Here is a 60,948-nt window from a genome sequence, read left to right as displayed (position 1 = left end):
CTTGCTTGCCAACTAGAACATTCTAAGTGATGGGAACTTTCTTGGCTTTTCTCTCCAGTTACTCCTTCTTACTTGTGGCAGGATCCCTCCCACAGGGTCTGTTTCCTGGCTCCCCAGTGAGTGGGCCGTAGATCGTGAGAACTGCGGGATGAGGTGACCTTCCCTGGCCCCAAGCAGAGGGGAGCCGTGGGCAGAACTGGTGGATCCTTTAGCTAAAATGTGAGAACCTGGAAAAAGGAATTGAAGTGGTTTTGGTCTTTAGCTCCACGGTAGGTGTTTCTGTCTACTATGTGGGAAGTCAAAAGTAGGTAGTCTGAGCTCCAGGCCAGTGAGCAACGGGGACCATTGTCTTAAATCCAAGATGGGTGCTCCTGAGCAAGATGACTGAGGTCGACCTCTTGTTGCCCCCCCCCCCCCACGCGGGTAGGCATGTGTGCAAGGGTAGGGAGGGACAGAATCAGCAGGAGGGAGTCTTTTCTGGTTTACACAGGTTCTTTCTTGTCCCCAGCAAACCCCAGGAGACCCAGGACTTTGCCTAGATTCTAACTTCCAATAACAGTTTCTGCTTAAGTCAGCACAAAGCGATTTTATCTCTTGCAGCTAAAGATCCTGTAAGACCAACTCAGGAGCCTGAGAGACTGAGGCCTAATACAAACCGTAGAATAGGACCTTGTGAGGCCATTTCTACATTCTGAGTCCCACTGCAAGGCATCATGGGAAAGGAAGCCTTAGCCTCGGTGTCTTTTGCGAGGCATCACGGTGAGACTATTTTCTATTTCAACTAGGAAGCATCTCATACAACGTCATCTTTGGCTCTCTGCTGCAGGGCATGATGGGAAATATAGCCTTGGCTCCCCGCCCCCCCACCCCCTTCCCCCACCCCCGTGGAAGGCATCAGCAATGATATAGACTGGGGGGCTGGGAAGACAGCTTTGTGGATACAGTACTTGGCTCCAGAAATAGGAGAACCTGAGTTCAGATCCCCTGTACCCATTTAAAAAAAACAAAACAAAACAAAACAAAACAAAACAAAAAAACCAGACAGTCTTAGTACCTCTGTGGTTATCGTGCTTGGGAGACAGGACGATCTGCAGCATCCTCTCAACCTGCATAGTCAAACCAGTGGGCTCTGGGGTTCAGTAAGAGACCTAGCCAGGCATGGTGGTACACACCTTTAATCAAAGCACTGAGGAGGTAGAGGCAGGTGGGTCTCTGTGAGTTTTAGGCTAGCCTGGTCTATAAAGTAAGTTCCAGGGCAGCTAGGGCTACATGGTGAGATCCTGTCTCAAAGCAAAAATCAATCAATCAATCAAACAAACAAACAAACAAAAAAACAATTCCCTGCTGCTCTCATCTTCCCAAGCTAAATGTGACAGTGGGGAGACCCAACCTTGTTCACTGGTACAAAAATCTTTTATATATATATTTATATAATAAATTAGAGCAATAACAATGATAATAATAATAATAACAGCAACAATATTATCTCAACTAAGAGGCCCCTGCTGCCCGCAGCCCTTGTTCCAATTCTCTTCTGGTTCATGGAAAAACTGAGGTCCAAAGAAGACAACACGAGGGCACACACATCCTCAAAGATGGAGCAGGGGGGAGGGAGTCAAAAGACCCTGGGTCCAGCCAGGGCTGCCGGCTCAGGAGTCAGGTCCAGAGGAGGACGCCCCATAGTCCGAGGGTCAGGAGCAGAGAGGCAATGAGGCTGAGTTGAGCAGGGCCTGGCCTGGGGGCGCCCCCTGTGGGGCTGTTACAGCCGCTGCCGTGGCAGCAGGAGACAGAGACGTTGAGGTGGGTCGGGAAGGAGTCTGCCACGTGGGAGCCTTGGCACCAGGAAGCCGTGGCGCAGCCTCTTACGGTATAACTCCGGTTTCCCAGCACTGAGGAAAAAGAAGAGTCGGTGAGTCCGAGTAAGAATTCTCAGGAAAGTGACAGGCTCCTGGTGGTGGACGCCATCGCCAACCACCAGTTCCCTGTTGGGAGCAGGGCTTCCCAAAGTGTGTTCCAGGAACCCCTGGCAGTGCCTCAGACTCACACCAGGATTGATTTCATAGTAACACTGAGATGTCATTTGGCCCTTCCAAGCTTTTTGTGTGTACAAGAGATACTTTTCCAGAGAAACCCCAGGACATGATATTGCAACAGGCGGAACACGAAAGCAGAGCCGGGGACCAGCTGTCTGCTATTAGAGCCAGACGGGAAGAGGGTTGCCACACAGTAAACAATGACAGCACTCTCTTTGCACTTTTTCATTATGAAAAACACAGGCACCCCCCCCCCATCAAAACTATTATTTATGAGACCAGCTATGGTAGTGCACACCTTTAATCCCAGCACTCAGAAGGCAGTGGCAGGCAGATCTCTCGGTTTGACGCCAGCCTGGTCTACAGAGTGAGTTCCAGGGCAGCCAGGGCGACAGAGTAAGACCCAGTCTCAAAGAGAAACATTAGGGTGTAATGAAGTGTATTATTCTTGTTGGCTCCACAGAGGCAAACTCTCTTGTTGCAATTTGTCCTTTTTGCAGGTAGACACCGCCTCCTCCCCACCCCCCAGACAGGGCCTCTCTGTATGGACCAGGCTGTCCTCAAACCCAGAGATCCACCTACCTCTGATTCCCAAGTGCTGGGAGTAAACTGTGTACCACCATCCCCAGCTAAAGTGTCGCCTTTACCATAGGAAGATCCAACCGGACCATCTGTCAATCAGTCTTATCAGCGCTCAGTGCCTCAGTGGGTCCCCTTCCAGCTCCCACAGGGCCTCACCATCTAAGCCTGTAGCCACCAGGCACTGATTCATTGGTCCCCGGCAGTTGATGAGAGACGCCTCTTCGGAGGAACACCCAAGGGTATTGTTCCCCTCACAGCTGTAACACTGGAAGCCATTCGGTGGAAAGCTCTGAAGATCCAGAACTTAAAGATGGAAAAAAAAAAAAAAAAAAAAAAAACGACAGGGAACGAAGATGAGCACTGGGTCTATGCAGCCATCCATCTGCCCACACTCAGCCTGAGGTGATAGGGCGCCACCTGATGGTCATGCCCAGGAACTGCATTCTTTTGGCATTTGGTTCTCCAGGGTTGAACTCCACTCACATCTAGCTAGGCAACTGATGGTGGACCCTAACAAACTATGTATTATCAAACAGGCCCCACTCTCTAAAAAGTTACTAAACAGAGTTGTTCACTGTAGTATCCACTGGCTACCTGTGTTTCTTAAGGTTTAAATGAATTATTGTTAAATATAGTCCTCGAGCTAATGAGATGGCTAAGCAGGCAGAGGAGCTTGCAGCCAAGTGTGATGATCTGAGTTCAGGCCCCAAGACCCACATGGTGGGAAGTGAGAAATGACTTCTTAAAGTTGTCTTCTGACTCCTACAATTAAACTACGGTATGCTCATGTGCGCTCGTGTGCACTCATACACACAATACAAATTTGAAAACTATAAGTATGTGTGTCATCAGATCCCTTGGAGCTGGAGTTACAGGTAATTGTGAGCTGTTCCACCATGGGTGCTGGGAACTGACTCCAGATCTGGTATCTACTCTTAGTAGATGGTGCTGGGCCATCTCTTCAGCCTTCAGTACAAACAATGTCTATTACTGTGGAAAGTGATAGGGTCTCATGTAGCTGGGCTAGCCCTGGAACTCACTGTATAGGAGACAGCTTTGAACCTTTGAAGCTCCACCTCTGGCGTACTGAGATTGTATTTAGGTTCAAATTAATTAATATGAAATAGTAAGTTTAGGACTGAGATGGCTCAGTGAGTGAAGATGCCTTCTGACAAGTCTGAGGACCTTGCTGAAATGTGTAAGACCCTGGCTTCAACCGCCTGCCCCAGGAATCAAAAGCAGGGTTTTGCAGAACATTAACAATTTTAAGCACATTTATTTATTTTATGTGTATGAGTTCTTGCCTGCACCGGTGTCTATGTTCCATATGCATGCAATGCCCATGGTGTCCAGAAGAGGGCACCAGATGCCCTGGAACTGTGGTTACAGATGTGAGCTGGGTGGGCACGGGGACTCAAACCTGGTCGGTCCTCTGCAAGAGCAGCCAGTGCCTTTAACCACTGAGCCACCTCTCCAGCTCGGTTTATAGAAGAGCTATATTTCTACGAGATTGCTATGAAATGGTTTCCTTGACCTTAACCTCATGCTGTGTTGGGATATCACGGTGGCTTGGACAGCCTGGCTCTGTAATCTCAGGACACACAGCTTTGTCAGCAGACAGTCCCCACCCAGAGTGGGCAGAGCTGGGGCATGGAGAATTGAGTGACTCAGTAGCAGATTTGCAAGTCAGGGCAGACCTCCAGGAGAGGCGATACTTATGCTGTTTGAACGGACTTAGGAGAGAGTGAGGAGAGAGAGTTGTAGAAAGAGACAGGAATGTCCACTTCATCTTTCCTGCTCCTCACCTGGGCCACCATTGCAGTGGGTGTAGTTGCAACACTTCAGGAAGTGAAAGGTCTGGTTGCTATGGAAACCTGCTGTGCCTGGGCATCCGGGAAGACTGCCACAGCCTCGGGTGTAGTCCTCATCCTTCAAGCTCCCTGCAGAAGGCAGAGGGCAGATCCTGGTAAGGGGCTGGGTGTTGATTTGCCCCCTTGCGCACACCCCTTTTATCAGAGGCCCTTGCTACTTAGGGTAACTTCATCCTTAGCCAAAGGGCTTCGTGTTCCTTTTCCCCTTTGTTATAGATAAAGGAGGCCCGAACGATAAATAGATCCTTATGCGTTTCTGGGATTTCTAGAAAGAAAACCCTTACAAAACAAAGGAATTTTGGGGCCCTTCTTTCCCCTTTTCTTCTCTCTGGAATGTGGACACCAAGTCTGGAATTATGGTGGCCATACTGTGCCATGAGGCAGTCATCAGAACGAAAGCAATATGGGAGACATGATAAGGTAGCTGGGTTCCTGGTCACTCCCAAGCTGATCCAGTGACCGGGAACTTCCAGTCACTGAGAATGTTGGTCCCGTGACTGTGTGTGGATTCAGTTGTCTCTTGCTTGCGCTCTGCTCCCAGGACTTGAAGATCTCTACTAGGAGTTGCCCAGCAGATGGGAGCTTACTTTCTGTGCTCTGGAGGGTCACCACTTCAATACAGTGCTCTGTAGGATAGCGGCATTGCAGGCTTTGCTCCCGGCCCCTCTCACAGCTCTGGTCCAAAGAGGTGCAGGACGCACACTCGAGGTAACGGCCCTGGGGGAAAGCACGGCCTCGGGCTCCTAGGAAGAGGAGAGAGTGGCGTGTTGGCGGCCAGGTCCTGCAGAGAACTCCACTCTGAACCTGGCAGCCAATCACCAAGCCTACTTATCCCAAGTCCTTCTAGAATGAATCCTGTCCTTTCCCGCCTTTGGTACTCCTCAATACGAGCGTCTACGTGGTTCTAGCCACGCCCATCTCCACTCCAGTTCCTCTCAAATGGCCCTAAAATGAAGTCTTTAAAGCACATCTAATCCAGTTCTCCTCTGCTCAAAACCCTTCCAGAGCTCCCTACTGTTAGATTAACAGCCAAGCACATGAGTGTGGCATTCCAGGCCCACTGAGGACTGGGTCCCTGCCACCTGTCCTGCCCCATCTCCAAGTGCCAGCCTCTCCCAAGCTCTCTTCCATACTGGCTCCACAGTCTTAGCACATAGACCCTGAGCAGCACCAGACTTCTTGATAGTCTGTTGTCTCTGTCTAGAACACCCTTCCTTTATTCCTGGTCTTTCCCAACTCCTCCTCATTCTGCATCATTCCTAAATAGCACCTCTTCTAGGCAGGGGCTCTACCACTAAGCCACGCCCCCAGCCCCTCACTGGGGGATTCTAGGCAGGGACTCTCCCACTAAGCCACACCCCCAGCCCCTCACTGGGGGATTCTAGGCAGGGACTCTACCACTGAGCCACGCCCCCAGCCCCTCACTGGGGGATTCTAGGCAGGGGCTCTACCACTAAGCCACGCCCCCAGCCCTTCACTGGGGGATTCTAGGCAGGGGCTCTACCACTAAGCCACGCCCCCAGCCCTTCACTGGGGGATTCTAGGCAGGGGCTTTACCACTGAGCCACGCCCCCATCCCCTCACTGGGGGATTCTAGGCAGGGGCTCTACCACTGAGCCACACCCCCAACCTATTACTGGGGGATTCTAGGCAGGGGCTCTACCACTAAGCCACGCCCCCAGCCCCTCACTGGGGGATTCTAGGCAGGGGCTCTACTACTGTGTTGTATTAGTAGCCCCTCCCCCTTTTTTGATACAAGGTCTCACAATGTAACCATAATACAGAATCCGTTATCTCCAGCTATCTCATGGAACAGAACTATCTCTTAGCTTTGCCTTTATTTCCAAGACAGTCTACCTGGAATCACAAATTATCACTCACTGATGGATGACCCGAAAGGCCAAAGCCTCACTTGATGGATCCATGGTAATCTTGTTTTGCTCAAAGCTTCTAACTGAGGCCAACTGGATGGTTTTCCCTGGAAACACCATGTCATCCCTTGCCCAGGCGTTGGCTCACACCATCCTGTAGCCTGGCACGGCCTCTCCTTCCTGACCCAGGAGATCAGAGCTGTGTCTGAGCTGAGTCAGTCCACTGGCAGGCGCAAGGCAATTAGGTGAATCACTCCATCCAGAGCCAACTCATCTATCTCATTCAAAGAAAAATGCCTAAAAGGCCCACAGCCCGCCTCTTCCCACAAACTTCCACGAAAACCAAAAGCAGAACTTCTTCAGGCATGGTGCTACATTCCCGTAATCCCTGGACTTTTGGTGGACTTTGGCTGGGGCTAGAAGATTGCAAATTTGAGGATAGCCTGGAGTACACAGGAAGACTGGGGCAAAAAAAAAAAAAAAAAAAAAAAAAAAAAAAAAAAGCCGGGTGGTGGTAGCGGCGCACGCCTTTAATCCCAGCACTTGGGAGGCAGAGGCAGGCGGATTTCTGAGTTTGAGGCCAGCCTGGTCTACAAAGTGAGTTCCAGGACAGCCAGGGGCTATACAGAGAAACCCTGTCTTGGGGGAAAAAAAATCAAAACAGGAATTTCCAGCACAGCCACGCTGTCTGTCCCACCCCTCTTGGCAGGGGGTGGGATGGGGGGGGTTTCATTTTGAATACTTCTTCCCAGGATGCTCTTCTAAGTACGGGTCATGTGACCTTCAGGAATCTGCTTAGTGCCCCCATTTTTTTAAAATTTAATTACTCATTGCTAAATCTCACCAGTGGTGTAACTTTTTTCTTGGTGGAGAAAAGCACTTGGGAGGCTGAGGCAGGAGGATTCCCTAGTGAGAAACTGGGCTAGGGGCATGGCTCAGTGGTGGAGCCTGGGCTGTGGGCATGGCTCAGCAGTACAGAACTAGGACTCCCAAGACTCTACCTTCCATTTGTGGTACTAAAAACAAATATCTGACTTCCAGACCTGTGTACTCAGGTGCCTCTTGGTTTTCTTGGCTTCACTCACCTGAGTCTCTATCTGCCTCTGCCATGGTTGGGTGTGGTTTGTCTCCCAGAGGGCCATATGTTTTAATTGGTCTTTAGTGTGGCAGAGTGTTAGGGGATGCACCTTTAAGGCAGGAAGCTAGTGAGAAGCTGCCACGTCATATGCACACACTGCTTTTGGAAGAGATTAATAAATTAACTTTGGAGGGGATTCCAACTTGGCTCTCAAGAGAAAAAATGGCTTTTAGTTTTCTTCCCCTTCGTTTTATTTTATGTGTGTGGTGTTTTGCTGGCATGTATTGTCTGTGCACCATGTGCATGCAGTACCAGAGATGACCAGAAGAGGGCAACACACACAGAACTGGAGTTACAGACTTCTGTGAGCAGCCTGATGTAGGTGCCGGGAACTGAACCTGGGTCTTCTAGAAGAACAAATTGAACCAGTGAGCCAACCCAGAGCTGTGGTGCTCCATTTTGAATTCTTCCTCAGCAATACAGTCATGAGGTGACAGGGTACTGGGGGTATCCGATGTGTGTGTGATGGGGAAGTCTCTGGCCAGAGCTAGCATGTCCTGTGTGGAATTCCCTTCCCATTTCCCAAACGATGAGGTACATATGCTTTTTTAATTTTTTAATTTTTTTGACTAGGGTTCAGTCTGCATTCTGGAATCTGCTAGGTGGACCAGGCTGGCCTCCAACTTATGGAAATCCTTCTATTATGTTCTCTCAAGTTCTGGGATAATAGGTGTGTGCCACCATGCCAGGCTGCAGCTCTTTTCTTTACAGCTCTTTGGTGCTTGCTAGACAAACATGAGTTTGACCCCAAAACTAATGTAAAAACCATGGAGCCAGTGTCCTGTAATCCCTGGTCTGGGTAGGCAGAGTTGGGAGGGACCCTTGGACTTGCTGGCTGCCAGTCTAGCTTCAGGCTCAGTGAGACCCTCTCTGAATAGAATTAGGTACGGAATGACAGAGTAGAACAGCTGCTGTCTTCCTCTGGCCTCTTTGTGCACACACACATATATACACACCACACACACACACACACACACAGATAATGCACTCACACACATACACATACATCCACAGACAATGCAGTCACACATATACACACATGCACACACACACACTCACAGACATGTACACATATGCACACACATAAACATTCACATGCACACACACCACATACATATACACATCCATGCACACACCATACACACACCACATGCTCTTGCACCGACACCATACACATACACACAACACTGACACATACATGATAACACACACACACACAGCTCTAAGTTATTTTCTTCTGTTCCTTTTTATCAATCAGGGTCTGTTCTTCACCTCCTGGCTGGCTCTCAGGGGATCTAAAATGGATACCCGCACCTCTCCAGCTCCGCTCCTGTTGTTCTTTTTTGCGCGTACACTTGCCAAAAAAACGGGAGGGAAAACTGCCACCCAGCCTGAGCCTGTTGCCTCAGTCTCAGGACTCTCTCTTCATGGCTCTGTCTGCTTTAACAGAGCTGAGCTGGTGAGTTGGAACACAAGCGTGACACCTGTGACACTCTCTGTGTCTGGCTTCTCTCTTCTAAAGATCACAGGGCCCCAAGTTCCTGCCTTTGCTTTGTGCTCTTCAGAGACCTCAAATCACTGGCTGTCATCTGCCCAGCTTTATAAGCCGCCGCCCTTGGAAGCATTGCCCTGACATAAGAGTCTCTATCACACCCAGAAAAGAAGCCTCAGTGTGCAGGTCCCATGCCACTAAATTCCCCTTATCACCTGCCAAAGGTAATCCATCCATCAAGACAATTCTATCCCAGCTCAGTGAACACCCCTGTCTGGGTGCAGGCTACATTATCCACCCATGTCCATTTCTCCACTCTAGCTCCCCTCTCATCAGTCCTCCCTGCTAAGGGCAGAATCATTTGTCAAAAACAGAAGTGGGAGGGGGATATAAAAATTAGGGAAGAGGGTCTAGGGATGTGGCTCAGTTGGTGGAGTATTTGCCTCGCATGCACAGAGCTCCGGGTTCTCTCTCCAACACCGAGGGAGCCCATGGCTGGGATCCCAGCACTCAGGAGGTGGTGACAGAGAACCGGGCATTCAAGGTATTCCATAGGGATATGGGAAGGTCAATGCCAGAGAGGGTTATCTAAGAAACAAATAAGCCAGGCGTGGTGACATACACCTTTAATCTCTGCACTCGAGGTGGAGGCACGGGACCTGTGAGTTTGAGGCTAGCTTGGTCTACAGAGTGAGTTTAGGACAGTCAGTAGGTACGGCAGAGGAAGAAGATAAAGCAGGCAGAAAGGCCGTCCCTTCCCTCATGAGGACCCCAGGACTGTCCCATAATCAATGTCCATCCAGGACCAGACAGTGAAGAAAAAAAACACAAGGAGTGGAGTTCCTTCCTCCCCTTCCGTCTCCCGACTACTGACCGCAGCCTAAAGCCACGATGCTCAGGCAAAAGGTTCATGGAAGCTTCTCCTTTCTCTCCACACGCTCACCATGCTTTCCGAGTCAGAAATCCTCATTTTCAAAAAGGGTGTTGGGGAAGAAAACTAAGATGTCACACATGCAGGGGCTCCAGCACTGAGTCACACCCCCAGTTTCAGTACTCAGGAAGCTGAGGCAGGAAGTTCTTCTTTTCTAGCCAGCCTGGGCTAGCTATATCATTTCAACCCAACAAAACCACTGGGTGTCCGGCTATTTCGACATGGGGGAGGGAGATGTCTTGGGACACTGATGGGGGCAGGTGTGAAATTTGGGTAGGGCTATAGATGGATTCGGGCCGGGGTGAGGAACAGACTGGGGTAATGCAGGTCTGGGGATAGAATTGGGGTGGTGATGGGCTTTGGCTAGGGGTGGCAAGGACGCCCGACTCACCGGGTCTGGGCCTGTTGCAGAGGTTTGTGGCGCACACGGTCTCTGTCAGGCTGATGATCATGGAGCCCATGCGGTAACTCATGGTCCTGTTGGTCTTTTCGCTGTGGGCACAGCCTCTTGTCACCACCTCCAGCTCTCTATCATCTGTGAGGAAAACAGCTTTAGTCCCTCAGAAGCTCCAAGGTCCAGCCAGCCCATGACACTCCTGGCCGCAGAGTCACTCATCTCCAGGGCCAACCCTTGTGAGCCTTTCTTCTTGCTTGAGCCCACTCTGTTATCTTCTAGAATGATCCTCCCTTCCCCTGTACACGTCACGTGGATTTTCAGGATCTATCCCAAGGTGAATGAAACCAGAGGGGAGGTGCATTTAATGGGAAAAAAAAAGTAAAACAAATACACTGATTAATTAATTAGACTTTTTTGGGATAGGATCTTGCTACATAGCCTGGTCCGGTCGGGATCCTGCCTCAATCTCCCTAGTAATAGAGTTCCAGGTGTGTACCAATGTGTCCAGCTTTTATTTTAACTTTATTTATTTTGTGTGTGTATGTTTATGTATGTGTATATGTGCATGTGTGTACATATTTGTGTCTGTGTGTGCACGTGTGTGCTTGTGTGCTCTTGTGGAGGTCAGAGGACATTTTCAAAGTCAGTGTTCTCCTTCCAGGAGGTCAAACTCAGGTTATGGGGCTTGGTGGCAAGTGCATTAGCCTGCTCAGCGGTTTCTCTAGCCCTGTTTGCTTTTCTTGTTTTTGTTTGTTTGTTTGTTTATCTGTTTGTTTGGTTTTGGTTTTTTCATGACTAGGTCTCTCTGTATAGCCCTGGCTGTCCTGGAACTCACTTTGTAGATCAGGCTGGCCTTGAACTCAGACATCCCAGTTCAGGCGTGGTGGTGACATCTATGATCTCTACCTTAGGAGTTTCAGGCAGGAGGACCACATGTTCAAGGTCATCACTGGCTACAGTACAGGTTTAAGGCTAGCTTGAGCTATGTGAGACCCTGTCTTACAACAAAACAAAATAAAAACTCAAGACCAAGCAACAACCACCAAACTAAACACCACCCCACCACCGCCAATCCCAAAAACAAAGCAAAAAATATTTATCTGAGTTGCACACAGCCAATTTATCCCCATCGCCAGGGTTGCACCAACACTGTAAACAATTCTCTTGGGTTTATTACTTTGTGTGCACGAGAGTTTTGCCTGCATGTACATCTATGTACCACACCCATGCTTGCTGCCCGAGGAGCAGGTGAGCCACCAGGTGGATGCTGTGAATGAATCTCGGTCCTTTACAAGATCAACAGGTGTTTAGTTATGCATCTGTGGGTGTGTGAGAGCCTTGGCTCTCCTTCCGGAGCTGGGGGTCATGGGTGGTTGTGAGTCACCCCATCTGGCTGGCTACCTGAACTGAACTCCAGGCCTCTGGAAGAGAAGAGCGGCTGGTCTTAAATGCCGGGCTGCCTCTCCACCCTTGTTAGACGTTTAAACTTTTGTATATCTTTACAATCTGGAGAGAGATGGTTTCCTGGCCTATTGTTTGCTATCGGTTGTTGGGGGGGTGGTCAGCCTCACCTTGCCATTCCCGAAGCACGGTAGTCCTGCAGAGGTCCTGGCCCAGAGCACACTCCTCTACCAGGCAGCTCTGGTTACTCTCACACTGCATGCACTGCAGGCCCTGGGAGGCTGGGCGAGAGGAGAGGAGAGGAGAGGAGAGGAGTCAGAGGTGATGGCCAGGGTCTGCCTCCCACCCCACCATGGTGTGAAACTGATCTAGGCCTGTTCCCCTTGGATGCATGCATTGTGCCCTGATTGCCCATGGTCCACTCCCTCTCTCTAAGATCTATATAGTCCAAGCTGACCTCAAACTCACAGCAATCCTCCTGCCTCATCCTCCTGTGTGTGAGGATTACAGACAGGCATCACCTGCCATTCATTCTAACTCTGCACTTTTGCCCCCTTCCTTCCTTTTTTTCCAAGACAAGGTTTCTCTGTGTTACCCTGACTTTCCTGAAACTTGCTCTGTAGACCAGGATGGAGGCCTTGAACTCACAGAAATCCACCCACTTCTGTCTCCCTAATGCTTGAATCAAAGGCATGCGACCCCCCCCCCCCCGCCCCATCTCCCAACCTCTAACTCTTCTTCTTTCTAGTTCTTTTTGTCTTTTTTTTTTTCCAGAGCTGAGGACCAAACCCAGGGCCTTGCGCTTGCTAGGCAAACCCTCTACCACTGAGCTAAATCCCCAACACCTTCTTTCTAGTTCTTGAAAGGACTTTCTACCCTGGGTCCCATTTAGGTCCTGTGTCCTCTCTACTTGGTCAGCTCTGGACATTGGATCTTTATCCCTTGTCCACCCATTCCATCCTCTTCCTTAGCTACTCCTCAGGATTCTCTCCAAGACATGAATCTTTCCTCCTGAAGCTCTAACCCTGCCCAGTAGCCCTCCAAGATAATCAACTGAGCTTACCTCCAAAAACATTCTCTCCCCCTTCCCCGACACTCTCCTAGGTTCTAGTCCCAGCCCGTAGCTCCTGCCTGTCTCAGAGTCTCCAGTTCTGCCCAATATTCTAGCCCTGCCCCTGGCTTCCTTAACCATGCTTAATGCTTCCTTCTAGACGCTAGTTCCCATACTCTGGCTCCTTCCCTAAATTCTCTTCCTACCTTTATATTATTTTATTAAATATTTCTGAAATGTTTTCACTATTTATGGCTGGTCACTATTTATGTAAACCAGGCTGGCCTTAAAGTCAGAAATCCACCTGCCTTGGAATTAAGGCTATTTTCCCATCACACTCTACTCTGTTCTTGGTAGACTAGCCCTGCCGGGGCTTAACAGCACACAGCCCAGCTGTTCTCACCCTCAGGAGGGGTCATATATCCGATATTCTGCCCATCAGATATTTACATGAAGATTTCTAACAGTTGCAAAATTACAGTTATGAAGTAGCAACAAAAATAATTTTATGGTCGGAGGTCACCAAACTGTGAGGAGTTGTATTAAAGGATCATAGCATTCGGAAGGTTGAGAACCACTTTCAAAGACCCACCTCAGCCCCCAAACGTTTGTCCCACCCCAGGACCGAAGTCCCTCCTGCAGGTCTTCACCTAGGCCACGTCTCGCCAATGTTATAGCCCCCCGCCTCAGACTGCCCAGTTTTTTTTTTCGTTTTTTTTTTAAAGATTTATTTATTATTATGTGTAAGTACACTGTAGCTGTCTTCAGATGCACCAGAAGAGGGCGTCAGATCTCATTATAGATGGTTGTGACCCACCATGTGGTTGCTGGGATTTGAACTAAGGACCTTCGGAAAAGCAGTCCGTGCTCTTAACCACTGAGCCATCTCTCCAGCCCCCGACTGCCCAGTTTCTAATCAGAACTTTTGCACCAGCCTAGCCTTAGTCTGGCCCCCATTTCCCAGACAAGTTCCAGGAACAGAAAGGCTAAGTAACTGTCCTGAACCACACAGCCAGTTTTGACCCCAGGTGGCAGCCCCACTCCAGGGTCCCCTCCTCCCGGGGTTGGATTTCACAGTAAGAACTGTCCTGTCTGAGCCCCGAGATCCGGTCTGCAATTTAGAGCCGGTCCCTTTGTGCCAGATATCCTTTCTTCAACAAGAGCCCCTCCCCTTTGCACCCCCACCCCTCCCCCCTCTAGCTCCCAGACCACCCAGGCCCCGCCAGAGATCTTTTCCCACCCCATTAATCATCTCCGGTCTCCCGCGGACTAGAGAGGGCTTTCCGAGTTATTCACCGTGCCAAACCCTGACTCAATTCCTTCCCCATTTCCCTCTACTTTCTCAACACCATTTCCCCCGCATTTCCTGGAGGAAGAAGGCTGAGGACATAACATAGTAAAAGACAAGTGTATTCGAGGGACAGGCCCTGGGCTCCCGCTGAACTCTGTGGACCTTTGAGATGTAGACCCCTGAGCCCCTGTCTTGTCCCAAAGTGGGATCCCCACACAGACCAAAACACTGTGGGGAGTGGCTGTGAGGTCACATGTCCAGTTATCATTCAACCCCTAGCTGTGAGGCTTTGGACCAGCTTCTTAACCTCTCTGTTCCTCCGCGTCCTCCAGTGTGCCAGGCACTGTGCACCAGGGATCAGCGTTTACTAAATGAATGCCTGCGGGAGTCTGACTGTGCCACGTGGAGCCTGAGAACACACCCGGAGAATAGCTGGATAGAAGGGTGGAGCGCTGGGCCATCCTCCTCTAGCTCACGCCCGGTGCCACCACGCAGCTCTTACCTGGGACACAGGTAGTCGCCAGCAACAGCAGCAGCAGCAGCCGCCTTGGGAGTCCCATGGGTTCTTCCTTCACCTCTGCTCTAGACTGACCGAGGGGAAGAAGACAGTTTTGTGACCCTAGGGCTCCTCCCACTGTTTGCTAAAGAGTGAGTCAGCTCCAGGGGTTGCCTCGCCTCCCCCCGCCCCGCCCCCGCCCCCCCCCCCCAGCCCTTCCTCTTCCATAGTTCAAGAAACTCTGCCCCTTCCATACATAGTAAGATGCAGTCTCAAAAAAGGAGGGAGGGAAAGAGGGAGGGAGGAACGGAGGGAGAGAGGGAGGGAGAAGGAGGGATGAGGGAGAGAGAGAGAGAGAGAGAGAGAGAGAGAGACTATGATGGAGAAAGGAAGACAACCAAATAGCAAGGGTTAGAATCCTCTCTAGCCTTGGCTATTTCTTACCAATCAGAGTTTATGTTTTCAAAGTTTGTTTTATTTGAGTTTCTCCAGAGAGAGTCTTGCTATGAAGACCAGCCTTGAACTCAGGAACCTCCTGCCTCAGTCTCCCCCGAGTCTGGATCATGGGCACGCTACCATCCTTGGCCGAGGCGGTACAATTCCATGTAGGGAAATCATGTGGAACACTAACTTGCCAAACTAGAGGGCAAAATTCCTTCAGCTCCTGACCAAGGACCTCCTGGGTACTGGGCACTGTTCCAGGAACTGGAACACAGCAGGAAACACAAGGACGCCACCCTCTGCCATTACGATGGGGAGGATACATTAGTTATCTAATCTCTCCCATCAGTCGGAAACCAGGGGAAAAACAAGTTGAAAGAGGAACAAACTGTAGGGAGAGAGGTAAATGGCTTAATTGCTTTGGGAGGGTGATGCGGAGGGCAGCCAGGAAAGGTGTGCAAGAAGTCTAGTGGATTCCTACAGAAAGCCTTTGAGGGAGAGGAAAGAGTCATCGCAAAAGCCCTGAGGGCAAAGAATCACTCAGAGCGGCTCAGTGTGGCTGATGAGTGGGAACCAGAGAGAGCAGAGAGCAATGAGTAGCACCCGTACAGTAGTGATGTCACTGCTGTGAGTACCGAGTCACTGAAGCCTGAGCTGGGAAACACGGAACCCAAGGTCTCCTGCAGGATTGACAAGGAGTCTACCACTGAGCCACGCCCCCAGCCCCTCACTGGGGGAGGCTAGGCAGAGGCTCTACCACTGTGCCACGCCCCCAGCCCCTCCCTGGGGGATTCTAGGCAGGGGCTCTACCACTGAGCCACGCCCCCAGCCCCTCACTGGGGGATTCTAGGCAGGGGCTCTACCACTGAGCCATGCCCCCAGCCCCTCATTGGGGGATTCTAGGCAGGGGCTCTACCACTGAGCCACGCCTCCAGCCCCTCACTGGGGGAGGCTAGGCAGAGGCTCTACCACTGAGCCACACCCCAACCCCTCACTGGGGGAGGCTAGGCAGGGGCTCCACCACTGAGCCACACACCCAGCTTGGCTTGATTTAATGTCAAGATAAGGTAAAAGGTGAAAAATAAAAATAAAAATGCCCAAATAAAGTTTTCCTCTAAGAGGTCCTAACTGAGAGAGTAGGGGGCTGGCCCCAGACTGTGAGGGCTGTGTGACTTACTGATCATTAGCAGGTGTCTTTCTTAGCCTCTCTGTGCTGCAAGCTCATCTGGAAGGTTGAGACAGCAAAGGTCTGAGAGGAGCCCTGAGAGAAGTGAGAGAGATCCTGTTTCATATGGAGGAGGAAAACAAACTGTGATTGCTTTAGGGCCTCAGGCGTAGTATATGCTCAATAAGAAGGTGGTTGTCTTGAACATATTCATTCCTAACTCTAGAATCTGTCAATTGAAAAGCTTTTGCTGGGGGCTGGAGAGATGGCTCAGCATTTAAGAGCACTGACTGCTCTTCCAAAGGTCCTGAGTTCAAATCCCAGCAACCACATGGTGGCTTATACCAATCTGATGCCCTCTTCTGGGGTGTCTGAGGACAGCTACAGTGTACTTACATATAATAATAAATAAATTTAAAAACATTCTACAAAGTTGATTGACTAAGCGTAGAGTTGGAATGTTACAGGTCCAGAGCCAAATTTATGGTAGGCTACCTATGTTTTTTTAAAATAGGTATGTATTGCTTTTCTCGGTGTTGGCTCTAACATTCGGGCAGCTGCTGGATAGTTTGGGGGTGTGCAAACACATCCCCAGCTTCTACCAATCTAAAGGCTACGAACATCATCAGAGAGCATCTGAGGTCTATAGTAGAATTTTCCCAGTTTGTTCTAAGCCTCAGCTTTGAAAGTTGCTGTGAGATTCAGCCTACTTCATGCTGTCGCTCTGAGAAGTTCATGTAACCGTGGGTGCTTAGGGGATCACGAATCTGTGTCCCCTGGCCATGGTCACTCACGTTTGGCTCCAGAATGCACTCATCCTCTGGGGAGAGGTGTGCTTTATGGCAGCTGGCCCAACCTCTCTCCCAACCCTTCCCCCTACCCTCCTGCCAGAGCTCTTGCTATGTGACAGGGAAGCTGGCCCCAGCCTGGGAGTCTGAGGTCAGTGTTTGTCATGCTGATGGTGGCCAGGATGGGCCACTCCCTGGTTGTGTCACCATAAGCCAACACAGTTCTCTGTTTCTTTACTTGGAAGACTGAACATTGGTTGGGGCTGGGTTGGGGCAGTGTTTGCCTAGCATACAGAGCTTGGGATCCAGTTGCCACCATACCTGTCCACCAGAGTTCTGGAAGCTGAGACAGGGGCATTAGGCGTGCTGGCATTACTGGCATATGCCACCTCTATCTGCCTCTGCATAACTATCTCTCTTTCTGCGTCCCCTCCTCAGTTGTCTGTTTGTCTGTCCATATCTTCTTCCTTCCCTGTGGGTTTGTACCACTCTGACTTCTGGGAGGTTCCAGTCAGGAGTAGAAGGAAGGGAGAGAAAAGTGCCAAGTCACTGATCCCCTGTGTAGAAAAATTGCAGGAATGTCCACTCCTTCCTTCTGGTGACTCACCTGGCCTCACCCTGCTGCTGGGTTGTGGGCGAGGTCCAGCGCGTGGGGGCTTCCCCAGCCTGAGGAAGGAAAAAAGACTATATAGGGATAAAGGTGAGAGTGGGGGGCAGAGGAGATGGAGAGGAAGAGAGGGAGGAGGAAAGAGACAGGGGAAGGGAGAGGGAGGGGAGAGAGAGAGAGAGGGAGAGGGAGGAAGAGGGAGAGGGAGAGAGAGAGGGAGAGAGAGAGCAGAGTCAGGAGTGAAGGGAGCCAAGGGTTAGAGGGAGAGATGACCTGGGAAGGAGAAACAATAGATGAGAGAAGAGTCTGAGCGGGCTGGGGTGCCGCTCAGTTGTAGAGCACTTGCACGTGAAATGGGCCAAATCAAACCAGATTAGATTAAATTCAAGTTTATTGGGAAGCTGCTCTCGGACGAGTTCACTGGACCCAAGGACTGAAGCCAGGGGAGTCGCCATGGGGAGGGGGAAGAGGAAGAGAGACAAAGAGAGAAGAGAAGGGGTGTGTGTGTGAAGAGAAAGACCAAATGTCTGGATTATATAAGGAAGAATCCCTGGGGGAAGGGCAGCCCAGCCGGTGTACGAGAAAGTTCAGGGTATGCCAGGTAGGGACTGAGGGATGCCGGAGAACCTGGAGGCCAGGTCTGCTTTGGTGTGTAAAATTCGTACCTCAGTCTCTTGTCCCAGGGTCCGAAGCCAAACGTTGCCTAGGATACCCTGGGTCCTGGGTTTGAGGGGCGGGGGGGGGGGGGGAGAGCCGAGGCCACAGAAGGCAGTGGGGTCCCTAGAACCAGGGAGTTCCACACACGAACCATACCTGGATCATCTGTAAGAGCAACTGTAGCTGCCGAGCCATCTCTCCAACTTCCCACCTCTTTAAAAATTAGCACTGGGTGTGGTCCGAGAGGACCCGAGGCCTCACTGGACACCAGACACATAGCTAGTGCACATACAGGTACAAAACACTTACACTTATTAAATAAATAACCCCTTAATTTTTTTTTTTTTTTAAAGATTCTAGCTAGGGGCTGGACAGATACCTCAGAGGATAGGAGGGCTTGCTTCTCTTCCAGAGTTCTCAGTACTCACGTGGGGTAACTCATAGCCACCTGTAGCTGCCCGCAGCTACATGAACTGGGTTCCTGAGAGAAAAGCTGGGGCTGGATGGGAGAGAGAAAGAACGAGACCAACACAAGTTTCTGATCAAGGCTCAAAGTTTACTTCTTGAGTCTGAACTTTAAAAGGGGGGGGGGGGGAAGCCCATCCCCCACCACGCCAGGCTCTCCTTGCTACGGATCGGATCGGCCAGGAAAACAGGTTCAGCCCCTCAGCAGGTAGTGACTTCTTGTGGCAGGGCAATAAACTTCACCTAAGTCGGAAGACTCCACCCTAGGTGGGCCAGCCGGCTGTGGCTTAAACAAGGTCTAAATCAGCCCACTCAAGGCTGGGGGAGGGCACAGCCATCTGAAATGCTAGCTCCAGGGAAGCCAGTGCTCTCTTCTCACTTCTGGGGTGCCAACAGACAGGCAGTATTATTTGTCTATCTGTCTGTCTCTCTTTCTTGTGTGTGTGTGTGTATGTGTGTGTGTTCCCACAGGCCCCTGCTTTCTTGCACACAGTGTTCTCCACACTCTGCCCTGCTCCAGTCTTTCCATGACACTGAGGCAAGCTATGTTCGTAAGTACTCTCTCTTTCTACGCAGGATGTGTGTGCCTCTCAAAGTTGAGCGGCTTCCTGTGGTTTGTGTGACTCTCTGTGTGCTACCACAAAGAACTCTGTGCCCAGCAACTGTGGTCTAAACCGAAATCCAGCACTGAGGAGTCTGAGGCAGGAGGATCAGGAGCTTGAGATCGGTCTGGACTACATAATGAAGTCCCACCCGTTTCCAGTTCAGGACGGGAGAGTCTCCTCCACTGTTTTCCTCACTGGCCTCTTGACCAGCCCGGTAACCTCTGAGGGTGACACCTCTTTACAGTCCCTGCAGCTGGTCATTGGACCCTACAGCTGGTCGTTCTCTCTTGGAGGTGGCGCCTTCCTCTCTCTCTTTCTTCTTCCCACCAACCCAGAACCAAGGGCTCACTGTCTGTAGGACAAGATGGCTGACCCAGACTTCTGCCTCCTCTCTCAGGAAAAACCACCTACCCCTTAGACTTGGGCCCTTAACACCCTACCTCTGTCAGCTCACAGGCTGGGTGCCCTGTACCTCACAGTGGGAAGACACCAGCCTTATGCAGAGCTGGGCATGGAATCCAGGGTCTGAGTGAAATAGGCAAAACCATTCCGACGGAGCTGCCAGCCTTAATTCTAACATCCACACCGCCCCCAACAGGTTCTGAAAGGACAACATAAATCCGACTTGTCTCTGTTTAAGGACCAGGCCTGATTTTGAAAAGAAGGCTGTAGCCAGGCGCGGTGGTGCACACCTTTAATCCCAGCACTTGGGAGGCAGAGGCAGGAGGATTTCTGAGTTCGAGGCCAGCCTGGTCTACAAAGTGAGTTCCAGGACAGCCAGGGCTACACAGAGAAACCCTGTCTTGTAAAACCAAAAAAGAAAAGAAGGCTGTAAGGCACTATCTCTAGAACAGACCATAAAATCCAGAAACAAGGTCATAAAACCCCGTCCCAAAGAACAGCCTGGGGATAACTACAAGAATGGAAAATATCTTTATCCCAGGATGGATCATCTGTGCTGGGCAGTCCTACCTCATCCTGTAGTTCATGACATAGGTCAGACCACTGACCACCTGGCACAACCAATCAGAAGCCGACCTCTGTGACCTCCCCAGCACCCACCAATCAAATTTCAGATTACCTACCCCACTCTCTAAATACAGAAGAACTAACATATTCACCAATCAATGCTACACTAATGTCTCCTTTATGGCCCCTGCCAATCACATTAGAGATTACCTAATCCTTCTAGAGAGTTCCCCTGCTTCCCTATGAGAAGGCCTGCCTGCCTTTGTCTAGGGTCGCCATTTTGAAGAATGGCTGACCCCTACATGTTGGTTATTTTTGCAGAAGAAACACTCTTTGTCCTCGCATACTATTTGAGTCTGGGGTCTGTCTTCAGCGAATTTCAGACCCTTACAGTTCCTCATGTTGCCTAGGCTGGCTTTGAACTACTGAACCTCCTGTGTCCATTCCCAAGTGCTGGGATTACGGGCTTGTCCCACCCTCATTGGTTTTATACAGAGAGAACTCAGGGCATCCTGTGTTAGGCAAGTGAGTGGCATCACAAGCCCCTTGACCTCTCAAATATTGTTGTTATTATTATTTTGAGACAGGATCTCACTATATCTGTCTCTGGCTGTCCTGGCGCTTGCTCTGCAGACCGGGCTGGCCTCAAACTCAGAGATTTGCTTTCTCCTGCCTCCCCAGTGCTAGGATTTAAGGCATGTGCCACCATGGCCAGCTACCATCATCATCACTAATGTGGGCTTCATTCCTTATTTCTTTGTTTCTTTCTCTCTAAGATAGGCTCTCACTGTTACAGGCAGCCCACCAGAGATGACCATTCAGACACAGTCTATGGCAATTGGAACTGTTTACTGCAGCCCTCTAGGACCACGTCCAAATGTCCAGAGATCTAGGTGTGGCCCCGGATATTCAGGATACTGTGTGTGTGTTCCTGTGTGTGTGTTCCTGTGTGTGTATTCCTCTGTGTGTTCAAAGGGATCTTGCAACTGAGCAGCTGCAGGAAGCTTCCTGGAAGTAAGGTCATTTTACAGAACCCGAGATAAACCGTTAGCTGGAGGGGGTTCCATACAAACAGGCAACGCTAACAAAGACTAAGACACCTTAGCTGGGACATTCCTGAACTTTGGTCCCAGAACAGAGCTGAGTAATTTTCTTTAAGATTCTCCACCAAGGAGAGCGAATTCTAGTTAAAACGGAAATGACCTCAGCAAGACTATGAGGTGGAGAAATCTCTGTCTTGTCCTGTTACATCACTATGTAGTCTCAGCCTTCCTAGAATTGGAGTTCCCGGAAGTGGACAGACTGCAAGATTACCATATGGATCCAGGGAGTTGACACCTGCATACAGTCAGGACGCAAGTCACTAGTAACAATTGTAACAAGACATGCCCTTCTTGGACACTCTGAATTACTTCCAACCCCCCCCCCCCCACACACACACACCTCTCTAGACTCAGTCCCCATCCAGATGTCTTTCCATGCCCTTTCCCATCAGCCTTCAGGCCAGGTGGGACCCATATCTTCCCCTGCTATGCTATCTGCTCTCTCTCCTGCTCGCCTGGACAAGGCTCTTGAATTAAAGCCCAGGGTACCCATTGCCCCTTTTCCACCTTTGTTTCCCTAACTCTGCTCAGCTGTGTGACCCTGAACAGGCAGGCACCTTCATCTCTCTGGACTTCATTTTCCCAACCCGTGAAAGAATTGAATTTGCTTCCAGAGGTAATTTGGTTTGTTTTTGAGACAAAGTGCTACTCTGTAGCCCAGGACTTAGAGTGGGTTAGGTCTCAAACCCCGGACAAGTGACTAAGGTTCCTGTTTAATGTATCAAAGCAGGCCTGGCCACCAGGTTCTCCCACTATCCTTCAGTCCATGTGTGTTACAGGGCCCTCCTGGCTGACATACCTCACCCCTACCCTAAACTTCTCCAGCCCAGGGGCTGGGCTACCCTTTCCCCAGTTGAGCTTCCTATATAATCCAACCATTTTAATTACCCTGCTCATTTTTGAGCCTTCTAGTTGCAGCACCTGGTTCTCCTCCCCACCCCACCCCCGTCCCCTCCTCCCTTCCCTCCCTCCTTCTCCTCACATGACTCCAGTCCACTGTAGATTCTCCCAGATGTTCCTGCCTCTGGCTACGCTCTCCCTCATATCCACAATAAACCTTCTCCTCCACCATACCTAGGAATAGTCATGTCCCTTCCTTCCTTCCTTCCTTCCTTCCTTCCTTCCTTTCCTTCCTTCTTTTTTCTTTCTCTCTTCATTTTTTCTTCCTTCCTTCCTTTATTTCTTTTTCTCTACTCATCTTGCTGAAATTCAGGTTTTCAGTTTAAAACTTGCAACAATCCTCCTGCCTCAGCCTCCCAAATGCTCGATTACAATGAAGCACCACACTGCCTAACTGAGTCTGACCAGGACAGGGTCTAGCTGCCTGGCTGAGAATGGGAACTGCTATTCAAGGGCAATTTCAAGGCCTTGGGCGTTGCCAGCAGCATTCCTTTTCCTTTGGCTCTGATTCTCCAAGCTCTGCCCAGGGCTAAGAAATAAGTGGCCTGGGGCTGGAGAGGTGGCTCAGCAGTTAAGAGCACTGACTGCTCTTCTGAAGGTCCTGAGTTCAAATCCCAACAACCACATGGTGGCTCACAACCATAAATTATTATTATTATTAATAATAAATAATAATTAAGTGGTCTGGATCCCGGGGGAGAAACCAGCCTGTGACCTGGATTGAGACCCGAAGCCCCAGACTCTGATTCTTCATCTAGAATGGGAAGGTGTGGGAAGGTGTGTAGGAAAAAGCTGGGCCTCTTCTAGCTTCCATCCAAGACTCTCAGGGGTCCCTCTGGAGGTCACACCAGAGGCTGGCTGGGAGATAGGGCTCCCCCAGCCCAGATTGAGAGGCCGTTTCCACCTCTACCAGCTTAGTCTGGACTGGCATGGAGTTTGGTGACTTTTTTGATTGTACGCCGCTGCACACTGCATGGCTTATATCTACCATGGAACACTCCCCTGCGGTGGGTCAAGTTACTTTGCCCAGGAATCCATCATGGGGAGGCTGCTGGTGAGCAAAGGCAGGGCTGAGGTCTCCTATAGGGAGTTGAGAATTGGGACCAGGTGGCCCAGCCCTCTTTCCTGGCTCCAGTTCTATCCAGTGAGGATGTTGAACCAGATCCATGTCTGATGGTGTGAGAGAGCTTCTAAGTTGAGTGCTGCCACACCTGCCACCCCAAGCAAGGGTTGCCGCTGAGGACAAGGCTGGGGGCAAAGCCGACCTTAGAAGTTCTGCCTTTCTTCTGCAGACTTCTGTAGTTGCTTCCTAACTTTCATCAGCACGTGAGCCTATGGGCTGGACTGGAGCTGACAGGAGCCAGCAGCAGCTGCAGCTTGCGAGGAGAGCAATCCCCACCTGCAAGCCTTGGCCTCTTGATGGCTCCTAGGAATACCTTTCCTCTCCTTCAGGCACAGGTCGGTCCCTTGTCTGTGCAGGGTATGCGCTGTATAAACGGAGGGACTCAGCACCAGATATAAAAACTGACGACATGAGCACTCTGTGGTATAGCTGAGGGGAAGGTTTTTATTGTAGATATGAGAGAGAGAGAGAGAGAGAGAGAGAGAGAGAGAGAGAGAGATCAGCCAGAGGCTTCTGGAAGAGTCTAGAACAGAGAGAGAAGGCAGTAGACTAGACATGGCCATAGTGGGGTAGGGGGACCCAGAGGGAGCAAGAGAAAGGACTAAGACAGGAAGACTAGAGAGCAGACACACAGTGGGAACGGCAGGGTTATGGGGAGAATGAGAAGCTGGAGGACAGGAGCCGGGAGCTGGGGGAGTCATGGCAGGGGAGGAGCTGAGGAGAGCTGAGAAGGGCCAGGATACTGACACAGACTCTGAAATGTGTACCGGGCACTTGTGATAGATACTGAGGGAGTCTGGAGGTCAGCATGGGTAGGCTAATACGCATCACAGAGAGCCGTGTGTCCCTTCAGCCAGTGATACGGCTGAAGGAATAGGCTGAAGGAATAGCTCTTGGGGCAGAGGGGAACTGGCTTCCCAAGTGCCTGAGGAATGCTAGCTGTTGTCTGGCTGCCAGAGTTTGGATCTGTCTGTAGATAAAGTGCTCCCCTAATGGACCTGAAGCCCTGGGTTCAATTTCCAGCACCCCATAAAACTGGAAATGGGGTTGCACATATATAATCCTAGCACTTGGGAGTTGGAGGCAGGAAGATCAGGAGTTGGAAGTATTCCTCAGCTATAAAGGAAGTTCAAGGCCAACCTGGGCTACGTGCGACTGTGTTTATGTCTGCGATCCCAGCACTGTGGAGGTAGGGCAGGAAGCTCAGGAGTGCAGGGTCATCTTCCGCTATGTAGCAGATTCAAGGGCTGCCTGCGCTGGGTAAGACTCTGTACAACAGAGGGACTTTCAGGCTACCCAGGGCTATATAGTGAGACCCTATCTTATAAACAAGCAAACAAAAAACCTGCAAAAAACAAGACCCAAAACTTCCCAAAAGTCACTTACTAAAAAGACAAGCAAGCAAAATACCCATACCCAAAACCTAAAATAGTAAACTCCGTTCCTGGCTGCCGTTCAATCACACCCTTCCGCCCCCACGTTCTGACTGTGGCATGAGCGGGTGCTTTCTCTTCTCCCCTCAGCCCACAGGGATTTCCAAGACAGGTCCAGCTTGCTCTCTGCGACACATCCCTTCTGTGTGAGTCTCTGTTTCATTCAGCCAGCTGCAGCAGGGTGGAACGAGACAGTGTAGACCAAGGAAGTGGACAGGGTTTGAAGGTAAGCAAGGAACAGTCTTGTGGGGGTCCCCTGAGGTTCTATGTGGCCTCTTAAGTCAACTTAGTGCCACCAGTGGTTGACACAGAGCTCTGCAGTGACACCTGTGTTATCTAGAGAAGGACAGAAGGCAGGGGATGGGGCTTGAAGCTTTCGGTTCTCCATCTGTAGAAAAGGAGAGACTGTCGTAAAGACTAGCTCTAGCATGACTTGTGGGGGACTGTGGAGTGGGTGTTTATGTCCTAACCTAGGGCCTCCTCCCTGGTTTCTGTGACAACTGCCACACTCAATCTATTTCCAAATGAGTTTGGCTACTAGCTGGACCTTAGGAATTGCACACAGAGGAGAGAGAGGGTCCGGAGCTCTGCTGCTTCCTGGCTGGCTAACTAGGGCAAGAAGTGGAAACCTCAATGTTTCCCATCTGGAAAATGGGTATGAGGGATGGAGCTATAGTTCCATCGTTGAAGACTCATTTAGCGTGATCAAGGTCCAGGGGTTCCTCCCTGCACCCCATAAACTGAGTTTTGGGGTGCATGCTGCTAATCACAGAATTCTGAAACCTCAGGCAGGAGGATTAGGAGTCATCCTCCGCAACATCATACTGAGTTAAGAGATCAATCTGGGCTACATGAAACCCTTCATGAAAACAAAGTTGAGTGTTTGCAGACAGGGGGTTCTCAACTTGTGGGTCTGGACCCCAGAGAGGTATTGCATATCAGATATTTTATATTACGATTCATTACAGTAGCAAAATTAGAGTTCCGAAGTAGCAATGAAATTATTTTATTGGGGAGGGTGTCACCATAACACAAGGAAATGTATTAAAGACTCGCAGCGTCAGGAAGGCTGATAACCACTGTTGCGGACTGAATAAAAGAGCTTCAGGTCCAGGTGGAAGATTTCTTCAGGACATGTGAGCACAGGTGGGTGGGCGCATGGGCCTATGTTCGCCATTCCCAGTGAGGCCAAGCTAGCCAGACTTCGGAGACCTTTAGTCAGAAAGAATTGTTCTGGAAAGAGAGAGAGAGAGAGAGAGAGAGAGAGAGAGATTGAGAGGGTCTGGGATGGGGACCTCTAACTCCCTGTTCCCTCTGGCCACACCCAGAGTGCCAACGCCCTCCCCGCCCTCCCAGCCCTCCCTGCTAAGTGTCCCTGCCTTTCCAGGAACACTTCAGCCCACGTGACTCCCTTTAGTCACCAACTGCCTGGGGAACCAGACAGTGTGCATCACTGTCAATGGGTCGTGGAATGGAGGTGAGAGTTCTGTAGGTCACTGGCACAGCAAGCTGCTCTGTCACCTGTGCACAGATGTGCGCTGGATTTCCCCTGTATGAGTGTCTTGGTTTCTCTCTTGTTAACCAACAAATCACCTGCAGACCTTGTGGCTTTAGGTGTCAACGGGTTTCACCACTCCTGCGGTTCCTGGGGATGGGGAAATGAGGAAGAGTTTCACAAAACACTGCAGTGTCTGCAGCTGCGGCCCAGCGAGGGGTTGAGCATACCAGGAGGGAGATTGAGCTTTCTCCCATCATGGCTGCCTCAGGACCTCAACAAAGCCTCTGAAGAGCTCACCCAGCAAATGGGGTGGCAGCTGCCTGGTCTTTTGCGACCCAGCCTTGGAGGTCACTTCCACCGTGCTTGTAGATTGAAATGGCCCCCAAAGTCTAGCTGGTGCAGGGGTGTGGCTCACACCTGTAATCCCAGCCACTGGGAAGGCCTTGAGGTGGGAGGAACCCAAATTTGAAGTCAGTCTGGGTTACATAATAAGACTCTTCACCAGATAACAGCTAAAACAAACAAACAAACAAACAAACAAACAAACAAAGGAATCTTGGTTTTGGAAGGGGTATGAGAGTCTGTTGATAAGTCAGAGACAGAGTGCTGTTCTTTTGGTTTTTTTTTTTTAAACTATTATGTTATTAAAATTATATGTATGGCTTGGGTGGTAGTGATGGACACCTTTAATGTCAGAGGTCAGAGAACAACTTCCCTTCCCTTCTATCCTGTGGGTCCTGGGGTTAGAACTCAGGTTATTGGGTGCAACAGCCCCTCCCACCCCCAGCCATCTCTCCAGCCCCCATACCTTGCATTTTTGAGACACAGTGTTGCTATATTAACCAGGCTGGCCTTGAACTCTCAATTCTCCTTCCTCTTCTTCCCAAGTTCTGGGAGCCAAGGCTAGGCTTGCTTATTTACTTTGATTCAAGGTCTCCAGGGACTCAAATGATCCTACTGCCTCAGCCTCCCAAGTAGCCAGGGCTACAGGTAGGAATCACTGTTGCCTGCTTACTACAGACACATTGTTAAGACAGAGGCATTCTGGGAAGATGTTGATTAGAGGGAGAAAAATTTCAAACTTTAAGATTCCTAGCAGTAGTGGACAAGGTGTCTCCTCCGGGAAAAGGTGCTTTCACCAAGCCCGATGACCTGAGTTCAATCCCCACCATCTACATGGTGAAAGGAGAATGCCCACTCCCACATGTTGCTCTCTGACCTCCACAGGCACATCTGTACTACAGACGTGCCTCCTCTCCAGTAAATAAATGAAAACAAAAACAAAACAAAACAAAACAAAACAACAACAAAAGCAACCCACCAAAACCAGACAAGGAAAAGTTGTAACAATGCCAGAGGCCATACAGAACTACTGAGACAAGAGTAAGAGATGACTCAGATGACTTCAGACAAAGACAGACATCCAAAATGGGAGGCTCGGCCTCTGAGTCACTCCTCTTATCTCCCTCTCTTTTGCAAGGGATTTCTAAATCCTGAGGGACTGTGCTACACTCGAAGCCAGCCAGTTACTAGAGAATGATGACACCTGGGTCCAGAGGAGCGTTCCTTCTCACTGCTCAGACTGAACAGAACCCTGAGGCTCCGCCTACGCAGCCCTGAGGCTCCGCCCACGCAGCCCTGAGGCTCCTCCCATCCAGCCCTCCTGCTCCAAACTAGCTAGCTAGCTCGGTGAAGCATCTTCTCAACCCTCCCTGCTTTGTATCTGTTCTTCCCAACAGTATGTGTCCCCAGGGCATTCCGTGCCATGCCAGAGTGCTCTTAAGAGGAACCACACACACTCAGTACTTCACACATTCAAAAGCAGACCGCCATTGGCACGCACGACAGACTCACACTTCTATCCCAGCACCCACTGCGAATCTGCACAGCTGCAGGAATTTTAAGCTCAAACATCCTGAAATGTGAGATTGGAGGCCCAGGCTCTATTTAAGGAAGGAAGATCTCATGGTTTCTTCCTTTCTCTCTCTCTCTCTCTCTCCTTCCCTCCCTCCCCCGCCTCTCTTTCTTTCTTCATTTCCCTACTTGTGTAGGAAGATAGATTTGCTAATAGCCTTGTTTGACGTCACCCAAGAAAACTCACCATTATTTTTGTAGTAGAGAAAGGAACGCTGATTGAAAAAGTGTTTTACTAGGATGAAGCTCTGTGCAAGGTAGACCATTTACCCAGGATCCCCCAGTGAGGGGGTAGCAGGATAGCCCAGTGGTACAGAGAGACAGAAAGAGACTCAGAAGTACTGGGCAGTTATTAAGTGCATTCACCTACCAGAACTGTAGATATTCCAGACATGAGAAAGGAACTTTACCCGGGCAGAGTAGTGTTCCCTCTACTCGGAGATGCAGAAGACGCCTTTGTTAGATGCTACGCAGCAAGGAACACTGAAACGCAGAAGACTCTGCACGTGCTGGATCAGCAGGCAACGCCCGAACATTCTCACCTTCACATCCTCAAATTCCCAGCTGCCAACAGCTTTACTTTCAAAACTAAGCAGCAGATTAAATTAATTATCACAATGAAGGAAAAAGAGGCAGATGTGGGAACTTGAAATTTACAATAGGAAAAGGACAAAAGAAGATTGCTAAGAGGAAGCACGGGGATGTGCAAGTTGTGCAGATATTGTCCCCATGGATATGGACATAAGGTGTCCATATGTACACATGTCCCGTCCCAGATCCATTCTCAAAAGGACTGAGGGTGTAGGGCAGCAGTAGAAGGCTTGCCTAGCATCCCCCAGTGAGGGTCTGGGGGCGTGGCTCAGTGGTAGAGCCCCTGCCTAGAATCCCCCAGTGAGGGGCTGGGGGCATAGCTCAGTGGTAGAGCCCCTGCCTAGAATCCCCAGTGAGGGGTTGGGGGCGTGGCTCAGTGGTAGAGTCCCTGCCTAGAATCCCCCAGTGAGGGACTGGGGGCGTGGCTCAGTGGTAGAGCCCCTGCCTAGAATCCCCCAGTGAGGGGCTGGGGGTGTAGCTCAGTGGTAGATCTCTCAGTAAGCATACTTAAAACCTTGGGTTCCATCTCTACTTGATGGAAGGGGAGACTCTCTAATCCCCCAAACTCTATATCCTTCTACCTCATCACCCACTTTCCCTCCAGCCCAGACACCCATCCACCCATTTTCTGTTCCCTTGCTTGGCTGACTCCTCTAGATGTCTCAAGTAAGTGACACCACACACTATTTGTCCTTTGTGCCTGGCTAAAAGTCACTAAGCTTTGAGCAGATAATTATTCATCAACAAACCCCGCAAATACATCACTGACTGCAGAAGCCTCAGGCTTAGGAGAGGTCTCAAGCATGGGAAGAAAAGAGAGGTCCCACTGAGCCTCAGACCACATTCCTGTCCCATGCTGTCTCTCACTCAGTGCCCACTGTCGAGAGACAGTAGTTTCTATCCTCCAGGCAGGGAAGCGTGATGGTCTGAGCTGGTGATGAAACATATGCTGGTCTTGGCCATCATCAGAGGAACCAGACAGAGACATGCCCATCAGAGTGTGCCTCTGTGTGTGTTCAAGTTTTTAGGCACCTTGTTGCATACCATCAAGCACGTGAGTGTTCTTTTAACAAAGACACATTTCATTATTTATTTATATGTACAAGCATGCCTGTGTGTGCACATGGATGCAGTGTCCAAAGAGGCCAGAAGAGGGCGTCTTATCTCCTGGCACTGCAGTTGTAGGTGGTTATGAGCTGACCATGGATGCTGAAAACTGAACTCAGGTCTTCTGCCATAGCAGCATGTGCTTCTAACCAAAGACTGAGCCATCTCCTCAGACACCCACAAAAGTCCTTCTGCATGTGCTTTTCTGCAAAGCTGATGTTTGCAAGGGAGAACTTGCAGGGCTGTTTCTCACCGTGCCCATCCCACATACACGGTTATTTAGAACTGTCTGTGGGAGGGGGAGGTGGTTCTACACATCCCCCAGGCCCCATGTGAGTAGGTAGCTACATGTCTGAACAGATAGATAGACGCACGTGCCGACAGCAGGTCTCTAGCTTTGTGTGTGTTCTCTAGCTGGGTGTGGCTGTGTTTCCAGCAAGATGTGGGGTGCCTGGCTGAACTGCTGAGTAGCTGTAAGTGTTCAAGATTCTCAGTGTTTCCTTTCAGTGGCCCGTGTAGATTTTGTGCTTCTGTATGCTGATTGGTTTTTGTTTTTTTACTCATGTTAACTGGAGTTACCTTGGAAGATGGAACCTCAACTGAAGAAGTGCCTCCATTGGATTGGCCTGTGGGAATGTCTGTGAGGTCTGTGAGACATCATCTTGATTGCTAATTGATGTGGAAGGGCTCAGCTCACTGTGTGCTGTGCCAACCCTGGCCTGGTGGACCTGGGATGTCAGGCTGTGAGGAGCAAGCCAGTAAGCAGCATTCCTTCGTACACTCTGCTCCAGTTCCTGCTGGAGCCCTACCTGCCTTGATAAAGAATTCTAACTTGTAAAATACAGTGAACCCACTTCCATCCACTGTGGATAGAGATAGCATGAGACATGAACACGATAGGGAAATGTGCTACCACTGAGCTCCAGCCCCTCACTGGGGAATTCTAGGCAGGGGCTCTACCACTGAGCCACGCCCCCAGCCCCTCACTGGGGGATTCTAGGCAGGGGCTCTACCACTGAGCCACGCCCCCAGCCCCTCACTGGGGGATTCTAGGCAGGGGCTCTACCACTGAGCCACACCCCCAGGCACTCACTGGGGGATTCTAGGCAGGGCCTCTACTACTGAGCCACACCCCCAGCCCCTCACTGGGGGATTCTAGGCAGGGGCTCTACCACTGAGCCACGGCCCCAGCATCTCCTGGTACATTGTCGGCGCGTATTCTGTCATTGAGCTACAGCCCCAGCCTGTTCACTTTTCAGTTTGGGTTTGGCTAGGTAAGCCAAGCAGACCTTGAATTTGAGGTCTTCCAGTCTTAACCTCCTGAGGGCTGGGATCACAGGCATGTGCCAACACCCACAGCTTGAAGGGGGTTCTCTGAGACGTGTCTTCCCTAGCAATGCCCAACTTTGGGTGTGCTGTGTGGGGACCTCAGGCAGAAGGGAAGTGGTTGGTCACATGCACAGGGTTTGGTGATTCCCTGGAGGGTGAGGCTGTGCTTACTGAGCCTTACTCTGGTGCACGCCCTACCTCTCCAGTCTCAGGGGAAGGGAGCTCTGTCCCTTGGGGAACTGGTTCTTGTGTGGCCTCCTGGGCTGTGAGCTGAAGACTTCTATCACAGCCTTCTACAGCGCTGGCTTTGGCTTCTGGTTCACCATCACCTGTCACTAAGGCGCTACCAGGAGCCCACTCCTCTGTCACCAGAAGGTGCCTCGTGGGTGAGCAAAGAGGTGTTGGGGTGTGGGATGCTTTTCAACATAATTTATTTATTTTTATTTTATCCTCACCCACATGGCAGCTCACAACTGTCTGTAACTCCAGTTTGAGGGAATCCAACACCTCCACACAGACATAGATGCAGGCGAAACACCAATGCAGAGAAAATGTGGCGCACGCCTTTAATCCCGGCACTTGGGAGGCAGAGGCAGGCAGATTTCTGAGTTTGAGGCCAGCCTGGTCTACAAAGTGAGTTCCAGGACAGCCAGGGCTACACAGAGAAACCCTGTTTCAAAACACAAAATAAAATGCAAAAGAAGAAGAGGAGGAAAGAAAGTATACACTACATTCACTTTTTCTGGCAAGTTTGCCGTTTATTTTCGACAGTGCATCTTGATGTGCACTAACTAGCAAGGGCTCCAGTGCTCAGCAGCCACCTGTGGCTTCCTGCGCCCACATAGAATACTGTCATTCCGGAGCACAGCAGGCGCTATGGATGGAACTGCAGGGACTCTAAACGGATACTTATGGGAAAATAGGACGATGGCTCTGTTTAGAAGTGTTCAAAAGTATTTATTCCTGGCCATGTGCCAGGCACGGTGCTGCGCAGCGATAAATTCTAGCATTGAGAGGTAGAGGCAGGAGGACTGTTAAGTTTGAGGTTAGCCTGAGCTCAAACTATATGTATGCATGTGTTTGCATAAATGTACACAGACATATATGATAAGGATTTACATAATCTACAGTTGTGTGAGATTCCTTATTTTCCATTTTGGGGATAGACCCTAAGGTGCTATGAATGCTAGGGAGGCACTCTACCAACAAACCACGCCCCCAGCCCCTCACTGGGGGATTCTAGGCAGGGGCTCTACCACTGAGCCACACCCCCAGCCCCTCACTGGGGGATTCTAGGCAGGGGCTCTACCACTGAGCCATGCCCCCAGCCCCTCCCTGGGGGATTCTAGGCAGGGGCTCTACCACTGAGCCACGCCCCCAGCCCCTCACTGGGGGATTCTAGGCAGGGGCTCTACCACTGAGCCACGCCCCCAGCCCCTCCCTGGGGGATTCTAGGCAGGGGCTCTCCCTCAGGATTACAACCTGACCCCTGAGGTTGTTTTAGTTTGAATTTTTGGACAGGGTCTTACTGTGCAGGCCTAGCTGGCCTCAATCTCAGAGGTCCACCTGCATATGCCTCCTGAGCGCTGGGATTAAAGGTGTGTGCAACCATACCTGACTTCTTCTTGGGTTTTCACATTAGAGAAATAAGAAACCATTTTGCTTTCATGTTGTCTATCATATCCTCTACAAAGCAGTCACTTGTGGATATTTGAAGGAACAGTTGAGACTGGCCCAGAGGTTAACGGCTAGAAGTCTCCAGTGAGTTCTCAACAAGGACAGGAATTCTGTTCATGTGCAAAGTGAGTCTGTGAGCTCTGTGTGTGTGTGTGTGTGTGTGTGTGTGTGTGTGTGTGTAAGGTATGTGCATGTGCAGTTGTGAACCTCTGCCTGGGTATGACCCCTAATTCCCTTCCTTACCCTCTCCTCATGCTACTTAATACTTCTCTACCCGGTTCTGGCTCTTGCAGCCCAAGCAGGGGACTGTGGGTGGCTCAGAGGCATCAGAGTTCCCAGGCTACCTGCTGGCCTGCGGGACACACTGCGCAGTCAATCATCACCCAGGCCGAGGCATCCTTGCGCTGTCCTGAAGAATCTCGCTGTATCTCCTTGGCAATGAAGCCTCTCATCTGTCGTTCTCGGGCACTGAGAAGCCTGGTAGCCTCTGGGGACAAGTCAGGGCTCCAGGCTGGACATCCTTTCTGGGACTATGGCTTCCGGAAAGCTAAGTCTTCTTTCTTGACCTCACGACCACAAAGGCTGCCTCTCCTTTCTTTCTTTTTTGTTTTTTGTTTTTGCGAGACAGGGTTTCTCTGTGTAGCCCTGGCTGTCCTGGAACTCACTCTGTACACCAGGCTGGCCTCGAACTCAGAAATCTGCCTGCCTCTGCCTCCCAAGTGCTGGGATTAAAGGTGTGTGCCACCACTGCCCGGCTAAGGCTGCCTTTTCCTGTGGACACTCTTATATCTGAGCTGTGTGAAGACCGTGCCCCTCCCCCATTCGGGATGGGTTTTCCCAGAAAATCCCTCACAGGTAGGTTCCCCAGAGGGTTTGAGTCTTAGTTGGTCTCAGAACCAGTCAGGTTGACACGGATAGTTCGGGAGACAGAGGAGAAAGGAAAATACAGACAGCACGTCAGCGGGAAGTGCGTGTTACGGAGAATCAGTACAGCAAAGAGAGAACAAACTGTTGCCAAAGACATGCAGGAACATAGGAGGGGTTTGTTATTGTTGTTTGTTTTGAGACAGCGTTTCTCTGTGTAGCCCTGGCTGTCCTGGAACTCACTCTGTAGGCCAGGCTGGCCTGGAACTCAGAAATCCACCTGCTTCTGCCTCCCGAGTGCTGGGATTAAAGGCCTGAGCCACCACTGTCTGACTCAGCTTTTAATCTTTTAAAAAGGACCAAAAACACCTGTTGGGGCTGCTCAATAAAATCCCAGCTTAGGGTGAGAGAGCCAGTCGGCCAGTCCCGGGTGCACCTCTAAAATAAAACTTGCTTCAGTTGTATAATTGTGGAACTGGTCTTTCTCCTCTCAGTTTTCAGGCTTAATTACAGATGATAGATATATGCTACTTAATAATAATACTCCATTCTCTGGTCTTTCAGAATGTTCCCACCCGCCTGCTAGTGGAAGTTTCTCTTGGAACGGGACAAAGGAGGTAGATCAGTAGGAACCAATTCAAAACCAGCGGCTACCCCCAGTGCTGAGAGGAAAATCTATGCCACCACAGCTGACTGGCTCTCTATTTCCATTTGTACCACTTTCTAGCCTCTCATGACAGGCCCCAAGTATCAGTTCCCCCGGTCCTCGGCTGTGTGGTGTGGGCCTCATGACTGAAGTGTGGACATACTTAAGTTGTCACCCTGTCGTGGGAGGTGTTCACAGTTCCACTTTCTGCTTTTGGTGGGAACTCGTGCAATTTCCTTTTATCTTCCTCCCTCGAGGATAGATTTAGCAATAAACATCCTGATTACAGGACACGGACTAATATCTGTTCCGTTTTTGCATATCACACATAATTTACAATAAGCTTAAAAGCTTGGATGACATATTCCTCCTGTTCATTGAAAGAAAAAATCCTAGCTGGGTGTGGTGAAACACGCCTATCCTTTTGGGAGGTGGAGGCAGGAGGATCAGGGAGAGAAAGAAGAAAAAAGAAAGAAAGAAAGGAAAGAGGGAAGGAGGGAGTGTGGGCAGGAGTTAGGAATGGAGCTGAGGAAGCCCTAAAATGTACCACAGAGGTCTGGGGGGATGGCCCAATGGTTAAGAGTGCTTGCTGCTCTCCAAGGACAGAGCTCTAGTTCCCTGCATCTATGCAGAACATACAACCACCTGTAGCTTTTGCTCCAGAGGACACCACACCCTCTTCTGACCTCCTGTGGCATTGCACATAGGCTGCGTTCAGCTGCTGCTCCCTAGTGGCTGGGGTATGCTAGTTCACTTTGGCTCATCTGTCAGTGGCTGTCCCTATCCCAGGAGGGTAGCAGATCTCTTCCCCAGCATGCCAGGGTGCAAAAACAAACAAACAAACAAACAAACAAACAATAAATTAAAAAAAAAGAATATGGACCCAGTCCCTCTCACAGTCTAGTACTGAAGTCCCAGAATCCTACTGATGACAGCAATTCTCAAGGACAGCTCAAAATTTATTCCATGTCTCCAGGGAAGCCTGGAATTCACATTTGGGGAGAAGGAAACCACATGTGGCAATCGACTATAAAAGGGCAGCCATCTTGTAGCTTCCAAATCCTGTCGCTTTCTCCTTGATTTCCTTTTCTTCTCTTTTCTCATTACTACTTGGCCTCATCTTATTTTCATTATCTATATCTTTTAAAAATATAAGGGCTAAGGCTGGAGAGATGGCTCAGCAGTTAAGAGCACTGGCTGCTCTTCCAGAGGTCCCGAGTTCAAGTCCCAGCAACCACATGGTGGTTCATAACCATCCCTAATGAGATCTGATGCCCTCTTCTGGTGTTTCTGAAGACAGCTACAGTGTACTTATATATAATAAATAAAATTAAATCAAATCAATCATTCATATATATATATATATGCTAGAGAGATGGCGCAGAGGTTAAAAGCCCTGGCTGCTGTTCAAGAGGACATGAGTTCAATTCCCAGCCCCCACATGGCAGCTCACACCTGTCTGTAACTCCAGTTCCAGGGGGTCTTAAACATTCACACAGACATACATGCAGGCAAAACAACAACAACACACACAAATAAATAAATTAATGAAAATATAAGTTCCACAAAACAAGGATCAACCTGGGCTACATAGTGAGTCTCAAGGCAGCCTGAGATGTAGAGTCCTATCCACTACTGTGTCCGGCCTAGAACAGAATCTGGTGGCCATAAGGCAGCCAGTGTTCGAATGAATAAGAGAAACTCTGGAGGATGATTTCATGTTGGCGCGCGCGCGCACACACACACACACACACACACACACACACCCTGTATTTCCAGCACCCAGAAGGTGCCAGTGAGAGGAAGAACGTCCAAGGTCATCTTCAGCTACATGGTTCAAGGTCAGCCTGGCCTACAAGAGATCTTGTCAAAGGGGGGGGGGGGAGTGGGGAGGATCCAGACAAACACAAGAATAAAACCACAATCTATTCAGTGAAACTCCAGGATGGGTCCAGCCTGGCGGGGCTGGACTGCTGGGAATGGAGAGACCAGAAGGCACAGTGTGCAGGCGAGTTTCAGGATCGCTGGATTTTGTTTTCATTTACTTCAGTGTGTGTGTATTTGTGTTTAACGTGTGCGTGTGGTGTGTGTGGTATGTGTTGTATATGTGTCTATGTGTGGTGTGTATGTATGAGTAGTGCGCATGTGTGTTGTAGGTGTGTGTGGGGGTTGTGTATGTGTGGGTCTGTTGGAGTGTTGGTTCCTAGGGCTCCACCTTAGCCTTCCTGCGGTTTGGCAGGCACCTTTATCTGCTGGGCTATCTCACCCTATCAACATTTGTTCTGCTTTGTTTCTTTTTCTCTGTGTAGCCCTAGCTAGCCTGATAGCTCTGGAGACCAGGCTGGCCTCGCACTCAGAAATCCACCTGCCTCTGCCTCCCAAGTGCTGGGGTTAAAGGTGTGCGCCACCAGTGCCCTGGCAGATCCAGGTGCTGTTGTTTCTTGGTACAAGATCTCACTGTGTGTAGCTCAGGCTGGCCTCGCATTATCAGTCCTCCCATGTCTGCCTCCCGAGTGCTGGCATGACTGGCAGCGGGCACCACTCTATTTTTGTGAGTATAGAACTGATGTGTGATAAGGATCTGTGCTTTCTAAATAAGTTCCCAAGAGCTCTCTCAGCTGTCCCAGAATAAACATCTTAAGTGATAAGGAAATGTCATGTTGTGGTTTTATTGGCAGCATCATTTTTTTTTCTTTGTTAGCAGGATCAAAAAAGACGTGTCCGACAGCCACCAGCGTCTTAGGTTTGATTACATTCAGAAGGAAGGGAAGAGCAAGTGCAGAGAGGTTATTCATCTCTGTTCTCTCTGCTGGACCTGGTCCCACCTCCTCCCCCTCCCCTCCTCCCCTCTTCTTCCTCCTCTTCTTCCTCCTCTTCCCTTTCCCCCTCTTCCTCCTCTGCCTCTTCTTCCTCTTCTCCCCTGTCTCCCCTCCTCTGCCTCCCCCTCCTCTTCTTCCCCCTCCTCTGCCTCTCCCTCCTCTGCTTCCTCCTTCTCTTCCTCCCCCTCCTATGCCTCCCCCTCCTCTGCTTCCTCCTTCTCTTCCTCCCCCTCCTCTGCCTGCCCCTCCTCTTCTTCCCCCTCCTCTGCCTCTCCCTCCTCTGCTTCCTCCTTCTCTTCCTCCCCTACCCCTGTTCCCATTTTACTTCCTTCATTCTCTCTGGCGCTGAGGATGGAACCCAGAGCCTCCTGTATGCCAAGCATGCCCTCTAATGCTGAGTTCTTAACACACTAAACTAAATAGAAAAGGTTTAACTGTGGGCTGGGGAGATGACTAAGTGGGTAAGAGTCCTTGCTATGCAAGCATGGGGAGGGAATTCAGATCTCAGCATCCATGTAAAAGCTGGGCATCGCCACCTGAGCTCGCTGGCCAAGCAGGCTAGGCAGACGGGCCAGCGAGCCCGAGGATCCTCCTGCCTCCATCTTCCAAATGTTTGGATGGTGGCTGTGAGCATCAGGCTGATCTTGTTTGCATGGCTTTTCTCTTTTAAAAACTTGCATCTTAGTGTGTGTGTGTTGCCAAGGAGCACATGTGCAAGTCAGAGAACAGGCTGTCAGAATCAGTTTTCTCCATTGACCATATGGGTCCTAGGGATCAGATTTGGGTTATCAGCCTTGTCTGAAAGCTTCTTTATAAGACACTGCCCACCCTCGCCCCCACCCCCATCCCCACCCCCATCCCCACCCCCATGGGGTTTCTCTGTGTAGCCCTTGCTGTCCTGAAACTTACACTGTAAACCAGGCTGGCCCCAGACTCACAGAGATCCACCTGCCTCTGCCTCCTGAGTGCTGGGATTAAAGGGGTGCACCACCACACCTAGCTCATTAATGTTCCTTTTAAGGCAAACAGAACTGGTTAAGTTTATTATTTTTATTTTTTAAGGTTTATTTATTTAATGTATATGAGTACATTGTAGCTATCTACAGACACACCAGAAGGGGGCATCAGATCCCATTACAGATGGTTGTGAGCCACTATGTGGTTGCTAGCATTTGAACTCAGGACCTCTGGAAGAGCAGTCAGTGCTCTTAACCGCTGAGCCAGCTCACCAGCCCAAGTTTATTTCTCTATGGTTAATCGATTTAATTTTATTGAATTATACTGATAAAGACATAAAATAATAAAATATTTTAAAAATTATTTTATGTGTATGAGTGTTTTGCCTCCATGTATGCATGTGCTCTGTGTGCGGGCATGATATTCATGGAGGTCAGAAGGGGGTGTCAGATCCCCTGGAACTAGAGATAAAGACATTGGTGGGCTGCCACATGGGTGCTGGGAACCGACCCTGAGTTCTCTGCAGGAGCAGCCAGTGCTCTTATCCTTGGAGCCATCTCTCTGGCCCCTTGGCTTATGTCTGCAGATCTGTTTGATGATGCTGTGTTGCTGGTCTTTTAGTCCCTCCTCGCTCCCCCACCCGGGCGTTGCACGTGTCTGTGAGTTTGGGGAAGGAGCCTTGGGGACGTGCCACACACAGTCTGCTCAGTGTTGAGGAATGTCTGAGGCTATTTTTGACTCCGTTTCGTTGGTTTGCTAGTCAGCAGGATCCCATCGAGCCCGCAGCTGCTGCCTGAGGCTTGGAAAGGTTGGACTCAGTGGGCAGCAGCCGTTCCTTCCCTAGATCCAGGCAATAATCTGTCCCCAGCTCTGGGGCCTCTGTCCCCAGCTCTGGGGGATCCTCCCATGGCCAGAATGAGCCTTCAAGATTTAGAAGCCCAAGGTTCATCCTAGAAAACAGATAGGAGAAAGAACGCCCGTAGAGCCTGGCTGAGGGAGGCTATGAGGGAGATAGGACAGGCAGGTGCCCATGGACCAGATGGTAGAGAAGCTGTAGCTAAGAGCAGGGTCCTGAGAGCAGCTGCAGTCCCCAGACGCCATGACTGGGTGCTTTGACTCTTATTAGTGGGAGTCTCGGCCTCACGTGTGTGTGTGTGTGTGTGTGTGTGTGTGTGTGTGTGTGTGGCATTAGGAACTGAACCTAGAGGTCTGCATGCATTGGGCAAGTACGCTACTATTGAGGAACATCTCAGACCTTGTCTTTAATTTTGAATTATTGATTTTTTTTTTGAAGTAGGGCCTCAGGTTAGCTTAGCCTGACCTTACCCTGTAGCTGAGGCTGACTTTAGGTTCACCGCTATCCTCTTAACTCTGTGTGTGTCTGAGTGCCTGGACTGTACACATGAGCTACGGGCATGAGCTACGGGCATGAGCTACGGGCATGAGCGTGAGATAGTTGGTTTACTATTTTGAAACAAGTGTCAGCAAGTTGCCCAGGATGACCTTGAATTCACTCAGCAGCAGGCCTGGAACGGGTGATCCTCCTGCCTCAGCTTCTCAAGTAGCCTGACTGGCAGACCTGTGACACCTAGGTTAGACCTTTCTGCTCTCTACAAAGAGCTGGGGATGGAACCCAGGGCTTGTGCACACTAGGCAAGCACTCAGCCACTGAGACTCCCTGATTGCGCCTGCCCGTTCTCTGCCAGCAGCCCCAGAGCACCCATCATCCATTCCATTTCTCCTTCCCTGCTTCTCTCCTCAAGTGCTCTCTCCCCTCCAGCCTTGCCCCACCGAAGGGGTCCTCGACTCTGCACATCAGCTGGGTGGCGTCTCTCTACCTCCTCTTAGCTTGTTTTGAGACAGGGCCCCATGATGGCCAGGCTGCCCTCGAACTTGCCAAGTAACTGGAGGATAATTTAGAACTCCTGATCCTCCAGCCTCCACCTCTCAAGTGCTGGGGGGGGGGGGGAGGGGGTTACGGCTGTGCGCCACCACTAATAACTCATGTCTCCTAGCATTCCCCTCTCCATAATCCAGATGTGCTGCTTCACAGAGTAAGGAGGGAACAGGAGACAGAAGGAAGGAAGGCAAGAGAGACACTTGGCCACCGAGCAAAGACTGACAGATGGGGCGGGGAAGGGAGGAAGAAGGCAAGACTCAGTGCTCTGTCCTGTGGCTGCCACCCAGGGCCACTGCGGTCTGCAGTTAGTACAGATGAGACCCTGTGTCAAGCTTTGTGGTGTGTGTGTGTGTGTGTGTGTGTATGTGTGTGTAAGCCAGAGGACAACCTCCTGCATCATCCGTCTGCCTCCTTTGAGACAAGGACCTCTCATTGGTCAGCAGCACTGATCAGGTGAGACACGCTGGCCAGGGCCCAGTGATTCTCTGTCTCCAGGGCTGGGGTTATCAGTACCAGAGCTCTGAGAATTGAACCTGCGTCCTTGTGCTTGCAAGGCAAATACTACAGATTAAGCTATTCTCCCTCCCTCTACCTCCCCATTGCCCAACCTGTGTGTGTGTGTGTGTGTGTGTGTGTGTGTGTGTGTGTGTGTGGTCTCACTTAGCCCATATTGGTCTCCAATGTGCTGTGTAGGGGAGGCTGTCCTTGAACTTGGGATCTATTGCTGAGGCTCTGGGATCACAGGCGTGAGCTGCCAGGCCTAGAAATTGGTCCCTTCCCTCCCACTGCCCCTTTCCTCCTGTCCCAGCCAGTGCTAGCCAAGCTAATAGCCACCCCACTCTATCCTCATGCCCCAGAGTACATGGGACACCTTAGGGGTACACAGAGGAGTGGGTAATGAAGGAAAGGTTGACAAGCTGAAGGCTTCCCTGGGCTGTAGTATAGAGCAGGGAGCAGGCCAGAGCCTTAGATGTCCAAGTTATTCATTTAGGACTTAGTCTCAGAGGGCCCACAGAGTTTTTCTGTTTGTGATTTAGGGTGTGTTTTGTTTGTGTTTTGTTTTGTTTAGGGTTTCATGAAACCCAGTTCGGCCTCAAAGCTTGCTATCTAGACAGGGAAGGCCTTGGCCTTTAGTCCTTCTGCTCCATCTGCTGAGTGTTGGTTCGCTGGCAGTTTACCACCACGCTAGGTATGTTTGGTGTTGAGGACCCCAGGGCTTCCAGCATGCTAGACAAGCCCTCTCTATCCATGGGCTACATTCTCATGCCATGGGGGTGGGGGTGGGGGTGGGGCTTTGAGCAAGTCTGTTTGGAAAGACACTTGTGTCAGCCCTCAGGGCCTATAGTGGCTCTCAGGGTTTGAGGGTCTCTGCTCCCTGGGGCCCTGCCCTCTGATGTCACTATCTCATTATTACACGGAGCCCCGCTGACCAATGGGCTGAGGCTCACTGTTATAATGGGTCCTAGCAACAGGTTGTGATCTTGGGCTAACCGGGGAGGAGACCCCACCAGCTGGGAGAGTGTGAGGGGAAGGGAGAGCCTGCAGGCAGGTGAGTCCCTGAGGGCCAGGCTCTCCAGCTGGGCCCTGCGGGTCTGTGCACAGAGACCCAGGCTTCTGAAAGTCCCGATCCCCACCTGCCACCTCTTACTGTTCAGCCTCTAGCTGCTGGGACCTGTCTCAGGTCACATCTGAGGTAGGTTAGGGACAGGGCCTGGGAAGGGGTAGCTGGGGCTGGGGATACAGGGGGGCCAAGGGGAAGGGGAAAGTGGCAGAGGGGGTGAGGGGTAAAAGAGCCAAGGGGCCTGGGCTAGAGTCCTGACTGTCTGAGTGGGGAGATAGCTTGTGTTATCTGAGCTAGGTTCCTCTCCCTGCCAGACGAAGTGGAACTCTAATTCCAAGGAGGTCTCTCTGTAAGCAAGAGACTTCATTATTTGGACGGTTTTTTTTTTTGGGGGGGGGTGCTGGTGTTCTTGTTTGAGACAGGCCTCACTCTGTAGCCCAGGCTGGCTTTAGACTCATGGTGATCTCCCTGACTCGGCCTCCTAAGTGCTAGGATTACAGGCATGTACCACCATGTCTGGGTGAGGTAATGGCCCACAGGGTGCACAATTGAGAACCTCTGGAACCCCAGGGTGACAATGAGGGACATTGTCAGGAAGGCGACAGGAGATACGAAGAGTAACAGGTCCCAGGAGACGGTAGTGGGCCCGTCAAGGCCAGCCAAGGTCAGGCTGGGGGAGGGGGCAGTTGAATGGGAGCCTACGGGCTGAATTAAGAGTATCTTCACTGTTGACTCGAGGGGACATGGCAACACAAATAGGCCTAATATGGGCCCAAGAGACCTTTGAGGGCGGTTCAGAGGAAAGCAGTCAGGGCTCAGGAGGACAGAGATCCAAGTCACAAGCCCAGCCAGGCATAGGCTCACTCCTGTAATCCCAGTACTCAGGAGTTAGAGGCTAGCCTGGGCTACATAACCAGACTGTCTTAAAAAAAAGTCATATGCTAACAAAAGCTCCTGCCGTATGCCTAGCATTCTCTTACTGATGATGTTTACCAATGGGAGACTCACTGGAGACTCCCAGCATGGTCACAGCCAAATCTCACAGATGGGGAAGGCCAGTATGTAGCAGAAGGTGACCACAGCACTTGAAAAGTAGCAGCTCACCAGCTTGGCCTGAGCCACATGCTCATCCCTGTTACCCAGTATGGGAGGCCTGACCCCAGAAAGACTGGATAGCTCTGGTTCAAATATTTAGAAGACTCAGATGGGTGTGGTGGCTTGTGCTTGTGATGCCAGGACTCAGGACCATAGTGATTCTAGGCCAGCCTGGGCTACAAAGTAAGTTCTGGGACAGCCTGGGCTACAAAGTGAGAGACCCTGTCTCAACCCAGATACTGTAAGGAATCATCAGGTTTCATTTCAGCAGGCCAGCCTCACTCCTGGGCGAAGGACACACATCCCTCGCAAGGTTGTTTGGTTCTTATGGCCCCAGGTCCCATGGCAAGACAGTGGCCTAGGTGGAAAGTGACCCTAGGCCTTTGATACTCCAAAGTTCCTTAACTCCTGCTGAATGTACCCGAGTTCTTGTTTAGGGACAGGTTTGCATGTATAGCCCAGGAGAGCCTTGAACTCACTTCTATAGCTGAGCATACCTCAGCTTCAGAACGATCCTACCTCTGGTTCCCAAGTGTAGGAATTCAGGTGTGAGACTTCTGACTTCTTATTGTGGTTGTTTCTGAGACAGAAGCTCACTAGGAAGCCCTGGCTAGCCCAAAACTCACTGTTCAAGCCTAGGTTGGCCTTGAACTTACATAGATCTGTCTCAGCTTCTCAGTACTGAGATTAAAACTATGTGCCACCACACCTGGGCATTGTGAGTCACTCTCACTGTCCTGGGACTCATGGTGATCCTCCAGTCTCAAGCTCCCCAGTGCTGAATTACAGGTGAGAGCCAGGGTACCCCGTTCTTGAGGAAGAGAGCTGGAAACTGGAAACGGTCTAGTGAGAACTTGGCCTCCCTGACATCTGATCAAGAGCGTGATATGCGAACGTCTCCTTTCTCCTGCAGCCACTGAGGAGTCACATTCTGTGACTGTCCCCCATCTTCCTGCCCAGCTCTGAACCATGGCAACTTCCAGGTTGCCCGCCGTGCCTGAGGAGACCACCATCCTCATGGCCAAGGAAGAGCTGGAGGCCCTGCGCACTGCTTTTGAGTCTGGCGACATCCCTCAAGCCGCCTCTCGCCTTCGGGAGCTGCTGGCCAACTCAGAGACCACCCGGCTGGAAGTGGGCGTCACGGGTGAGTCGGGAGCCGGCAAGTCCTCCCTCATCAATGCCCTACGCGGCCTGGGGGCCGAGGATCCTGGCGCAGCTCTCACTGGGGTCGTGGAGACCACCATGCAGCCTTCGCCCTACCCGCACCCGCAGTTTCCCGACGTGACCCTGTGGGACCTGCCGGGGGCCGGTTCTCCAGGCTGCTCAGCAGACAAGTATCTGAAGCAGGTGGATTTCGGCCGCTATGACTTCTTCTTGCTCGTCTCCCCCCGTCGCTGTGGCGCCGTGGAGTCCCGCCTCGCTTCTGAGATCCTGCGCCAGGGGAAGAAGTTTTACTTTGTGCGCACCAAGGTGGACGAGGATCTGGCGGCCACCCGCAGCCAGAGGCCCTCGGGTTTCAGCGAGGCTGCAGTCCTCCAGGAGATCCGAGATCACTGCACGGAGCGGCTGCGGGTAGCGGGTGTGAATGATCCCCGCATCTTCCTGGTGTCCAACCTGTCGCCAACCCGCTATGACTTCCCGATGCTCGTGACCACCTGGGAGCACGACCTGCCCGCCCACCGTCGCCACGCCGGTCTGCTGTCCCTGCCTGACATCTCGCTGGAGGCTCTGCAGAAGAAGAAGGACATGCTACAAGAGCAGGTGCTTAAGACTGCCTTGGTATCTGGTGTCATCCAGGCCCTGCCGGTCCCCGGACTGGCAGCCGCCTACGACGACGCCTTGCTTATCCGCTCACTGCGGGGCTACCACCGCAGCTTCGGCCTAGACGACGACTCGCTGGCCAAGCTGGCCGAGCAGGTGGGCAAACAGGCAGGGGACCTGCGCTCCGTCATCCGCTCCCCCCTGGCCAACGAGGTCTCACCAGAGACTGTCCTGAGACTCTACTCGCAGTCCTCAGATGGTGCCATGCGGGTGGCCCGTGCCTTTGAGAGGGGCATCCCTGTTTTCGGCACGCTGGTGGCCGGGGGTATCAGCTTCGGCACGGTCTACACCATGCTCCAGGGCTGTCTCAATGAGATGGCTGAGGACGCCCAACGCGTCCGCATCAAAGCCCTGGAGGAAGATGAGCCCCAGGGGGGTGAGGTGAGCTTGGAGGCGGCTGGTGACAATTTAGTGGAAAAGCGGAGCACTGGGGAAGGAACCAGCGAGGAAGCCCCGCTGTCCACCCGCAGGAAGCTCGGCCTCCTCCTCAAGTATATTCTTGACAGCTGGAAGAGGCGCGACTTGTCAGAAGACAAATAAAACGCAGCCCTGCCCCTCCTCCCCACCTCCGCCTCACCCACCAGCCAAGCCCTTTAAAAAAAAAACCAACATCAACCAAACAGGGCTACTGTGATCAAAGGGAGAACCGCAGTTGCTGCGCGCAGGGTGGGTGTGGGTGTAGAGGGTGTTACAGAGGGACACAGACAGGCCTGAGTGTAGGGGTACTTGACCCTGAGGAGAGGGAGGCTGAGGGATGGGTGGACAGGGTGACCAGGGCTTCTCAGTGGTCTCCTTGCTCCTCATGAGGCCAAGGTGAGAACTGTCAATTGCCTGGGAGGTGCTGTGTGTGTGTGTGTGTGTGTGTGTGTGAGGGGGGGGGGAGAAGGGGGAGAGAGAGAGAACCTTCTTGTGGCACTCCATATTGTAATTTGCTGTTGGGTATGGAAATGGAGCCCCCAACCCTAAGCATTCTCTACCCCCATTCTGGTAGGTCCAGCATCATATCCCAGGGGCTCTACCCACTGAACCACACTCCCAGTCCCTCACTGGGGGATTCTAGGCATGGGCTCTTAACACTGAGCTACAGCTGGTGAATTTGGGGCAAGTGTCCTACAGCTGACCTACATTCCATCTAGAGTCCTGTAAGTTTCCATGATTTTGAGGTAGGGGATCTGCACAAAACACTTCAGCAGAGCCACTTGAAGATTTAAGAGGCTTCCATTGGCTCTCAGATTCAAAGGCCTCAGTGCGGATCTGTTGGCTTCAACCCTAAAAGTCCTGTGGTGAGACAGAACCTCTTGGCTCCAGGAAGACATGGCGGGTGAGGCTGTTTATATCATGGGAACCAGGAAGTAGACACACACACACACACACACACACACACCTCAAACAGTAAGCCATGCCCTTAGTCATCCACCTCAGCTACCCACTTCCTCCCATCAAGGCTCTATATTATGTCCACCGATGCTGCTTTCAGCCCCTTCGTGACCCCATCTCCTAAAAGCTTTGCCATTGAGACAAGGCTGCCTAGAGGCCACCTTGACATTGAACTACATCTTGAAGAATCTTGACTCCGGTCCTCCATCTCCAGAGTGAGGAATTACAGGGGTGCATCACCACATCTGGTTTATCGGGTGCTGGGGTGGAACTGAGGCTCCTGCATGCACAGTGAGCATCCTACCCGCTGAGTGGCACCCCAGCTCCCCACCTCTGAACACTGCATTGAGGACCCAAGCCTTCAACAGAGGCCTTTTGGGTGGTGCGTAAGATCCAAACCACGTCAATGTCGTGGAGTGTGGTCATGGGGATTAGAGCGAAGGGTTGATGGGCTGAGGCGGGTTTCTGGTGTCGGGAGGTGTATCTGACGACACACCGCTGTGAGTGGTATGCTCATGGGTGAGGCTCATGTCCCAGTGAGAGATGGCTCCTACCCAGGCCTTCCTCTGTGCTTGATTCTTGGTGGTAGTCATGGTGGTGATACACAAAAGTGATCTGGACACTGGCCTGCTCAAGCCGGAACTCCCTGTTTAGGAAGGGTCACAAGTATTCAACTTACCAGAAAGGCAGGTGAGGTGGCACACACCTTTTTTTAAATTAAGATTTATATATACGAGTCCACTGTAGCTGTCTTCAGGCATAACAGAAGAGAATATCAGAATATCAGATCCCATTTCAGATGGTTGTGAGCCACCATGTGGTTGCTGGGAATTGAACTCAGGACCTCTGGAAGAGCAGTCAGTGCTCTTAACCTCTGAGTCATCTCTCTAGCCCTAGTACACACCTTTAATTCCAGAACTTGTGGGGCAGAGGCAGGTGGATCTCTGAGTTCAAAGCTAACCTGATCTACAGAGTGAGTTCCAGGACACCCAGAGCTACACAGAGAAAGCCTGTCAAGAAAAATTCATAAAAATATTAAACGTTTCCAATAGTGCAGAGGCCTCATTGAGGCTTAGGGACTGTGTGGAAGCTGATTTTTGATTTCCTGCCCAGCGTGCCCAGCCTAGGATGGCCTGGGACAATCTGAAAGAAGGAGCTGCATGCCTGAGCTGCTGACGCAGCCGTGTGATAGGAACTTGGCAGTGCGAGATGAAAAGTCACATTTGTGGTTCGCGAGAGCTAGAGAGGCAGGGGCAGGTGGATGGGTGTGATCAGCTGCCCTGTGACTGGCCGCTCTGGGAGAGACGGAGGGTCCAGGGCAGGCTGGGAAGCTCATCTTGGAGCTTCTGTAGTCTGAGCAGCAGAAACAGCCTGACCTCCTTTTGGAGGGTCAACTGGATGCCCGACTGGGCTGCAGCGGAAGAAGTAACTGAGAGCCGAATCCTCCAGGCTCTGCCTCCTGTGCCTCCTGTGTGGAGGAAGGCTGGGCTGGGATCCAGCCTGGCAGTTACATCGCGGGAAGCTTTCCAAGCTTCATGAAACTCTCGGGAAGGTTCTGGAGACTGCACAAAGCAGGTGGCAGACAAGGATGTGGGACAAGGGAGCTGGGCTCCCCCAAGTCGCTCCCATCTGCTTCCTCAGGATTCCAGGATCTGAGGATAGCTCTGACCTGGAGTGACCCAGCCCTAGCAAGTAGGCCCAGACTAAGGGCGTCCTTCCCCTGGAGATTAAGGGGTCTGGACTCTCTCTGCTTTGTAAAAGGACTCTCTCCTTTTTTCTCTCTTCCCTACTCGTGTGTGTGTGTGTGTGTGTGTGTGTGTGTGTGTGTGTGTGTGTGTGTTTAAGCATGTAACACACACACACACACACAAAGGTCACAGGACAACCTTACAAGTTCTCTCCTCTCCTCTTTATGTTGGTTCTGGGGACTGAACTCAGGGCACCAGGCTTGTGTGTAAGTACCTTTACACAGAACTCTCCCTTCCCCGAGAGGCCTCTCCCTTGCTTTGTCTTTACCAGAATTACTTAGGAACCCTCATGGCCCTTTCTGCATCAAAGAGGCTGCAGGGATAGAAGAAACCCAGACCTGGCTGGGCATCGTAGGGCAATGCCTGTAATTGCAGCAGGGGTGGAGGCCGGAGGATTGAGAGTTCAAGGTTTCCCTCAGCTACACTGAGAATTTGAACTAGTGCTGTACTCAGGGTTGGAAGCATTGGCCTTGCATGCACGAGGCCTAGTGCTGGAAAGACGCCTCTGCGGCCAAACAAACAGCTCAGGGGTGGAGAGAGGGTTGCAGAGGACCTGGGTTTGGTTCCCAGAACCCACATGGTGGCTCACAACTACCTGTAACTCCAGTCCCAGAGGATCCAGGGTCCTCCTCTTGCCTCTGTGGGTACCAGATACACAGGGGCTCACACATATGAAAGCACAGCCCTTCAGATGGTCCTTTTCAAATCTATGTTCTAAATCCACCTACAACCCTGTGCCCTGTGGACTGCTGCCATCCCAAACCCAGGACGTCCTGGCTCTGTCTGGGCTGCGATGGAAGGGTTAGGAGCCAGGAACTGAACAGTCTCACCACAGGTCCCAAGGTGGAGAGGGGCATGCTGGGATTTTCTTTATCATCTCTCTTCTACTCTCTCAGCCAATGGGTCCCCACTTCCTGTCTCTTCCTCCATGTCCACCTCAGACCTCCAGTTTCGCACAGTTCATACCTTGTTCTGTGCCTGCAGCTCTGGGCCCAGATCTCTGCACTGTTGGTCAGGCCCAAGCTTCATTTCCCATAGGACCACGGAATTTGTGCATGTCCATGACTGTGAGCATGTGCGTGTGCATGCATGTGCGTGTGCTTGTGTGTGTGTTGCTCAGATTTTCCTGTGGCTTCCCAGCCCGCTGTTCCTTCTAAGATGGCCCCTGCCTGAACCTTATCCACAGTAAACGTTTCCCTGAGACAGAGCAGCCAAAGGGCTCCTGAGAACTTCCTCTCCACTGAACAAGTAAACAGACTCCTCATAGCCAGGCCCTTTCAGAAATTGAGTTGAGACTGCATGGGATGCGATGGGGATGTAGCTCAGCTGTCGAATGTTTGCCTACTAAGTGCAAGGCCCTCAATTCAAATTCTAACACACACACACACACACACACACACACACACACAAAAGAAAGGAAGAAAGAAAGAAAGAAAGAGAGAAAGGAAGACAAAGGTCAAGGAAGGGATGCAGAGGTCCAGCGCTTCGCTTGCCGGGCATGGCAAAGCTCAGCGTTCCCTCCATCCATCCCAGAGCTATATTAACTCTGAGTGGTGTGAGCATGTGCCTCTAACCCCAGCACTCACCAGGTGGAGGCAGGAGGATCAGAAGCTAAAGGTCATGGTTGGCTATCAAAACACAATAAAACAAAGGCCCTGTTATCTGTGATAATGAGATGGAAGGCAGCGATAGGTGGATCCCTGGGAGTTTAGGGCCAGCAGCCTGGCCTGGCCTACATGGTAAGGTTCCAGGCCAATGATGAGCCCTGTCTCAAACAGGTGATGGACTACACCTGAGGACCAACCCTCAGGGTTATCCTCTGACTTCCACACACCAGCACTGTGCATGGCTGCCCCTGCACGCACTAATGTACCCACAAGAACACGCACAACAAATTTGAGGACATGACCTGCCTAGTTTCTTGGCTGGGGATACATATGGTCACGCAAGGACAGAATGTCCACATCAGCTTCCCTGGCCCACCATACTCATCAAGGTAGCAAGGCCTGGTGGCAGGATTTTCTGACCGGTCATTCCTGAGCAAACACAGGTACTCAGATGGTGGGAGGCCAGGGTGGTCACAGTTCCAGCGCCAGCCCCATTAGGCCTCTTCCTTCAGGCCTGTGCCAACCGGTCTGGCCTAGAGGTCTGGACACACTGAGTATGCATCTGTAAAGCCATGAGAGGCTGTATGGCTAAAAGGACCCATAGCTCTGTGCCACGTCCTGGCTCTGGAGCCCGCCAAACGTCTTAAGGAAGGGACTTCTAGGCCTGGGCTGGAGAGATGGCTCAGCAGTTAAGAGCACTGACTGAGTTCAAATCCCAGCAAGCACATGGTGGCTCATAACCATCTATAATGAGATCTGATGCCTTCTCCTGGGGGGGGGGTGTCTGAAGACAGCTACAGTGTACTTACATATAATAAATAAATTAAACTTCTAGGTCCGTTTCCTGCTCTCTGAGATGATGATGTAGTGAGCACGTGGCTGGATGTAGTGGCACATGCCTGTAATACCAGCACATAGGAGACTGAAGCAGGGCTCTGGGTTCCATTCCTAACAGCCTGTAAGCTAGCTGGTGGCCCTCAGCACGATATTCCTCCTCTCAGTGCCAGAGAATCTCCTTTCCAGCTGTTATGAGGTGGGGCTATCAGTGAACATATGTTAATACAACAGCCACATTATTCTTCTTAGTCCTCCTGCTGGCAAAGCCTCAAGTATTGTGGACATTGCTACTTTTAATTTTTATCATTCATTCATTCATTCATTCATTCATTCATTCATTCATTCATTTGTATTTATTGAGAAGAGAGTAAGCCTAGTGCCTCTCCAATGGTAAGTGGTTCTATCCCTGAGCCATGACCCCAGTCCCTCACTGGGGGATTCTAGGCAGGGGCTCTACGGATAAACTATATCTCCCATTGTTTCCTACTTTTTATTCTGAGACAGGGTCTAACTAACTTGCTCAAGCTCACTCTGTGTCCAGGCAGGCCTTGAACTTGCAATCTTCTTTCCTCAGCCTCTCGAGTAGCTGGAAATGCAGGCTTGGGTTACCAAGTACTTTGATTTCCTTTTATTTGGAAGAGGCAATAGGGAGAAGGGAGAGGGAGGGACGGACATGTGTGAGGCTGTGGTTTTATTAAGTTCATCTGGCATTATCCCCAGCACATTGGGGAAGACTGCTTAAAACGGAACCCCTTTAAGAGACTGTGACGTTGACATTAAGCTTTGCTGCGGTCAGCTCCTGTGAGACCTGTTAGGCTGAGGTGAACAAGTGGGCTGGAGCTCAAACCACCACAGGGCAGGGCAAGTTTGATCTGGGTGAAGGCGATGAATTATACCTGAGTTCAAACGACTTAGGACAGACCTAAAGATGGAAGCCAAGGCAGCAAGACGAATTTGTCATTAACATTAAACCACTTAGGACAGGCACGCAGAGGGATCTAGAGAAAGGGTGACTCAGAACAAACTGCCATCCCCATCCTATCGGAGGTCAAGTTCTGAAGGCTGGGAGCAGGGAGTCTGGCAGCCCTGGCAGTGCTCAGGATGCCTAGTATGTATTGCTGCTGGGGCCCAGCACTGTGGCAGAGGCACGTGCCAACAGTGGCTGTCCACATGTGGGCTACACTTTAATTGCTAGAAACAGATCTACTAACTTATCTTTTCTTTAAAAAAATGTGTGAGTGTGTGTGCGTGTGTGTGTTGTGTGTGTGTGTGTGTGTGTGTGTGTGTGTGTGTGTTGTGTGCATTGGAGGTTAATGGACAAGCTTAGTCGTAGGAGTTGGTTCTCTTCTACCATGTGGTTCCAGGGGACTTAACCCAGGTTATCAGCAGGCATTCTTACTGATTTTCTCTACTCCCACTGGCTGTTTAAGATAGGCTTGCTTCTCCCTTCCCCTCCCCCTTCCCCTTCCCTTCCCTTTCTTTTTTTCCTTTTTAAAGACGGTGTTTCTCTGTGTAGCCCTGGCCGTCCTGGAACTCACTCTGTAGACCAGGCTGGCCTCGAACTCAGAAATCCGCCTGCCTCTGCCTCCCGAGTGCTGGGATTAATTGAAGGCGTGCGACACCACTGCCCGGCTAAGATAGGCTTTCATTCCGAAGTCCAAACTGACCTAGAACTTGTGGTAATCCTCCTGCCTCAGTCTGGGCAATTGCTTCTACTCCATCTGTTCTGAGACAAGCAGACTTCCGTGTCTGCAGAAGTCCAGAGATCTGGGATGGTGTTGGCAGGTGTGGGCTCTGGGGCGGATGGAATACTCCCGCCATCCAGTCAAGGTCCAGAGTAGGCAAAGGGGCTGTTTAAAACCACGCCTTGTGACTGGACTAAACCCCACAGTTGGCTCATATCACACAGGTGACAGAGGACAGCCACATATGTAAATTTGGAACCTTGGGGGCTCCATGAAGTCTACACTTTCAGACCCAGCAGAGGCACGGGTCAGAAAACCTTATTTCACAGATGGGAAAGCAGATGCCCAGAGAGGTTTGGGCACTCGCTGAAGGCCACACGCAGTTTGTAGGGCTGAGACGGGAACAGAGGCAGCCTGGCCGTAGGGCTGACATCCTCATGCCACATGCCGTGGTCTCTAGAGTGTAACCTAGGCAGCTGCTAGTGGGACAGGAGGGAAGTGGGTAGCCTTTCTTGCAGTGGACATGAAGGCCTCCCTGCTGGCTGTGGTTTCCATTGGCTGAAGATGAGGAGTTGTGAGGCCTGGGTGGCGTTTCTGGCTGCCGTGTTGGCCATCTCAACACCGCTCTGAGAGCAGAGCTGTCCACAGCTCACCTGGCTAGGTGCCAATGTTACTCTCAGCCTGTCCCATGCTGGGCAGAGGGAGTGCTCGGGAACCTGGACACGCTGGCCTGACTCCTTGCCAGACAAACTGAGCAACTCAACCAGTTTCTCCATAAACCCAAGACACTATTGCTGCAAGCCAGTCATGCATGCCTCTGTGGTCACAGCCCTGGGCACACGGCACCTCCTTCACCATCCCTAGATGCTCCCTGTTGGACATGGAGCTGCTCCAGCTGCAGGGCTGGGCCCACAGGACACAGATCTGTCCCAGGCTGGCTGGTGTTAGGACTGGAACTTAGGCTCTTTCTCTCCGGAGTGAGGCTTGCTTGTTGGCCTGTTTCTCTTGCCTTAATCTGGTGCAAACTCCCAAGCAGAGGATGCCTCCCCTGAAACCTGGATGAGCTTAGCTTGGTCTGATCATGGATGCCTGAGACAGGCTCTAATCTCTGTGTAGCCACTGCTGACCTGGATTTTGTGACCCTGCTGCCTTGGCAGTGCTGGGACGACAGATGGGTGCCACCGTCTGGCCGAGACCCGGGTTTTGACAGGGAAGAGCTGGGCTACCTTGGGTGGAGAGGGCAGCAGGGTTTCTGCACAGTTGGGGGCCTGGTATAAGGGTTTGGGATCACTGTGTGAGGGCACAGCACCGAGGGGCTTTTAAGAGCATCTGGAAGTTCATATCCCAGTGCCCTCTTACTCCCTGACTCTGAGGCACTCAAGATGCTGAAGCAAGCACATGGTGGGTCCTCCAGAGCAAATTCTGGTTTTCCCTAGGATCTTCCAGTACAAAGTGTGATAATACAGGAGCTTAAATTTTGTGTTACCATGTCTGTGAAGGGAATCAGGATGGCTGAGCAGCCGTCCTGCTGGTGTGGGTTACATGGTGATGGCCACTCATGAAGGTGAACTAGAGCTAAGAAAACGGTCCATCCATCAGCGGTAAGTCAACAACCAAAGTCACAAGGAAGGAACGATGGGATGTTGATCTTGGAGATTATTCAGGGTCAGGGTACAGACAGGCGAGATGAAAGTTCCGGCTGGGAAGGCGTGTGCGAGCCTGGGGCCCAGGATTGCAGCCGATGCAGGCAGCATGGCTGTCCAGTGTATTTGCAAAAGAGACTCATAAAGTATTTGTTCAAACAAACAATAACAACAAAAATCATCTGCATGGGGCAAGAACCTGAGAGGGGAGTCTGGGGACTGAGTGCCACGGTGTGCCTTGGGTCTTGGACCTCCCAAACTGCGAGCTCTGCTCTCTGTAGACCTGCATGGACTCTCTACTTCTGGCCTGCCATTCGCTGCTCCCCCTAGCTATGCCTGTTCAAGAGGCTCCTGGACACCCCTTATATGGGAACAGAACAGGAAGGACATGCCTCCGAGGAAGAGATGAGAGGCCAAGTGTAGCCAGGCAGGCTGGTGGCAGGCTGGTGGCTGTGGTGTGAGACTGAGCTAGGCTGATCTAGGGCCTGCTTTGGGAAGCAGAACCGAGAAGGACCACCATGTGCAAGTGAGCGGAGGAGGCGCACACATTGCTTGGGGTCTGAGGCCAGGGATATCCAAGCTGTTTCCAAGAGTCAATCCATAAGGGCGAGAGAAGGGCTAAGGGCAAACACAGCATGTTACATGATGGCCCTATTATCTATTCATTTATTTAGTCAGGGTCTCATGTGGTTGGCTGAAGCTGGCCTTGAACTCTTGATCCTGTTTCTATCTCTCCATGAGCTTATAGGCCGAGTCACCGCACTTGACAATTCTACCTTTTTAGCCTAAGTCAGGCACTGTCTTTATGTAGGCTCTAGTGACAGGATTAGCTGCCCTCTGTTCGAGAAAGAACAAACCCCAGAGCAGGCTCTGTGACCACATTTATTCGAACCATCAGACCCTCGTCTTGAAAAGCTCTCCAGCCCCAACCCCGTTTCCCACGGAAGGCCTGGAGTCAGACTCAGTGGGGTCAGGCTTCCTGGCACATTGACTCCTCCTCCTGCTGCTGCTGGTCTCTATGGAGATTTGGGAAAGGCTGCTCATACCAGGCTCGGGGTGGGATCTCTTAGTCACCCTGTGAGCAGCCCCCCATTTGAGGGAGGGGCTGGCCTCAGACACCTCACGTCTCTCAGCGGGAAGCCACGATCCCTCTGCCAGGCCTCTGTCACTCTCCTCCCTTGCTGGAGGGTGGCTGTGCCCTCACTGTCCACAGGACAGCCCACAGGACAGGGCAGTTCCCTGCATGCTGCTGCTCCCTCGGCATCAGGCCAGCAGGCGGCTGTACTCTGCCAGGGCTGAGGACTTCTTCACCCCATCCCAGATGCGGGCAGCGTAGTGGAACCTGTGTGTGGAGGTCTGTAGTCAGGGTGGCAAACTAAGGCCCAAATAAGTTCCAGCTTACAAGTGAGCTTCCCAGAGCCTTCAACAATGCTGTCGACCCTGATCGAGTAGCCCTGTTTCTATGCCCTGTCCCAAGGAGGCTGAGGGCAGGACTTGGATGAAGGTCCAAGTCTCCACTTAGCGTTGTGCTCTGTGGTAATAGTGTCTCCCCTCCCCTCCAGCACTGTGATGGACAAACTTATTCAACAGCAGCTACACAGCCTGGGGCCTGTCCTCCCCTCAGGCCCTGGTTCAGACAATGGCAGGAGCCTGAGCCTTGTTCTAAGCGTTCAGTGAGTGGGTTCTGCCTGTGCTCCCAACTCCTCGGCTGACTGCACCAGACACACCACTCTGGTGTTGTATCAGCTCTCTCCAACAGGCCAGGCAGGCAATGCTCCCCCGTGTGGTGCACACAGGAGCCCTGTGAAGACGGGGCTTCGAGTAGGGTATGGGAAGGTGCCAGCAGACAGGCAGGAGGGACAGAGGGACACAGAATGACACAGAGCCAAGCACAGCATTTGCGAGGTTGGGCACTCACGACCTTGAGTAAATCTCCAAGCTTAACCAGGCTCACTGATCTTTCTCCTGGCTACTGAGTGAATTCATACAAGTGTGTGACTCTGCCACGTGACATTTCCTTTGGGCCTAAATTTCTGTTTTTGAGACAGGGTCTCACTTTGAATACCACACTAGTCTGGAACTCACTATGTAGTTTAAGTTGATCTTGAATTCATAATGATCCCCCTGCCTCAGTCTCTTGAGTGCTGAGACTATAGATATGAACTACCATGCCATAAATTTCTTCCAGGAAAAACCCCTGTATCAAGCCCAAGAGGCCAGTGGGTTAGTCACACACAAGTGTCCCCTGCTGGCCTGGCAGAAGTGCTGCAGACTAGAAGGCCAGAGAGCTGGGTGTTACTGACGTCCCCCCACCACAGTGCCCTCTAGGTTGCACTAAGCGGGCTCCTCAAATGCACCCACTCCAAAGAACCCTTACCAATTCTTCTCAGTGAGGATCGTGTGTGACAGCTGTGGCCGAGCCATAGACATCACCTGGCTGCGGAGCTTGCTGACCAAGGACTGGAAGCTGGGGTGACCTCGGTACCCAGGCAGGAGGGAAAAGAGGGGGCTGGAGCCAGGTCCTGGAACAGTGGGGTGGGTATTTCAGAGTTTTGCTTCAGACCAGCTTTTCCCAAACCTCTCCAGTGCTGAAACACACAGCCCTGAGAAAGGCCCCAGCACCAGTGGCAAGCCAGAGTTCTCCCAGCCCCAGGGCAGGTTGCCTCCCCATGGCCCAGATGTCCCCTAGGGTAACTCTACCTGCTCGAGGTGGGTTCTCGTTCTCAGCTTCACTGTCCATGAAGGGCACCAGGAACAAGTTGACCTCAGCATCCAGGAAGTCGGGCGGCAGCCCTGGGAAGACGTTGCACTGTAGCATGGACAGCGTCCCTGGAAAGCAGACACTTCAGCTGCAGCCTGAGCTGTGGGCTGGGGTGGGGGACTGGCAGCCAGGAAGGCTCATCTGGGGGTCCTGCCTGGGAGTGGCATACAATCTATGAGAAGCTCAGAGATGCTCACCCTTGTAGCGCAGGTGGGAGTGTGCCATGAGCTGGTCAATCATCAGGTGCATCTGACGTAGCTTCCGGGGACAGAAGTCCTCCCTACGTGCCTTGTTCTGCAAGAAGACTGGGTGGGAGGGTACAGCAGTGAGGCAGACAGCGCCTGGCCTCACCACGGGATCACTACCCAGACACAAGCCAGACCTGATTCCTTCCTGATAGGATTCCCTAGCCTGATGGAAAGAGATGAGGACAGCTGTGTGATCAAGAACATTACAGGAGACTCAAAGGAGGTTAGAAAGACCACAGCAAGTGTGAACTGTGTGTGTGTGTGTGTGTGTGTGTGTGTGTGTGTAGAAGCACAATCCTTGAAGAGGGGCATCAGGGAGGACAGAGCATGCAGAGAGCAGGCAGGACACAGGACTGGAGGGTGAGCAGGTCATGGGATATACACACCAACCCAGAGCTTGTTTCTGCAGTCCTGGGATGCCAAGGACACAGAAACAGTGTGGGTCAGAGAGGAAGCCCCAGCTAACCCTTTCTGTCCCCTCATACTCCCCAGGTCTCCAGAGTGGCTCTCACCCAGGTGGGGGTAGTACTCGGTACCCTCGTCTGAGCCTGCAGAGCTGCTAGACTCGTGGCTGGGGGACGGTGTGGATGGCTTCACCATCTCTGCTGTCTGCAGGAACCTGCAGGAGTGGAGCAAAAGGCTCATGATCACACATGGACACCCTCCCACCTTCTGGGGAGGACTCCCCTTGAGATTCTGATGAGAGCTACAGCCCTGCAATGCAACACCAGCCCATGGACACCTGTACCAATTGTGCACTACCTTTGCGTTTCCGTGTGTGTGTGTGTGCTGGGCAGAGTTGGGTGACTGTGTGGGGTCCCCGTGCTGTGCTGCTGCTTCACCCCAGTCCCTGTCCTGCACCCAGGCTCTGCCTCCTCCAGGCTGAGAACCGCGCACTCTGCAGCCTTCCCACACTGGCTTCTTAACAATATGCATTTAAGGTTCCTCCGTTCCTTTCATAGCTTGACAGCTCATTCTTTCCAGGGCTGAGTAACTCCATTGTCTGGATGGACCCACTTCATCCAGTCAGCCTCTCACGGGCAAGCCGGCTGCTTTCACGCGGCCATTATGAACAAAGGTGCTATAAATACCCGTGCACAGGTCTTTATGTGGATGTATTTTCACTCTGTGCTATTTTCCAAGTGTGTAACAGTAAATAAAACAAACCTGCTATCTAATGGGAAAAAGAGACTGCTAGTACTTGGGCATTCTCCTAAGTGTTCACCCACAGTTGCGAGGGCCCACCTGCAGACCATGGTCCCAGCAGAACACAAGTCCCACAGGAGCCGCCTGCTCTGTGTTCTTCACACCTGTGTGCCCAGAGCTTGGCATGCATGGGGGTCTTTACTTGTATGAATGAGCAAGCAGGGGCTGCTCCAGAATCATATCACTCAGATACGGCCACAACCCTGCCTGGCAACACCTTGTCTGTTGTTGGGGAGACCCACTACTCAGTCCCATCTCTAGTGTTGGATATCCAAGAGCAACTCACTTAAGAACACACGGCTTTGGGCCAGTCCTTCTAATAGCTGCTACTACAAACTGTTTAGGGCCAGACAGCAAACTCATGGTTATGTTAGATTCTGATCTAATTATAAGAGAGTTTTCAATTTACTCAAATAGAAATGGCTAGAGAAGTTAAGGTTTAATGGTTCAGATATACTTTACATAGATAGTCTTAAAAAACATCAGAAATCCACAGAATGTCACATTTAATGTTACTTCAATATTAAGGATCATTTGACCATGAGACATGTCTGCTCCTGACAGCACCCCCTTCATTGTTCAAAGAGGACATTGAACATCTTTACTTCAAGGCAAGGCTGCTCATTATGGCAAGGTAGCCATGGGGCAGAAATTGCCTATTTCATCTTCAGACAAAATACTGTCTAAAGAGGACAAACAGATGTGGGATAGTTGATTACTAATCTCTGCCAAGAGAGGGTAAGCTAGTCTTTCATATTCCTACTCCATTGCTAGGTCTTCCACATGGCTCTGGGCCAAAAGGCTGAACACAAATGCTCCGATGTTATAAGAAATTAGGGGACTGTCCAGGGAGTCAGCTCTCTACAACTGTTTAAACAGCTTTGTTTTGTGCTTCTCATATTTTCAGGTAATATTTAATTTGTTTTTGGATTTATGACGAGATTGAAGACTAGTTTAGTCTCGTAATCAAACTTAACTTGTTTAGCATTGAGATGTGATATACACTTGAAAGGATGGTTTTCAGACAGTAATGCAAATCGGAGCATAATTCAGGTATAGAATTGTAATCTAAGTTAGGATAGAAGGTAGAGCACTTTATCTAAATTGACAAATATGATGGACTAGATGTTAAGTACATATTATATTTTACCATTTAGTAATTGTAAGGATCGTGCTCAATTTATATCTGAGAGAAAAGAGCCTTTTAACTGGACAAGAAGGGAGGGGGAAATGTGGGATACCCTAGTGCTGTATTTTGATGTTAATTCTGCTTTCTCAAGAGGGGCTGCCCCCGGGGAGAAATAGATCTCTACTCAGGTGACCTCACTGAACCTTCTGCCCATTCTGAATGGCCAAATAAAGGCTGGAGCCGATGACTGGGCAGTGGAAGGGAAAGGTGGGACTGGCAGAGGGAAAGCGATGGAGGAAGAGGAGGTGGAAGGAAGATGGAGCAGAACAAGATGGCCTAGAGAAGCCACAAGTAACAAGGAGTCTCACAACTGAGGAATAAATTAGTATAGTGATAGATCTGCCCAGTCTAGGCATGTAGCTTATAAATATAGTAACTGGTTGTGTGATTTTTATACGGGCTTATTGGGTAAAAAAATTACTACAGCACACATGCCTGCTGCAGACACAGCTGCTGGAAAACAACACTCCAATGGCTGAAGAAGCCTGGCCCCATAAACTCTGCACCAGCCTGTGTCAGACTCTGCATGTACTGCTGGGACCTGCACTGAGGGAGGCCATCAGACCTGTGGGATTCCTCTAGAGTGGCCATGGTGGGGGCTGGGCAGGGGAGGGAAGGTCGGAGGAAGCACTTCCAGCCGGGAAAGGAACATGAGGAGAGCACCTTGCAACTGAGCTGCACGGCTAGCCAGATGCCGGGGCTAGCCAGATGCTGTCGGGCGGCCTTCCTGATGGGGAGGAGCCCTATAGGGCAGCACAGAAAGGGCTCTGCCGCCTACTCCAGTGAGGTGAGGTCTGGAAGGGGGGTGTGCTTTGCATGGGTGTTGCACAGGCCTTTCCTCCACATAAAACACCATCTTCATGACTTTAGCTGTGCCCGCTGTCAAAAGACCATGGCTTGGCTTGCTGACCACTGACTTCCCTCTCAGGAGGGGTGGGTGGCCATGAGACCTCACCTGAGTGGCCAGACACTCCTCCTAAGCTCGTCTGCAGCTCTGCCCTATTGCACCCGTGTGAGGACACCTAACTGGCTGGGAAGGACTAGGGAGGAAGAGGCCAACCCTGCCTCAACCACTGCCTAGTCCTCCACCGAGGAGAAGACAGCAGAGGACTTCGGTGGGGATCATCTACAGCAACAATCATTAGCAGCGTCCCTGCAGCTGCTGAGTGGGATGGCGAGGCCCTGGCCTGAGGCTCGGTCCCTCAGGCTCCATCCCTGTCTCAGCACTCACCTGTACAGACTGAGGTCCGTGAACCAATCCTGCACGACGATCACCACGTGGCACACGGTGAAGAGGAAGGCAGCTATCTGCAGGGACTGTGGAAGCAGAGGGGCACGGCTGCAGAGCAGCAGGGCAGCAGGGCTGCAGGGCAGCAGGGCAGCAGGGCTGCAGGGCAGCAGGGCAGCAGGGCTGCAGGCCAGGGCTGAGGCACACTGAGCCTCTTTCTGTGTGCAGCACTGTGGCCTGTTTCCTTACAGCCGCGTGGAACCTAAGTGTGGTCGGGCAGGAAGCAGCCGGCCTTCCACAGAGGGGCACCGGCCTGAGGTGAGGAAGTGACTGCCTGAGGCCGGGTGCGACCCTCAGCCAGAGCTGCCCTTTTCCCCACCGCCCAGCCTTTGGCAGGCTCGCTGAGAGCCCTCACCTGCATTTCCACATAGGTGTGAGGGAGGTTATACTCTGGAGGCAGTTTGCGGTCGTTATTGATGAGGTGGTCCAAGATGGATGGGCTGAGGATGGGCTGCAAAAAACGAACGGTGGACGGGGAGGGCAGGGTTACCATGAGGTAAGCTCTGAGAGTGTAGGCAAACCCTGCTAGCAGCACAGCAGGCCACTTCTAACGAGTATAGGGCTGGCAGCAAGCGGAGCTAACCACTGTACTCCAAAGCCGACGCATCTTCCCAGGCCTTGCTGTTCTCCAGTGCCTGGTGCCCAACGGCAGCTCCTGGTAAATTTCACACAGCGTGAATGAGCCCCATCCCCTTAAAGACTCTTTGTTGTTGGCTGTTTCATGTGTTTCCAAAGCTTTGCTGAAATAATTACTTAGGTCAAAAAATGAT

General features: G+C 51.3%; 3 protein-coding genes and 2 long non-coding RNA genes across 12 annotated transcripts in view; 2 read left to right on the top strand and 3 right to left on the bottom strand.

Annotated features, from left to right (window-relative positions):
• Positions 1-1,157: 1,157 nt before the first annotated feature.
• Positions 1,158-16,191, bottom strand: Plaur (plasminogen activator, urokinase receptor). 3 transcript variants are annotated; one of them, XM_006539640.4, is made up of 8 exons: positions 16,173-16,191; positions 14,561-14,645; positions 11,887-11,997; positions 10,310-10,453; positions 5,074-5,229; positions 4,421-4,555; positions 2,772-2,918; positions 1,158-1,889 (listed from the first exon to the last, which is right to left on the bottom strand). In XM_006539640.4, the coding sequence occupies exons 2-8, from the start codon at positions 14,616-14,618 to the stop codon at positions 1,657-1,659; spliced, it is 984 nt and encodes a 327-aa protein (XP_006539703.1). In that variant the 5' UTR covers positions 14,619-14,645; positions 16,173-16,191; the 3' UTR covers positions 1,158-1,656. The 3 variants fall into 3 exon arrangements, with proteins under 3 accessions (XP_006539703.1, XP_006539702.1, NP_035243.1); XM_006539639.4 differs by lacking the exon at positions 16,173-16,191 and adding an exon at positions 14,999-15,184; NM_011113.4 differs by lacking the exon at positions 16,173-16,191 and having other exon boundaries at positions 1,160-1,889.
• Positions 16,192-24,840: 8,649 nt separating this feature from the next.
• Positions 24,841-26,852, top strand: LOC115486505. The gene is made up of 3 exons (XR_003946728.1): positions 24,841-25,036; positions 25,861-25,956; positions 26,198-26,852. It is a non-coding gene; the product is annotated as an uncharacterized LOC115486505 (long non-coding RNA).
• Gm36159 lies at positions 25,793-29,556 on the bottom strand. Its single transcript, XR_391205.4, has 3 exons — positions 28,593-29,556; positions 26,332-26,455; positions 25,793-26,043 (listed from the first exon to the last, which is right to left on the bottom strand). It is a non-coding gene; the product is annotated as a predicted gene, 36159 (long non-coding RNA).
• A 1,889-nt stretch (positions 29,557-31,445) lies between these two features.
• On the top strand, positions 31,446-45,209 carry Irgc1 (immunity-related GTPase family, cinema 1). Of its 3 annotated transcripts, NM_199013.2 has the most exons (3): positions 31,446-31,635; positions 41,182-41,301; positions 43,682-45,202. In NM_199013.2, exon 3 carries the CDS (start codon positions 43,738-43,740, stop codon positions 45,127-45,129), a length of 1,392 nt encoding a protein of 463 aa, NP_950178.2. In that variant the 5' UTR covers positions 31,446-31,635; positions 41,182-41,301; positions 43,682-43,737; the 3' UTR covers positions 45,130-45,202. The 3 variants fall into 3 exon arrangements, with proteins under 3 accessions (NP_950178.2, NP_001344963.1, NP_001344962.1); NM_001358034.1 differs by lacking the exons at positions 31,446-31,635; positions 41,182-41,301 and adding an exon at positions 41,596-41,661 and having other exon boundaries at positions 43,682-45,209; NM_001358033.1 differs by lacking the exons at positions 31,446-31,635; positions 41,182-41,301 and adding an exon at positions 41,596-41,805 and having other exon boundaries at positions 43,682-45,209.
• A 9,141-nt stretch (positions 45,210-54,350) lies between these two features.
• Positions 54,351-60,948, bottom strand: part of Smg9 (smg-9 homolog, nonsense mediated mRNA decay factor (C. elegans)) — a 25,261-nt gene continuing 18,663 nt past the window's right edge. For all 4 annotated transcript variants that reach the window (XM_030243003.1, XM_006540378.4, NM_028047.2 and 1 more), the window contains 7 exons: positions 60,534-60,629; positions 60,122-60,207; positions 57,008-57,114; positions 56,445-56,552; positions 56,187-56,315; positions 55,864-56,008; positions 54,351-54,828 (listed from right to left, as the gene is read on the bottom strand). In XM_030243003.1, coding sequence (XP_030098863.1) covers positions 54,750-54,828; positions 55,864-56,008; positions 56,187-56,315; positions 56,445-56,552; positions 57,008-57,114; positions 60,122-60,207; positions 60,534-60,629 — 750 coding nt within the window. In that variant the 3' untranslated portion in view covers positions 54,351-54,749. The remainder of the gene's footprint in view (positions 54,829-55,863; positions 56,009-56,186; positions 56,316-56,444; positions 56,553-57,007; positions 57,115-60,121; positions 60,208-60,533; positions 60,630-60,948) is intronic.

The sequence above is a fragment of the Mus musculus genome, chromosome 7 (genome assembly GCF_000001635.26).
Source record: "Mus musculus strain C57BL/6J chromosome 7, GRCm38.p6 C57BL/6J".
Classification (NCBI taxonomy): Eukaryota; Metazoa; Chordata; class Mammalia; order Rodentia; family Muridae; genus Mus; species Mus musculus.
This window is presented reverse-complemented; position numbering and strand designations above follow the sequence as displayed.

Bases quoted from the DNA above. Each gene is read 5' to 3' on its own strand.
- Plaur (XM_006539640.4), bottom strand. From the start codon at position 14,618: ATGGGACTCCCAAGGCGGCTGCTGCTGCTGCTGTTGCTGGCGACTACC. The intron at 5,230-10,309 runs GTGAGTCGGGCG...TCCTCTTCCTAG, and splicing joins CTGCAACAGGCCCAGACCCG to GAGCCCGAGGCCGTGCTTTC. The intron at 4,556-5,073 runs GTAAGCTCCCAT...TGCCTTCTGCAG, and splicing joins GACCCTCCAGAGCACAGAAA to GGAGCTTGAAGGATGAGGAC.
- Irgc1 (NM_001358034.1), top strand. From the start codon at position 43,738: ATGGCAACTTCCAGGTTGCCCGCCGTGCCTGAGGAGACCACCATCCTC.